At 38.6% G+C, this 72,089-nt stretch overlaps 1 protein-coding gene across 1 annotated transcript; it reads right to left on the reverse strand.

Moving 5' to 3' along the window:
• Positions 1–4,931: 4,931 nt before the first annotated feature.
• On the reverse strand, positions 4,932–41,781 carry LOC148041472 (uncharacterized). Its single transcript, XM_087679897.1, has 5 exons — positions 41,377–41,781; positions 7,328–7,364; positions 7,000–7,236; positions 6,741–6,788; positions 4,932–6,418 (listed from the first exon to the last, which is right to left on the reverse strand). Exons 1-5 carry the CDS (start codon positions 41,676–41,678, stop codon positions 6,239–6,241), a joined length of 804 nt encoding a protein of 267 aa, XP_087536023.1. The 5' UTR covers positions 41,679–41,781; the 3' UTR covers positions 4,932–6,238.
• Between the last annotated feature and the right edge of the window lie 30,308 nt (positions 41,782–72,089).

Below are 72,089 nucleotides of genomic sequence, written 5' to 3' on the forward strand. Positions count from 1 at the left end.
ATCGGCAATAGCCTATAGCTAGATATGCAACCCTTGTATGTGTACACATTGTATCGTCATATAAAAGTGAAGATAACAAAGAATAAGGATATCATTCATGTTGTACCCACATAACTCTTGTGTTTGTCTCTCTCTTTCTCTTTCACCCCATCTCTCTCTCTCTCTCTCTCTCTCTCTCGCTTTTATCTCACATCCCACCACTGCTTTCCTCTTAATTGGCATTAGAGTAGCATTTGGTGTTTGTGGGAGCTTGTGCTTCGAGTGAGAAGTGTGATGAGTGAAGATTTATCATGAAGTTTGAGAATTTGAGCTTCTTCTTTGATACGGATACCTATTGCCCACACATTGATAGATATACTATTCTCATTATGTCTGGATCTAAATTTGCATCATCGAGCTATTGAGGCTCAATTCTAGCATTGATTTGAATCTCCATTAGTTGGCTAGGATTGAACCAAAATAGCTTGGCTTTGGATGCTTGGGAAGAGGTCTTAATATATGGTTTTGATGTATGCAAGCACATGGTATGCTTAAACAAGGGGGTAGCTTGTATTGTGAAAGTGGAGGGCTTACTTGTCAAAATCATAGGGCTTAAGCAAGGGGCTTGAGCATGGGATTTGCTTATGAACCCAAGCATGAGGTTTGTGTATATCTATTGGAAACAAAGAAGAGAAGAGATTGATTTTTATGTGATCTATAACTTGATCTAGGAAGCTTGTGGAGTCTCAAAACACAATTGCCTATAATTGTCTAATACCTTCTTAGAATAGGACTTATTTGAAGATTGAGATAATTTTTTAATACCTTTCGTTTGTCATTAGTTCCAAAACAACCCACTTCTCTTTTAAACCTTTTTGTAAGGTTTAAACCTTAATAGGTTGTAGTTTGCTCATACTCGAAGGCTCTCATATTACTCTTTAGCTTTGGATTGCACATAGATTTTGATGGATTTATCATGAAAGATTTCCTACATTGGTTTATGCTCATTTTGTAGAGATTATTCAAGCTAAAATTGATGTATGAAGGTATTTCGTATATACTTGATTTTTTATTATTTTATGCTCAAAAGATAGCTAGAATACTTAGAAAAGCTTGTCGAAAAATTGCATGCCTTTGAAAGTGCTCAACTATCATTTCTATATCAATTTCATGCCTATTTGATATTTTGATAGCTATTGCTTGGCTTTGGGGGCCACTCCATTTGCAATTTGTTGGTGTAGTTTGTTGCTAGGTTTCTCTTACTATTTTTTATAAAGCAAACATACGTTTGCCACTATAGCTTATTCATCAAGTTCAAAGAATACATTTTTCAATGGTAAAAAGTTAGATCGAGCAAACTTTTCATATTGGAAAGGGCAAATATAAAATGTATTGATCCATAAGAAATAGCTAAAGCCAATCAAATATAATAGCATTAAGCATGAGAATATGAATCCAAATGTATGGGAGGAATTGGATGATTTGGTATGCTCTAGTATTATGTTGACACTCTCAAAGTTTGTGCATATTAATTTAAAGAACATAGAAGGTGCACATGGTGTAGGAAAAAAGCTAGGTGACTTGTATGAAAAAGAAAGTGCAACCTCACAAGTTTATTGGATTGAGAAAAGTCGTTAATCTTTGCATGGAGGAAGGAACCTCAGTGTCTAATCACCTCAATGAATTCAATGTTATTTTCAACTACCATCTCAATATATTATCTTTTATGATTTAACAAAGCCTGTGTTCTTATTAGTTACCTTGCTTAAGAGTTGGAATACTTTCAAGACCACCATTAGTAACACCATACTTGCATACAGGTGGTCTTATGAGTACTAATGTTAAGAGTAGCTTTCTCACTAAGAAGATAAACAAAAAGAAAAATGCAAGATCAAAGGGTGAGCTCAAATTCACTTATGGTGAGAGAAAGGTCAAATGCCATAAGAAACTCCTGAAGAGAGACAAGTCAAGGAGTAAGTCACACAACAAAAAAGACGTAGAATGCTTCTTTTGTAACAAGGAATATATGAAAAAATATTGCTACAAGTGGAATGACAAGCAAAAGGAAAAAAAGGCAAATGATAATGGGAAAAAGGAATCAAAGTAAAGATAGAGAAGATAAATGCATACAATAATGGTGATGGTGATGTTTTATATGCATCCTCCTTGGGTGATGCGTTTTTGGTTACCATGGATAATGGCATGTCTCAAAACTAGCTTTTGGATTCTAAAGCATCCTTTCATGTCACTTTGCAGAGAGAGTCGTTTACTACCTACGATGCTAGAAAAGTGAGGACACATTTCTTTTGGAAATAACTATGCATAAAGCATCCTTTCATGTCACTTTGCATAGAGAGTTGTTTACTACCTATGATGTTAGAAAGTGAGGACACTTTTCTTTTGGAAATAACTATGTGTATAGCATTGTTGGCATTAGGAATGTATACTTGACATTACCAAATGGTTCTTCTTTTGTCTTGTAGAATATATGGTATGTTTCAAACTTGACAAATAGTTCGATTAGTTCAAGGCATCTTTATGATTGTTGTTATAGGGTAATCTTTTGTGATTATTTATGAAAGATTTTCAAGGGATTTCTCGTCATGGCCAAAGGGCCGAAATTTGACACTTTGTATTCTTTACATGTTTTTGGTGTTGAAGACTACGTCGTCGTCATCATATGGAAGAACCATTTATTTCTTTATAGCATTATCATTCGCAACATATGTTAGTTATTGGAATGAAAGTTGTCTCTCATTTGAACTATGTTCCTTGTCTATATTTTTTAATTTTCAGTTTTCTAATATTTTCCATTGGAAGGGCTATGATGCAAGTGAATGAACATGGGAACTAGCTTCACATATTCAAAGAACTCCTATTAAGGTTCATGAATTTCATCTTTGACAACCAACCAAGCCAAAGCCTATTCAAAAGCAAACCACAACCCCTTGTGAAACTCGGTTGTCAAGGAGAGAATTGAGAGGTGTGAGAAAAGAGTAGAGAGAGAAAAGAGTAATGATGAGAGAGAAAGACTAAAAAGTTAGGAAAGAAGAGAGAAACCATAGAAGCTATAAACAATGAGGTGAGGTCAGAGACAATAAACGTATTAATGTCTAAAAAATGTGAAAATTTACATGTCTCACCTCTTTAATATCTATGTCAGTATGATAAGGTATTATTAATATTTTCACACTGAAATATATTTTCTTCCCAACTTCTTAAAATCAAAAAATAAGCTTCATGTAATTCTTCAATTCAATTACTATATAGCTCAACATTAACTGAAACTTTACATGGCCACATTTGAAAAAGAGAATCAACCACTATATCATCATTACCCCTCGTATGAGTAATGTCAAAATCATAATTCTATAGAGCATCTACCCACCCACATTGCTTAAGAGATTTGACTGAGTGAAAAAATACTTCAAAACCTTATGAACACTTTCAAGTCTAAATTGGTTGCCATGTAAATAATGGTGTTACTTTTTTATCACATGTAAAATAGTCAATATCTCTTGGTCAGACATTCATAGCCATTTCCTTATCTGTAAGCTTCTGCCTTTAAAATGTAATTTCCTATAACAAAATAACCCCGATGCTACGACCATAGACATCGCATTGTATAATAAACTCCTCCGAAAAATCCCAACGTACTAGAAGAAGTAAAAGTCTGTATGAAAGTGCACTTATTCTCCTTAGCAAAGTCTATGATGCCTTAATATATAAAAAACCTAACTCGTATGTGATAAATTGTCTTGTAGAGTCTGTCTATAAATCAATATATCATCAAATAAAACTAAGATAAAGTGAAAAAAAAGATAATGCAAAATCTTATTCATTAGACTTTGAAAGATAGATTAAGCATTAGTAAGCTTAGATAGCATCACTAGAAAATGATACAACCCACAATCAATCCTAAGGTAGTTTTAACTTCATCACACTCGCGTACGAATCTGATGATATCTCGACCTTAAATCAATCTTGGTAAAGATAAAGAATCTAACCTTCTTGAGCTCATCAACCAAATCATCAACTCTAGGTATTGAATACATATTCTTCACTATGATCTTGTTTAGATCCCTATAGTCAATACATACCCTAAAGAATCCATCTTTCTTCTTCACTAACAAAATCGAATATGCACAAGGCAAATAACTAGACCCAATGAACCCCATCTCTAAAAGCTTCTTGATTTGCTTAGCTACTTCACGCTCACATTTAGACAATCTGTAAAGTGTCTTATTGACTGGCTTTGAGTTTGGCTCCAAATTGATAGAGTGATCCATTGCTCTCTTAAGAAGTAATAAAGTAAATACTTTAAATAAATCCTTGTATTTCTCAAAAAGAGCTTTCAAAATTGGATGATTTGCTAAATTGTTGGATTGATATTTAACCTCTTTATTCGAGTGTAAAACAAAAATCTATGAGCATCTCTTGTACTCCTACTTGAATTATTGAATGATGATAAGCTAAAGATCAAATTTACTAGAGATTCCTTATAAATGGATAAGTTGATCATCAAAGACAAACTCCATATATAATTATGAGAAATCCATAGTAATCTTTCCTAATGTCATTAGCCAATCACATCCGAGTACAATATCTATGGGTCCCATTTTTAAGTTAATTAAGTTTGCCTTTGCTTCATAATTTTCAACCAATTGTGAAAACTTGCGAACATATGTGAGTGTTGATTTCCTTTTTACCATTTGCTACCTGAACTCTTTTGGTTTGCTGTAAATCAATGAAAAGACAATTTAATCTGTCTACAACTGACTTATTCACAAAACTACGTATACTACCACTGTCTATCAGGATAAACATATCCTTTTCATGAATATTACCATTCATATGGAGTGTATTAGAGCTCTTAGAACCTGTCCAAGCATCCATGGAGATGGAACAATAAGTGGTAGTATGTGTCTCATTAAGAATATATCGGATCAAAATGAATACTATTAACCGAATTAAAAGAAAAAGTGTCAACAAGATCATAAAACTGTTTTTGCCCAACTTCCTCTTTAACATCCTCATCTTCAATGGTAATCACAAATGCATTTGCCTCATCATTATCATCATCTAAGTCTTCAAAAACTAGCATACTATGGACCTTGGCTTTTGCATTCTTGTATACACACTTTGTTGCATGGTCAATTGTACACTTCTCTCTACATTTGTGGAGGTCCAACAGAATAGACTTTGGATTAACATTGATTGAAGTGGTTCTAAACTTGTTGTCCCGTTGTTTAAAATCCACTCTTGGGATTGTTTGCTATCATGAAATTGCCTTGAGATGCAATAGCTAATAAACAAGCTTTGCATTATTTGGTAGAAGAGACTATATCAATAGAAATGTGTCAAAAGAAGGAGATAAAGCTCAAGATGGCACTCCTCTGCACACCAATTTTTTGAAGACATTAACCCCTGCAAGAACTTCCAAAAAGAAGAATCCAACTCTAGGCAACAGCATTACTGTAGTGCTTACAGCGTACACTTTGCTTGTGAGGAATGGGGCTTATAATCAAAATTCTACATGTCAGGTATTCAAGCCCACCACTTCACTCAATTTCTTGTACACTGCCCGACTTTATGGGTGCTTTTTTGAAGGCCCTAGCAACACCAATTTACTGACCTTCAATCACTCGTGGAAGAAAATGAGAGGCTCCTTTGACAGGCCGAGGGCTTGAACCCAGTATTCACAACAAAATATTACCCTTCCAATGAAGATTGCCAAACCTGCATATCAGGTCTCAACCATGTGCACTCCACAAAACATTGGGCCTCAAATATTGATGGGTCTTAATGTTCTTGGCTTTTTTCATTCAAGCACTATACCATCCTATTACATAGAAACAGGATTGAGAACTTAAAAGCACACTAACAGGGATTTACGTAGTAGTAGTCAGTCAGGTCCTGTAGTCCAGAGCAGCTGATTTCTTTGATGGAAGATGAGCCTTTACACCACTTTGCACAGTATGACTACAAGCTTTTCTAATCTAGACAGCTTATGACTCTCTAGCGGTCTTGGTTGAAGCAAAGTTATACAACGTCTTTTAACTCGGGCCATGTTAAGTTTCAGATCGCACACAGCTTAGATGCACTTGCAGTTCATATGATGAAATTCCTATAATATGAAGGGAAAGGATCTCTCTGCTGAAGTCTACTGCTAGTCAAACAAGCTGTTTACTGTGCTTCCTTGAAACTGTTTCAACTCATGCACATTCCTAAACAGCTTTTTACCTCCAACTCCTCATCATTACGAGCTGCTTTGCCCCTCCAGAAATGTTATGAACTTTCTGAGATGTAGAAGATAATCAGGATAGAGCTCCAAGTTGCAGTGTCCACCACCGTTTATCCAAAGTGGCTCAAATTTTACCTTGCTCAAATTCCAAAGTTCTCTTCCATGAGAACAGTCAACAACATCATCTGAAGTTCCCTGATAAACAAGAAAAAATAAAAAAGTTAGTACAGCATAGAATTTTAATGCAGATACAAAATCCTCAAAGTCAAAGATACTCCGTGTCTTCCACAGAGTAATCATACATGCATATGACTGCCAACAGATTCAATTATGTACTGTCCTATACAGCAACTCTAACCAACAGATCAATCATTCAAAAATTTTGTCAATGAATTACATGTGCTCCTCCAGTGTGCTACTTTTTACACTCAAAGAGAAGAACACTAAGCGAACTATGCTTTGCTGCAAAGGATTAGTAATTTAAACTTGAAAGGCAGGTAGTCAGGAAAAAACTCACATGCATAACCAGCACGGGGCATGTGACATCTCCAATCTTATCAATATTCTGCAAAATAGGTGGATGTTCATGAGCAGTATTGCACAACAATACGTTGAGTAAAAACATGATCACAGTGAAGCTTCTAACGTTGCCCTGCTACGATTCCTACTGCCATGTTTCAGCACTTGGAAAACATTCTGCAACTTTATAAAAGATTGCTTAAAATTATCAAACTGTTTGATAGCATAAAATGGGATGCTATATAATAACAGCTTACCTTGAATATATCAAACCAGTATGTGTGCTTTGCAGGGTATAGGACTCTGAGTCCTGATAAGATAGGACTATGAAGAACAACACCCCTTAACTGATTCAACCGTGATGCTAAATGGAGTGTTGGGCCACTTCCAACCGACTGCCCATAGAGGACTATATCCTCCTGACTAATTCGATAATCATTCTCTAAGCACTCGTATGCAGCATCAATATCAGCATATGTGTTAAGTTCACTCGGCTGTTGTTTCCAAAAATAAAATAATCAATGAATCGGGATGGTTGAACACTTTGAGAGACTTACACTGACCCAGTAACTGATAATTGCCTACCTTCCCTGAGGATTGTCCATAACCACTGTAGTCATATCTGAAAAAACAACATACCAACACCTTCATGAGTCCTTCTATCTCAAATGTAAAAGAATAATCATGACAAAAGGCTATAACCATCCAGAAATGAGTTGTTAGTAACGCAAAGTTTACTGGTTATAACTAAATCATAGGCAAACCATTCAACCATAGAAGTTATGCCAGAGTCTGAACAAAGAAAAAGAAGGATAGAATAACCACCAACAAAAGAGAACAATATTATCTAATTTGAGACTTCTGATTTGCAGAGTAGAGCATATTTTTTGGCCTCCTTACACAGGTAACAATTAAAGCCAGTGATGGTGTGATAGCTTTCGATTTCATTCAAGGCCTTGAACAAGTATGCATTAGGCCATCCCTAACTAGGTGGGCATCTTTAATGTGCACAAAAGGACATCCAAAGAAGCATGAAGTCACCACAGCTGAACCTAGATGAAAATGCACCAGCATAATCAGTTTATAAATCCTAATATGAAGTCATGGCACCAAAGCCTATATCAACTGAGCTCTAAGGCTATTTGCAAATAGGAGTTGCAAATTTTACTTCAATGTGTTTGATACAAATAGGGACATGATACATCATGGAAGTAGAATAGAGAAGCATCAGCCCACACACCACAGTGGTTGTATGAAGCTACCTCAGGTCTAGAGTCCAAGTATAATGATCACACACATGTAGCAAACATGAGCCCCCGAGTCCTTTTTGTAAGACTCCTTGATCAACCTAGCCTCTAGGGTGCATTCACACTACAAGACCCTTAACCTTTAGGTCACATACACACCTAGTGACCTCACAGTTGTGGTCAGTCGGCTAGTCACACTGCTGTGAAGTTTTAACTTATGCTCTTGGGATGCTCAAATTGTGCATAAGTGTTGGTGCATGTGTGAGATTAAGTTGAATGCAAATCACAATGACAATCCTCCCTTGGGCAGTGGGGGACGTTGGCAAAAGTTGTGGAGACAAGTGCTCGTGGAATGCCTAGAGACAGATCTTAGTCAAAGATCTTGAACCCTCAAGCACTACCTTTTGTGTCATCTGGATTAGGGAATAAAATCATTTAATGTCTGTGATTAAGGTTTGCAGAAAGTTTTTAACTTTCAGGTTCAATGAGATTAGGAATTCAGAATTCAGACTTGGCAGTGGCCAAAGTTTGGGCATGGCCATGAATTTTTCATTTAGCTGAATTATTACTGGCTGGAAATTCAGTTTAGAGGCTGAACTTTTGCATTGGCAGGTTTGTCACTTGACATGCAGCCATCTACTATTCCATGCAAGGTTGTGTGAGGTCATTTTTGGCAGTTTGGAGGGTGGCAAGATCAGTTTTGGGTCAAACTCTGAGCAGCTAAAGCACTGAGACAATAGGGAAACCTGTTCTGCAGAGGTATTTGGGGCATCATACAGCTGCTAAACCCTACTACACAGCAGGTAATAGAGGCTGAAGGGTGTTCAGCAATGCAACCTTTTCTAGGCATCAACGAGGGCTGGTGACAGCATTTTGGGCCAGGCGACAGCTCCTAGAGCATTATTTGCTGCTGTGACAGCATTTAATGCTGAAACTGATGCAGGAACTTGTTCTTAGGGCAAAGTCAAGGCTGAAAATCAGAGACTGCTGTCTCCTATTGTTTCTCTCTCCTCTATGAATGAGGCATGTGCAATCTAGTGAAGATAATTGCTGATTTGAGCCTCAATTTTGGACCATCAGCAAGGATTAGGATTCAAATGACTGCGCTGGGATGCATGCATGCATGGCTCAGTGTTTTGTGAAGGTTGCCGATGTAAATTTGGTTAGTGGACAACAAACTTGGTGAGATCTGATGGTCTACAATAGGCTGATTTGCATGCAATAGGAGAAAACTTAATTTGGCTCCTAGGGATGTGCAATCAAGGGGCAAAATGATTTTTAGAGGGGTTATTGCACAGAACAGCAAGTGGTTTCAAAAGTGTATAGGATTGTGCTTGGTTTGTTGAGGATTGGGAAACTTCAATTAAAGAAGCATGGAAGTATGATGTCCAATTGTATTAAATTCTGGAACTAAGGTGAAAAGAAATACCACAAGGGGCACCAACATTTTTTAGGCCAATCCGTGTTGAGTCATCTCAATTTCTTGAAGGCTGTCGCCCAAAGTGGTAAAGCGCAAAATTTTTAAATTTTTATAAGTTTTATGCGTTCACTGCTTGCTATAATCAATGTTATTCAAGGTTCCACCACCCTATCTAGAAAAGGAAGGCTGGTTTCAAGATTTCGTTGCCGAGATACATCAACTCTCCCAAGTAAGTGGGCCTGAGGCACCTATTTGCAAGGTCGGAATGGATGGAGGAGGGAGATTTGGCAAATCATCTTGGTGTTGCAACTTTACCTTGATGTATTTTAGTTGAAGCTAACAATGGATGAAGTGGAAAGCAAGTAAGTGGGGCAGGCTGCCAACCGGGCCTCAATAGGAGAAAAGAATGTGATAAAATACTGCAGTTGGTCAGCAAAAAACAGGCTGACCTGACCAAAATGAGCCAACTGTTACACAAAGGAATAAAATAATCAGAGATCAGTTCCCCAACTGCCACGTGGCATCATTACCTGCTTGACAAACAATCTGTATACCGTGTTTGCTGAAAATGCCCACTAATTGACAGGAATAATGAAATAATGCCCTCCTAGAGTACCTCTGAGAGAACTCATGGCACCAATGATAACCTGAGAAATGCTAGTCCAAGGGATGAAGAATCTCTAACACCCCTTCTCAGATCTTGGACGTGGCATAAGACTCAAGGATTTGGAGTGTTGTCATAGAAGAAGCTAGGAAGCGCCTTTGTAAACAAATTTGCAAGATTATCCTCTATCTTGTAATAAACCACATCAATGGTCTCATCCAAGATCTTCTCCTGAAAGAAATGGTATTGAATCTTAATGTGCTTCAACCTAGCATGAAACATTGGGTTCCATGCCAAAGCAATGCAGCTCTCAATGTTGCAATGAAGTGTCATAGGACCTGGCTCATGATAGCCAAGCTCCCATACCATCTCACATGTGGTAGAAGATGCTGCTCTATACTCTGATTCTGTGGAAGAAAGGGTAACAATGGGTTACTTCTTGCTACTCCGTGGGATAACACCTCCACCCAATGTAAAACAATATCCTCTCACTATCCTCCAGTGGTCAATATCTTCGGCCCAATTTTATCCATCCAACCGGTAAGAACCAAAGAGGAATCTCAAGTACCTGCTTGATAATGAATACTAAGATCGAGGGTCCCTCTCAGGAACTGCAAAATCCTCATAGCAGCCTGCCAATGTACCATCTTGGGTTCAGTCATGAAACCAACCAACAAACCTACAAGAAATCACAAAATAACTCGAGTGGGAAGAAGCCAAATCAAGGACCCAATCAACTACCTCTAGCAGGTAGCATCCACTGCCAAAGAATCTGCATCGATTGTAGCCTTTCAGTTTGGATCCACAGGAGTAGAAATGGCCTTACATTCCTCCATCTCAAACGTGGCCAAAAGCTCATACACATACCACTGCTGGGAGATGAAAATCCCCCTATGAAGTCTCATAAATCTCATGGCCTAAAAAGAAATGAAGAAGGCCCATATCCATCATCTCGAACACCTCATATAATGTTGCCTTAGTCTCCTCAACCTTCTGGGCATGGTTACCTGTCAAAATAAGATCATCCACATAAAGCACGAACAACATGTGCTTTTCAGCTGAGGTGTGGACATACAATTGGGGATCGAAAGAGAAACGTCGATACCCCAACTTCCCTTGGAGGAACAAGCCTATATTCTCGTTTCAAGCACGTGGAGCCCATTTGAGGCCATAAAGGGCCTTTTTCCACCTGTACACCTGTCCATCTGATGAGGAAAAGCTAGGACATTGCTCAACATAGATCTTCTTCTTCAAATCACCATTTAGGAAGGCAAACTTCACATCAAGTCGATAAACCAACCATCTCCTATGGCTGGCTAAGGCAAGAACAACTCTAATGGTAGCCATTTGAGCTATGGTGCAAAGGTGTCACAGAAATCCACCCCTTGCCGCTATGTGAAGCCCTTTGCAATGAGTTGTGCCTTGTGCTTATCTAAAGTACCATGATTGTGATATTTGGTCTTAAAGATCCATTTTACACCAATCACCTTCCTATGAATGTGCCAAGGCACAAGATCCCAAGTGCCATTCCCCTCAATAGCATCCAACTCCTACTCATAGCCTTCTTCCAATGTTGTGATTGCAAAGTCTCGTTCACGGAGGTGGGCTTCCTATCTTGTATGGCACGGGTTATCAAACAGTAGTTAGTATAAACAAGCTGGGTAGTATGTGCCTAGTTCCTCCAAGACCATTGCGGACCATCCTGCAACTCTCTCTCCTCAAGGACTCCCTCAATCCCTAAATCATGGAGTGTCTTGTGCCCAATGAGGCCACATCTCTCCTTAGCGCGCACCATCTGCTGAAGTCTTTTGAACATCCACCACGAGTTGTAGCCCACAAACACCTAGCTTTGGAAAGCTACTTCAAATTTATCACAGTCTTTAGAATGTGAACATAGACGTCACACCCAAAAAACCTAAAATAAGAAACATCAAGCTTAGACCCAAAATACGCCTCATGGGGTGTCATACCAACAACAGCCCAAGTGGGGGATCAATTAAGGATGCGGACTGCAAGTAGCCACAGCCTCGGCCCAAAGACAGTGAGGTGTCTATCTATGCTCTATCATTGTGCAAGCCATCTCAATCACACTTTGGTTCTTTCGTTCCAATATGCCATTCTCTTGAGGTGTGTTTGTGTTTGCAAACTCTTGGTAGATACCACGATTTGTACAAAACCTAGTAGCTCATTAGAAACAATTTGTCCACTCTTATTTGATTGTAATGTCTTCACTTTCCAATCTGATTGGTTCTCCTCAAAGAGCAACCAAACCTTGAATTGGAAGAATGCCTCCAATTTCAATTGCAAAAAATAAGCCCATGTCATCCTGCTAGAATCATCCACAATCAACAAAAATACAAGCTCCCCTTAAGGGACTCCATCCTCATAGGTCCAAAAAGATCAGTAGTAGATACAAGCTCCAAGGGTACTAAAGACAACCTAGAAACCTTGCTAGGAATGGTATCACAATGTTATTTCCCACGAATGCAAGATACACACAACTCTTGGCTCACCACAATGTTCGGCATACCTTGAACAAGTTGTCTCCTAGAAGCTCTCCGAAGGTAATCATAATTTAGGTGGCCAAACAGAGCATGCCAAAGCTGAGACTGTGTCTGAGAGGTAAGAATAAGAGAGATCAAGGCAAAAGGAGACCTTAGCTTGTAGACTCCATTCTCCTCATAAGCATAAGTAGGCACCTATCTCGATCCACAATCAAGAATTCGGAAGGAAGTCTCGTCAAACTCAACCAAGAGACTGAGGATACAAATCTTGTGTACCGAAAGCAAGTGGTAACCCAAGCCTAGCACATAAAGCACCTCTGAAGTATGAGCACCATCCTACCCATCTAAAATAAGTTGTATATTAACCCTTCCTTAAATAGGGACAGAAGAGCTATTACCGATCAGAATCTGTCCATGCGAAGGCTGCAAATATGCAACACTTCTTGCAGAAGGAGTCGTGTGTTGAGAGGCACCGCTATTGACAATCCACTCATGAGGGTGTGGGTGTTAGCAGATTAGTCAGTTCATGGTTGAGTCTGTACATGTGGTACAACAAGATGGGCACAGAGATATATTAGGCATTTTATTTGCCATCTTTTATTGTGTTTTGGCATTATTTGCAGCTAGTCGGCTAGCATTTTATTGAAAGATAAGCATAGGAACTCTCCTTACACTAGAGAGGATAAGGGTAACTAGGTGTAAATGGACTGGAGGACAGGGGAAACACTAACCCTAACTCCTCCAGTGGCTATATAAACAACCTAAAGTACACACTCAAACGTAGAGGAGAGTGTACTAGTTGTACCTTGAACAACTGACTAAACAAGATCTTGTTCTTGTACTTGAGCTCTCTCTCTCTCCCTCTTGTGCACACTCTCTCATGCTTCCAACTCTGATTTGCAACATGGTATCAGAGCCATCTCTAATCCTTCAACTTCCCTCAGCCTCTTTACACATCTAAGTGCACAAGAAGAACTCTTGCCATCTTAATTACCTTCCTTTCTACCATAGCCAGCTAGATCCCCTGACCTTGGAGGAGTTTGTGTGTGCAATAGAAGCAGTTTCAGCTCTTGATTTCTTTTGGAGATCTTCTCCTTAGCTCAAGGCGATTCAGCGTGGCAAATCAAAGGCTAGGATAAGGTGACGTGGAGGGAAGCATTACGTTTTTTCAGAAATAGGCGCAAATTTGCAGGCAAGACATCACAAGCTGTTGTGTGTGCTGACAAGGGCGCAATCATTGGGGCCACCAAAGGACTTTCATAGCCCCCCTAGTGGGCCATCTCCCTCTAAGAGGGTTTGGAGAAATTCCATCTCTACTGGCTGCCAAACCCTAACTGTGGGTCTCTGGCAACCATAGCCAAGAAGATTCAAGCTTTTTCAATCTTCAAAATTTTCAATGTTTGATCACTAACAGTGATTTTAATCACTGGGTCATCTCTTCCAGAGTCAGTTACTAATCTAGAAACTTCATTTCAAAGGTTCTTTTACTTAAAAGGTCATCATTAAGCTCATCAAGACCGGCATCTATCATCTCTAGCAACATAAACTAGAGATGAGTGCTTATAAGCACTAAGGCACATTGCTCAATCATTATTGCTACTAGTACTTACACAATCAGAGTTTTTTCATTAGAAAATTAAAACAATTGAAGAGCATTTCTTCACACAGAGCACTACTAGATGGATTCTAAGTTGTTTCCATTGGCAATGTATACACCACACTACCATTACTTGATCACCCTTTCCTCGTCATCGACATCCATGAGTGGATAGGTAGCTTATTTGTATTGTGATGGGTTAAACCTAACCATTTCTTCTCATTCTCCCGTATAATGTAGTTACTTAATCGACTGCAAACCATCTCTTAAATCACATTTTTTAAGAAAATGTTCATTATGATTCCATTCGCCTTTGTAGGACTTGGTAGGCATTTGGATAGACGATATGCGCCTTTGTTCGATGCCATGTCCTCTCTGTCGGTTCTACACTACATTCTATTGCGGATCCACCCTTCTCTACTTTTTCAAATTGACAAGGAGAGCACACTTCCAGCTTGCTTCTCCTTCCAGTTTGAGTGGGGACAATTTCCATCTCTTGATAGTGACAGCGATGATGTTTACAATTTTTCACTTTCAGACATTTATTTATTTTCTATTGTATATTATGGACATTTGTAACTTCATCCACACTATCACGAGAAAAACACAATCCTAACATGCCAAGAAATGGGCCAGGTTGCAAAACACGGCAACAAAATGCATGGTAGAACGCAACAGTAGAATGTAGCAATAGAACGCAATAGCAAAGGTGATGGCTATCTTACCGAGAGAGTCCAAGTTTTTTAAAAAAGATATTGCAATCGGGAAGTTCTCTGCCTATTCGGTGTCTATTGGTTTGCTAGTCAATAAAGGACTAAGAGGCAACACTATAGACAAGGAGTACCAAAGGCGGAAGTGTCAATTTGATGACTAAAAACCAGGATGTAAGCTCTGCAAATAATGAATCAACACCCAAAAGGGGTTCCCATCTCTAACTAGTGGTTATAGCACTCTAGATCTATCTCCAATGGACGTCACTCTCTAACACTAATGCTCTACCCTTGGGCACAATGCACACTCTTACATTCATTTACAGTTTTCATTCACTTCAGAGTTGTATTCTTTCTCTCTCTCCTTTTACTTATGTTTGTTTGCGTATGTAAGTTTTGAGTTTTGCTTTTATAATTTAAGTTTTACATGCATGTGTCTGTATCATTGTGTTTTTGTCGTGGTTATGCACTCTATGTTTCCTCAGACCCTAGCAACTACTCCACAGTTTTCTTCACACTTTCTATTTGAGTATATTTATTTGCAAACTAGGTGGCACATGTGCAAGTTAGGCATCACACTTCTCAGGTGGACAGACCTGCATTTTACTGCAGGTTACTCACCTTTTGATCTGCACAGTTACTTAATCCTTGGATAGCACCTTGGTACATTAGGTAGCACCTTTTGTAGGAAGGGTGCCATATTTTAAGGCAGACTAACTCACTATCATTTATTTGCAAAATTGCCACTTAACGGCATAAACTCTAAGCGAATGATACCTAGCTCAACTTGCTCTCTCTGGTGAAGTGGTAATGAACCGCCACGTGTTGTGTCCGAGGGGTGATAATAGCATTGTCTGCAAGGGCAATGACACTTTGGTTATCACAGTAAACAATCGTAGGCGACTCGCAAGAAAACTATAATGCGGCCAACAAGTTTCTCAGACAAATGACCTCTGTAGTACCATCAAAGAGAGCCTGTCTCAACCATGAAAGCTGCCACCGTCTCCTACTTACGGCTAGCCTAAGAGATGGGTACTATGCCTAAGGTGTAGAGATAGCCGCTATGGGATCACAGAGTGTCAAGATCTCCTGCTCAATCAGAATCGGTCTACATCTACAAGCATAAACCATGACCATAAGTTAGTCTATAATTAGGTGCATTAAAATACTCACTAAGCAAACTAACTGAGTATGCAAAATCTGATCTAATATGAATTAATCAGAGTAATATTCCTACAAAGAACAATAGATGTGAGCATCAAAAGGCTGACCCGAGGTATCATTGTGCAAATAGACACTGGGATCTAGAGACATGGCCACTGGCCTTGTCTGATCAAAGCAATATTGTTCCACCACACCTAGAGGGCGTACTTTTGTTGTGATAGAAAGATAGTTTCTCGGATCTAACAATCTCTATCCCCAAGAAATAGAACAACAAATCTAAGTCTATCATCTGGAATGTAGAGCAAAGTTGTGCCTTAATTTCTACGATAGCCACAGAATCTGAGCCAGTGAGTAATATATTATCAATATATAGCAGAATATAGCTAACCCCCATGCTAGTGGTGTGTACATATAGATTTGGATTATAAAGGGTAAAATAGTATCCATGAGTCTGTAAGAACTCAATCAAGACCTCAATGCTTGCGTTAGCCCATAAAGAGCTTTTCGCAAGCGAAAAACCTTGTTAGTCCAGTCAACAGAAGAAAAGCCAAGAGGCTGCTCCACATAGACTTCCTCCTCCAAATAACCATTCAGAAAGCACTTTTGATGTACATTAGATAGATCGGTCAATCATGGTCAAGGGCAAAGTGGTGAGTGATGATGCCCACCAGAGACAAATCTCGAGTGCTATAACCACCAATCAAAGCTGTAGGAGTGCTGAATAGTGAACAGCACAAAGCTGGTCACCAAAATGCAGCATGCTAGAGGCTGCAAACTAGTAAATGCAGCAGTGTGCCACCAAAGAAGGGCTAGAAACTAATCAACCGAGGCTGAAATCAATCAAGCAACAACAGGAGAATAGTGTAATGCCGTAGGACGGCCTGGATAGCTGCAAAACACAAGCTGAAAACAGGTGACAACATTAAAACAGGCCTGCATTATCAAAAGGCCAACTAGCTGATGTCATAAAGTGTGCTGATCAGTAGGGCAGCAGTTGAAAACTGTCAACACAAGCTATTTGGGACAAGAGAAGGTATCACTAACAGATGGATGCAGTCGCCAAGCAGCTGTGGACAGGCTGATGATGATGTGAGAGTAGTTGCACGGACTCGACAGCCATTGATGAAGGCTAATGGTTGAAAATCTTCAAAACAGGATGGGGCTGAATGGTAGGCAGCCTATCTATTTATAGATGCAGAAGGATCCTCCCAAATTAGGGATTGCATGCGGGACACAAAAACTCTCTAGGACTGCTCCCCATTTAATGAAACTTTTGGTAATTCACACGTTTTGGGGCTGTTTTAAAGAGCTATTCAATTTGTAATGCATTGCCATATGGGTTTAGTTTCTTTGTTTCCATCTGAGGAAAGGGGTGTCACCTCTTGATTTTGAGTTGCCTTCACATCTTGTGAAATCTTGCCACCTCCGAGTTTCCCTTGTGAAGAACAAGACCCCTCTGACTAAGAATGTGGGGAGGACTTCATGTGGATTTGATCATGCAGTCTCGCATAACTAACATTTGAACTCATAGAAGGTCAGCAAATGGGGCAACAAGATAAGGTGTTGGATGAAATGAAAGTACTTTTCAAGCAGCTTGTTCAAAAACAACGTGACTTGATCATCATTGGACTTTGGTAAGCCAGCAGTGGCTAACTTGGCGAGTAACCACCTATATGACTTTTAGATCATCCCCTTAATGGAAAGCTGCTAAAGCTCGAAGTCCATATTTATACGTCAAGTACAATCTCACGCCACATACGATCAATGAGATGACTCCAACGCTCAAAGGCAAAAGGAAAATATTGTAACTAAGCGTGGAACTCAAGAAGCAACCCCTACATTAGCTCAATATTGGCCATGGTTGTTATGTCCCCATACATCTAGATGGGCGCTAGTATTATTAGTTACAATGGTATGAAGTGACTTAGCGCAAATGCACTAAGGACGCTTCAAGGTTAGGGCAGCCCAATCCCATTTATAGAACTCAAGGTCCTATTGTGCGGATTATGATTGTGTGATCACCGCTCTTGGACTCTTGGCCCGTTGGTTGACGCATCCGTACACTGGGATGGTATAAACTAGTAGTATGGGATGCCAACCCTTGCGACGCAATCGTGACCCGAAGTGTTGCTAGCTCCCAAGCTAGAGGGTGAGCCCATTTGGCTCTATGACTAGGAGGTCAATATGATGTCCAATCCTTTAATGGTGAGTTTGGCTTGCGACATTTCTCATGTGCAAGTCTAATGTCCAAACCTTTAATAGTGAGTTTACCTTACGTCATGTCTTGTGTGCAAGTTGGACCCTAGGGGGACATTTCAATGGCATTGTAGGTTCTCCATTGACAAATGTGATTAGAATGAGTAGTTGAGGGTCCAGTATAAGCTCCAAACCAACAACTAGGTCCCAAAGACCCTAAGATTCAAACACTTGTTGCATGTGAAGTTGAGCAAGCGATGAAATTCGATCCACTAAAACGAGTAGATAGTCTTGGTCGTTCCAACAGGAGTGGTAGAGCTATAGGATGGGAAAGATGGGTAGGGTGGGGGTGTCAAGATTGTGGGAGAAAAGGAAGGAGTCTCACTTGTAGCTTTCTTGCTTGCACAATGGGGGAATACACACAAGGGTGGAGGCTGAAAACAGTTTTTCTCTTCTTAGTTGTGTAAGCCAAAAGAACTCACATACAAAGAAATAGAAGAACCCTATATATGGGTCTCAAACCAAACTCAACTAACTAAGGTGGCATACTAACTGAGCCACGAACTAGAGTAGATAAGAATAGCTATCATGTAGCTATTATTCATGGGCGATGTACCAACCGCGTCTGCAACTGACAAGTCGGTGACATAAATACACAACGGTCACCCTGGCGTATCACGAGTGGAGCTCGATATCTCAACACTCCCCCTCGAGCTCAATCCCAATTCCTGCACACCAAGCAGGTCTCTGAACTTGCGCAGTTTCTCTGCACCCAATGCCTTTGTAAATATGTCAGCTACCTGATCCTCTGTGCTGACATAAACTAGATCAATAAGACCTAGTAAAACCCTCTCTCGCACATAGTGATAATGCACCTCAATGTGCTTTGTTCTAGCATGATAGACTGGGTTATTTGCCAAGTGTATACTACTCATGTTGTCACAATAAATGACAACTGGCCCATCTGTAGACTGATGCATATCATAAAGTAGCTTATGCAACCAAGCTACCTCACATGCAGCCATTGCTGCACCCCTGTACTCAGCCTCTGTGCTCGACAAGGCAACTGTAGGCTGTTTCTTGCTGCTCCAAGTGACTGCAGCACTCCCAAAAGAGAACACATATCCACTGGTAGATCGTCTATCAGAAATACTACCAGCCCAATCAGCATCAGTGTATCCATGCAACTGTATCTGAATCCCAGTCTCATAAAATAGTCCATACTGCAATGTGGACTTCACATACCTGAGTATGCGTCTAGCTGCATCCAAATGCAGTTTCCTTGAAACCTGCATAATCTGACTTACCAATCCAACAGCATAGCTCAAATCTGGCCTGGTAATAGTCATATAAATCAAGCTTCCTACTATGCGTCTGTACATAGTAGGGTCTTCCAGAAGCTCACCTGCATCTGCGCTTAGCTTCACATTCTGCTCCAAAGGAACTGAAATAGGCTTACAGCCTGTCATCCCATATTTGGACAGCATGTCCAATCCATACTGCCTCTGCAAGAGCTGTATCCCACTTGGTAATCTAATCACCTCAATGCCCAAGAAATAACGCAGCTCTCCCAAATCCTTCATCTCAAACTTCTGCTTCAATAGCATTTTCACATGAAGGATATCTTCATCGCTGTCACCTGTCATAATCAAATCATCAACATAAATGACAAGTAGCATAATACCTTTCTCTGTTTTTCTCACATAAAGTGAGAAATCTGCCTTGGAAATCTGAAAGCCAATAGTGACAAGATATTGTCCTATCTTGTCAGACCATGCTCTAGGTGCTTGCTTCAAGCCATACAAGGCTTTCTTCAATCTGCAAACAAACTCAGGATGAACAGCATGCACATAACCTGGTGGCTGCTCCATATAGACCTCTTCTTGCAAATCACCATGCAAAAAGGCATTCTTTACATCCATCTGATGTAAAGACCATCCCTTTGATGCAACCATAGCAATGACTGCTCTTACGGTTGCCATCCTTGCAACCGGACTGAATGTTTCTTCATAGTCAATGCCATATGTTTGTGCATACCCCTTGACTACTAATCTTGCCTTATATCTGTTCACAGAACCATCTGCATTGTGCTTCACCTTATAAACCCACTTACAGCCAATTGCATTCTTACCTTTAGGCAAAGGTACCAATTCCCATGTAGCATTTGCTTCCAAGGCATCCATTTCTTCATCCATGGCTTTCTCCCATTTTTCTTTTCCCATGGCTTGCTCAAAAGAAGTGGGTTTTGGTTCCTGTATCACTTTGACCATATATGCATAGTGAATGGCTGTAAATCCATCATATTTCAGCCTATCCACAGAATACCTAGCTCTGGTAGACCTGCGCAAAGTAGGTTCACTCCCAGGTGCTCTCAAAACATCCCTGGTCTTCCTTACTCCAGGTGTAACAATAGAAGGAATACCCAACTCATCATCAATGCTCTGTTCTGAGCCACTGGATTCACCATCCACATAAGAGTGACCTGCATTCACATCAAACATGGGCTGATCAACCTTCTCTTTTCCTTTTCGTGATACCTGCATACCACTATCTGCATTACTTTGAGAAGATTCTCCTGATCTCAATCTGCCTGTCCATGGCGAAGAAAGTGAACCACTGGTCCACTAATATTTTGTGACTGCTGCTATGAATTCTGTGCAGCATTACCATTTTGTGCATCTACATCATCAATCACATTTACTGGTTTATACCAACTACTCATCTCATCAAAAACAACATCTCTGCTCACTGTAAACTTACGAGTAGAAGGGTTATAGCATCTATACCATTTTTACTGCAGAGAGTAACCAATAAAGATGCACTTCTCAGCTTTTGCATCCAACTTTGATCTCAACTCATCTGGCACATGTACATAGGCAATGCAACCAAAAATTTTCAAATGAGAAATATCTGGTTTCCTACCAATATACCTCTCCTCTGGAGTCATTCCATGTATTGCTACAGTGGGAGTCCTGTTCATTATGTAGACTGCTGTAGCAACTGCTTCAGCCCAATAAAAATCTGGCAAGTCTTTTTCATTGAGCATGACACGAGATACCTCTCCAATATGCCTATTTTTTCTTTCTGCAATTCTATTTTGCTGTGGTGTATGACTGCATGAATATTGCTGCTTTATGCCATGCTCCTGCAGGAACCTTGCAAACTCATTTGAGAGGTATTCTCCCCCTCCATCTGACCTTAGGCATTTTATCTGCAGGCCTGTTTCTTTTTCAACCATAGCTTTAAGAGTTTTGAAATGCCCAAAAACTTCACTTTTCTTTTTCATAAAATACACCCAAACTTTTCTGCTATAGTCATCAATAAAACTGACAAAATAATGACAGCCTCCAAGAGATGCAGCTTTAGTAGTCCACACATCAGAGTGGATTAATTCCAATGGCTTCTTACTCTCTTGAACATGTCTAGGAAATGGTTTCCTTGCCTGCTTTCCAAACTGACAGGCTTCACATACCTTATGCATTTCTGCAACCTTGAATTTAGGCAATCCTGCAACAATATTTTGGGCTTGCATTGATTTAAGTCGCTGTACATTAACATGACCAATGCGTTTATGCCAGATATCAATATCTGCAACTACACTGGTCCCATGTGCAAACATTGCTGCACTCAATTCAGACATGTCTGCATCCAACGTAAACATTCTGCCATTCTTCTTTCCTTTTGCTATCAAGCGACATTTATTTTTCATATCCTCAACAAAGCATCCATGAGGATTAAATCTGACCTGCAAGCCCTGCTCAACCATTTGACCAACAGAAACCAGATTCTTGGTGATATTCGGGACATGAAATACATCGGACAGGTATTTCTTTTTCCCATCCTGCATAGACAAGGAAATTTTTCCAATCTGCACAATAGAATGTGCAGTATCATCACCAGTCTCCACAAATCCTGGTTTTTCCATTTTCCTTGCATTCTCCATCCATTCTGCATGACCTGTCATGTGGTTTGATACACCTGAGTCAACATACCATACATCCTTGCTTTCTTCTGCACTTGTCACAGAATTGTTCATGTGCTGCACCATGAACAAATGCTCATTTCTGTCATCACCCTGTCTACTAGAAGATGCATAATTCCCTTGTTGCAGTTTTCCATTTATGATGTCATTCTGCTTTTTATAGCAGTCTTTAGCCATATGACCCATTTTACCACAGTAGTAGCATTCAACATTACTGTTTGCATTTTGTCCTCTTTGCCATCCACCACGACCTCTTTGGCTCCCCCTGCCTCTAGAGTTACCACGTCCTCCTCCATAGGACTGGTTTTCTTGAGTTTGCTGCATATTCTAATTTCTACCACGGCCTCCAAAGCGACCTCCTCTACCTCTGCCTCTACCTCTTCCAGCATTTGAGTAGAAGACAGCTTCTTTTGAAGTTCCTCCTGAAGAAGATGCACCACCATTTCTCTGCTCCTCAGAAATTAGAAGAGCAATCAACTCAAAATCAGGAAATCTTTCACGGACGGAAATGGATGTTCGGAACTGTGCATAATCATTTCCTAGACCATTCAAGGTCACAGAAACTAAATCATCATCTTCCACTGGCGACCCAATGGAAGCAAGTGCATCTGCAATCTTCTTCACCTTCATGTGGTAATCATTGATGCTCATACTTTCTCTTTGCACATTATGCAACTCTTACTTGAGCTGCATTTTCCTGGCTTGCGTATTTGTGCTATACAATTTTGACAAAGTATCCCATGCCTCCTTTGGCGTACTTGCATCCTGAATATGCACAATCATAGAGTCTGAAATACTGATAGACAGTCAGTACATAACTTTCCTGGCTCTCTCATGCCATGCTTTGAATGCCTGCATTTGCTGCTGATTGGGAACATCAGGAAGAACTGGTTCTTCTTCATTTCCTGCAACAAATTCCCAATATCCTTTTCCCATAAGGAAATTCGTCATTCTAAACTTCCATGCTTGGAAGTTGTTCTTGTCAAGCTTTTCAGTGACAATTTGTGAGAGAGAATCAGATACCATTACAGAATACTGCAAAAAATTCTGTCACTGCAAAAAACACAGCTTCACCCTCACAAGGGCAAATCTGCAAAACTGGCGAAAGTGGTATTTGACCACACAGTCACTTCCTAGTGACGATTTTGCATCAACAAGCAACAAGGATGAATCTGTAACTCCCAATGTCTCTGCACACAAGCATACGATGCAATTTCTACAGTAACTTTTCACCGACCTGTAGAACAGTGGTCGCACAGCATAAAACTGGGCCTTTTCCTGAGTGCGTGCAGAAAACTTCCGCCTCCAAAACAGGCCCTAAAATGGCCTCAAATCAAAAAAACAGGATCGCCAAGGGCTAAAGCCCTTTCCCGCAGCATATACTGCCCTCTTGCTTCACCGCGAAGGGCGTCTCAACCTGAGACAATGCACTCCTGCACTTTCCGGCTGTGCTACCTGCAGAGATCTGCTCCCAAAACAGAAAATGAAAGCAACACTGCTCCTCTTACCAGAACGCCGCGAGCTTGGCTTGCTTTCTTGAGCTCCTTACCACGAACAAGACTCTGATACCATGTCAAAATTGTGGGAGAAAAGGAAGGAGTCTCACTTGTAGCTTTCTTGCTTGCACAATGGGGGAATACACACAAGGGTGGAGGCTGAAAACAGTTTTTCTCTTCTTAGTTGTGTAAGCCAAAAGAACTCTCATACAAAGAAATAGAAGAACCCTATATATGGGTCTCAAACCAAACTCAACTAACTAAGGTGGCATACTAACTAAGCCACGAACTAGAGTAGATAAGAATAGCTATCATGTAGCTATTATTCATGGGCGATGTACCAACCGCGTCTGCAACTGACAAGTCGATGACATAAATACACAACGGTCACCCTGGCGTATCACGAGTAGAGCTCGATATCTCAACAGGGGGTGGGGGGGGAGAGATCACTTGGGAATCAATTCCAAAGTGCCCACCATGCATGCATGAAGTGTGCACAGTGAATCCAAAAGTGGAAATGGACTGATTAGGCATGGGCATGGTGACCACATGAGTAGCCCACAAAGAAGGGATAGAGACATGTGGAGCAAAGGATGGAAATCCCTGGGTGGAAGCGATCCATCAAGTGGTGTGATGGTGCACAATTAGCAGAGCATGGAAATCCCTACATTTGAGGGTCAATAGATGACAAGATGAGTATCCAAGCAAAGTAAGAGGGGTATCTATCACAATTGTCCCAGGGTAAATAAATATGCTCATTGGCCGATGTAGATAAGGAACGGTATTAAGGGGTGGCACTACCCCTTATGATGTATCAAGATGTAAAGTAGCATTCACCTGAGGATAGATAACATGGGATATAGACTCTAGAAAGAGAAGGAACTAGGATCAAAGATGAAAGTCCCAACTCCTAGTGTATTGGATGTTGGGTGCAAAGGCCCTTATGCTACTCCCATGTATATATTTATTTACGCATGTGGAACATATCCTTACGGGTATAAGTGTACCGTACCCTAAGTATAAATACATTCTTTTATTCTTTGTGTGTACCACACTGGTACACACCCATCTCTGGACTCTTCACTTTCACTGCACTACAAAATTGAACACACCTCGATCGACGTGTGCACTTCCTAAGTGCTTCCTCTTGTACTCTTCAAACTAGTATCAATGCATTGGCAAATGAGTCTACGTTCTTGAGGTTCGAGACAGGAAATCACGGTCAACCGGTGGTCAGTTTGACCAACAGGCGTGAAGTGACAGCAAGTGTGGTAAAAGCGACAAGTAGGTGTGGCAAGTCTCTATAGGCGTCAACTGTCAGGAGCAACTGACAACCACGAGCTGCAATTGGCGGGACAAGCAACAAGCTGGTGGGGTCGATTGGTAGGCACGTTGAACAATAGCGAATAGCACATCGTACGAACACGTGCAGTCCTAACAATTGGCAGACATCAAGCTACATGTCACAAGCCAAAGGCTTTGCTCCTCGACACATTTTCAGTCTTTTTTGACATTTTTTAGAAATTCCTTCCAACGAGCAGGTCCCTTGTTCATTAACAGGGGTTCACGCATGCAAGCACAGGGCTCAGATCTGTGCAAATTATGCTTGAAAATTTAGGGCTTTTCCCAAAAATTACAAACGTTGTGTGCATTTGCTTCAAAAATTTGGGGCTTTAATTCCAGTAACATTTGCCTATATTTTACACTTGGGATGATGAATTAATGCAATAGGAGCGGATTTATTGCAAAAATGTTGGGACTTTTCGCATCAGTGATACATTTTAAGCCAATTTGTGCCTTGACAGTGAAATTACAGAAAATTCACTGTTGCGTGGGAGAAATTTGGACTCGGGATGTATCAAATGTTATAAAAGGGCAACTTCTCTTGGTACATGTATTACAGAATGCTCATTATGCAGTGAAACAATGGTACATACAGTACTTGGGTTATTGCATTTGGGCATTATTGTGATGCATTATTGAAGTGGGAGCTGTCATTTACATAAATGTATCAGATTTGATTCATGTACGTGCTGTAATCAGCACTTGGGACTGAGATTACAGTAAAACATCTACTTCTTGGACACCTTTGGAAGTACTAGTGTGTGTACTTGCTGTTATATTCAACAACCTTGCTATTGGCTGAAAGTACTCAGGACTTTATTGTAGTCTTTTATTGCTAAAGATGGTTAGCAATGCATCTATATCTGTCACAACGAATCTTTTTGAGATTCATAAATTTGATAGCAATGGCTTTGATCTTTGGAAAGATCATATGCAAGGTATACTTTTTCTGAAGAATTGTGATGATGCTTTGGCAGAACATAAGCCTATTTCTTTATTAGATAAGGATTGGGCTAAAATGAATAAGAAAGCCATTACTTACATTAAATTGGCTGTCACATATGATATCTTGGTTGATATCAAGGGACTTACCACTACTTATAGAATTTGGGAGAAACTCAAGACTACGTATGAGAATACAACTCCTCTCAATCAAATACATCTCGTGCAAAAGTTAGTCACAACAACCCCAACTTGACATTTGATGGTGTGCATGGTTCTATTCTCAATGAGGAGATTAGATGCAAGGCAAGTGGGAAAAGCAATGGATCAACCTACAACGTAATAGAACGAACTGAAAAGAGGTCAAATCCTGCAAATAAGAACAAACATCGCAACAAAAGCAAGGAAAAACGGCAAGATGTCACTTGCTATCAATATGGACGCAAAGGGCATAAAAAGCCCGATTGCAAGTACTATAAAAAGGAGCAAGAATGCAAGAAGCAGGCTAATGCAAAAGGCAAAAAGAATGAGAAGGATAGTACTCTATCCCTAAAGAAACAGAAAAGGAAAATGTGGTATGTAATGTTGTTATTGAGGAGATAGAAGAAGATAAAAATGTCGATTTGTTGGTTGCATCTTTAGATCCACATGCTATGACAGTAAAAGACATGTATATCACTAAAAGGGATGTGATAGATGCCTTGTTTGCCCATGATGGTTTGTCACAATTGTGGATTGTTGACAGGGATGATTCGTTTCATGTGACTCCATCTTTGGAATGTTTTTCTTCTTATGCAGCACGTAACCTTGGAAAAGTCTACCTAGGCAATGACCATACATGTGATATTAAAGAAATGGGCCCATACATCTAGCTCTTGAAAATGGTCAGAAATCGATATAACAAACCTTTTATATATCAATTATTACCAAGACATATTGGTTCAATGATTCCAAATCAATTTGATGCTCATGTACTTTAAAAGGCGATTTGTATTATTTAAGTATTTCAAGATACGATTAAATGTTCATCTTTCTATTTAAGGGTGGCCAATGGCCAAAACGCCCTATAATTATACTTAGATCGTCATTGACGAGATGTCCACAAGAAATTAAAAGTTTTAGTCTAGCGGTCAGATTGACCAGAAAGTTAAAATGACTAAGACTTTTATATTCAAATAGTCACATTAATTAGAAACCTATATAAGGAGTAGTTTCAGAAAGCGAAACTAGATGCTCATAATCAAAGAAATAAACCATAAACCGGTAAACCTATATAATGAAGCTCTCCAAAAGCTAAACTTGGCAACTTCTAAAATTTAGAAGGTTACTATTTTTTAATGTTACTGAAATGGAAATTTTGTTTGGCAAGTAATAATTTTGTCTCAGCAACTATCTCAAATTCTTAACCATTTGAGAGATTTTTAGAGTAGAAGGTTTGGAAATTTCTTTCTCTAGAAAAGTAACATGTAACATCTAAAAGAGGACATGTGTCATTTTGAAGAGACAAGTGTCCCTACACTTATCGTTTTCAACAAACACTTGTTATTTGTAGCCTCTACTTTCCACTTTTCAGCACCCAAGCCCCATACCTATATATTGAAGATCTCTCTTTTTCTTTGAAAGAAGCTCTCGTGCTGAAATTTCAGCCGCATGCTTTGTACTCTCCTATCTCTCTCATCCAAGAAACACTTTCTACTTAGCTTGATCTAATTCAAGCACTAAAGAAGAGAATCAAATTATTGCCCGAAGTTCGCAAAGATTTGGGTTTTTAAACCCTAGTTTTCAAAATTGTAATAAATTAGCCCTTTCGTATATGGTTCAAGCACTTGGCGCCTGTGGTTTTGTTTCAATAAATCCCTAAAAAGGGGGAGGGACCGATTCCCCTCTCAATGTGGTGTCAACTCTTTTCTCTCTCACTATCTTCTAATTTTTCATAGTGACAATTGATCAAGTTCATTAAGTTCAAAGTATTATCATTCTCACGTTCTTCCCTGCACTTACAATTGATCCTTTATGAAATTAGGTGTATACCTGGCATTAAGAAGAGCTTGCTTTCTATTGGACAGCTAGACAACAAGAGTTACTTCACTATCTTTGGTGGTGGAATGAGGAAGATAGAGGAAATGTCTATGCTAGTTACTAGAGACAGTAAAAAGGGAACTCTATATTATCTCCACTGCAAGGCACTTCCTGGAAAGCCTGTTGCAATTATTGAAGTGCAATTACACATGGAGTTATAGCACAAGCATCTTGGACACATGAGCCAAAAGAGATAACAATCACTTTCTTCACCTGGAAGAGTTGATGTGAAAAAAGCTTGACTTTTGTGATGACTGTGTTTTCGGAAAACATGAGTTCATACTCTCATGGAGCCTCTAGGAAAGCATGTATCTTGGATTTAGTCCATTTTGATATATGTACCATACCAATAAAAACTCATAGTGATTTTTGTTATTTTGTCTTTTATTCATGACAATTCTAAAAAACTATGGATTTACTTGCTTAAGCTGAAAAGCCAAGGATTGAACGCTTTTAAAAGGTTCTATGCATTTGTTAGTACTCAAAAGGGTTTAAAATTAAAATGCATAAGAACAAACAACACGGGAGAATATGTATCTAAAGAATTTAATAAGTTTTGTGATGTCAATGGGATTAAATGGAAGCTTACAGCTTCTCATAATCCGTCATCTAATGGTGTGGCTGAGCGAATGAATCGCATCTTATGTGAGAAGATTCAGTGCATGTTGTCCACAACTAATCTCCCACAATTATTTTGGCGAGAGGCACTTAAAACTGCAATGCATATTTGCGACCAATCCCAATATCGTGCACTTGAAAGTGGCATCCCTGAAGAAGTTTGGTCTAGCAAACCTACTTCATATGACCACTTAAGGTCTTTGGCTGCAAATGCTATGTACATGTACCTGTTGATAGCAAAACCAAACTTGACATGAAATCCCATAGAGGCATCTTCATGGATTATGGAGATGAAGGTGAAACGGACTATAGAGGATGGGTACCAAGTATGAAAAAGATACTAGGCAGCCGAGATGTGGTATTTAATGAGTCAAAGCTGTTGAAAAATACCACATCTAATGATTTGGACAAAAAGAAAGTAAAATTTCAGTATGATCAGGCACTTGAACAGCCATCAACCCCGCCACTGAAAATTTAGCTCCATTTGATGCTAGTTTTGAAAGTGGCATCCCTGAAGAAGTTTGGTCTAGCAAACCTGCTTCATATGACCACTTAAGGTCTTTGGCTGCAAATGCTATGTACATGTACCTGTTGATAGCAAAACCAAACTTGACATGAAATCCCATAGAGGCATCTTCATGGATTATGGAGATGAAGGTGAAACGGACTATAGAGTATGGGTACCAAGTATGAAAAAGATACTAGGCAGCCGAGATGTGGTATTTAATGAGTCAAAGCTGTTGAAAAATACCACATCTAATGATTTGGACAAAAAGAAAGTAAAATTTCAGTATGATCAGGCACTTGAACAGCCATCAACCCCGCCACTGAAAATTTAGCTCCATTTGATGCTAGTTATGATAATCAGTGTATCATCATTGAGCTAGATGATAATGGGCAGCAAAGGGATGCTGAAAATCAGCTTGGGCAATAAAATCATCATGCTGAAAATGAATTACAACCTAAACATGCAGTTCAGTAGCCATCGTTGACATTCCCTTGGATGTGGATCCATTGCCTGATAACATAGATCATTGGGTGAGAAGGTCTACACGTGTCAAGAGACCAATACAAAGGTTTGATCCCTCTTTGGACTGCATTTTACTCACAGATGAGGGTGAGCCTCTCACATATAAAGAGACATTATCATGTGAGTTAAGTAAAGAAAAAGTGGGAGCTAGCAATGCAAGAAGAAATGAACTCATTGTATCAAAATAATACTTGGGATTTAGTTTCATTGCCCAAAGGGAAAGCTATTTCTAACAAATGGGTCTATAAAATCAAGTGTGTGGATGGCAAACCCAAATACAAAGTCAAGCTAGTAGCTAGGGGCTATATACATAAAGAGGGGATTAACTTTCAAGAAGTCTTTTCACCTGTTGTCAAAATGACCACTCTTCGGGTCATGTTTACTATCATAGCATCTATGGATCTTGAACTTAATCAAATGGATGTTAGAATTGCATTTCTACATGGTGATTTAGAAGAAGAGCTGTACATGAAACAGCTAGAAGACTTTGTTATGCCAAGAAAGAAGCACTTGGTGTGTTGGTTTAAGAGAAGCTTGTATGGTTTAAAACAAGCTCCTAGATAATGGTATAAAAAATTTGATGTATTCATGCTCTCACATGGGTTTAAAAGAAGCAATGCAGATCACTACTTATATATAAAGAATGTTGATGATGGAAGCCTTATAATACTTGTGCTTTATGTGGATGATATGCTTATTGCTGATAAGCATAAAAGCCAGGTTAATGCACTGAAAAGACAACTGAATTCACTTGGGTCCAACTAAACACATTTTGGGCATGCATGTGACAAGAGATATGTGAGAGAGGACGGCAGGATCGAAGCTCAGCACAGAAAACAATAAATAGTCTGAGAGTGAAGCACGACACCCGATGCAATAGCTGAAAGAGTGTCAGCTGAAAATACAAGATACAACCCTTAAACCTTAGGGTTGTAGGGGGTGTTCACACCCGATCACAGTAAGTGCCCGTAAGTGTGTGTCATAAGCACATACGAAATAATATCATAAGTCTAGGGAAAAAAACCTCTCCTACCGAGAGTAAAAAGTACCCCAGTGTCCTACTCATCACCAATACTCCTACGCGAGCATAGGCATAAGTGAGGCTTGAGTGAAATACCCAACCCACCCCCCTGGAGTGAAGAGTGATCAAGAGTACAAGGATCATCCGCCACCAAAGAAGATCAAATTTAAAGCATTACAAAATGCTTCAAATTCGTCACGAGGAAGAGGTTTAGCAACAAAGTGATAATGTATCTCAATGTGTTTTGTGCGTGCATGAAACACTGGGTTCCATGCCACTACAATGGCACTCTGACTGTCAGTGAACAAAGGAGTAGGCTCCGTAACAGATACATCCAGATCAGCTAGCAAGCGTCTAATCCATATGCATTTATCAACTGTGGTAGTGAAAGCTGCCTTATATTCAGCTTCACATGACGATGTGGCAATGGTGGATTGTTTCTTACTAAGCCAAGATATACAAGACGAGCCAAGAAAGAAACAATTGCCACTAGTGGAGTGACATGAATCATAATCACCAACCCAATCAAAATCACTATAAGCATGTACTACAGTGGTCCCCCCTTGGCATAAAGCAATCCAAGAGATCTAGTACCCTACAAGTAATGGAAGACACGCTTAACAGCTTGCCAATGTGACATGTGTGGCTGATGCATATACCTACTCAGGGCTGAAACTGCAAACTGTATGTCTGGCCTAGTGTTGCATACGTAAATAAGACATCCAACTGTTGGAGCATATGTGTGAATATCAAACAAATCACTGTCATCATGTAATGACAGGTTAAGTCCAGGTTCCATTAGTGTACAGACTGGCTTGCAATCCTATAAGCCAAACTTCTCAAAAAGTTTACCAATGTATCTTGACTGTGATAACCCAATACCTCTAGCATCATGTATGAATTGAATGCCAAAGTAATAATGCAAAGATCCCAAGTGTCATGAGGACATGTATTTTTAAAACCTCACTTAACATGTGGATTAATTTCTAATCGCATGATTAAGTAAATATTGCACATGTGAGGTGTAACTAAGGTTAGAATAAATTTACAAGCCTGGGACCTAAAGAAATCATGGAATGTCAAAGGCAAAAGTTGCTATAAGTTATGCTGCACAAGTACTTGGTGGTATCTGGTGCCAATTGTTGGCCTAGGTCATCCATTTGGCCATAAATGCAATTGATGACACTAGAGAAGTGGTGTTTAATGATACCTAACGCCAATCTGATTGTCAAAGATGGCGCAAAGACACTCGGGAATAGAAGTTGCCTAGCCAATTTAATTATTGGCCAGTCAGATTATTTTTCAAGGCACCGAAATAATTATTAGATTAATTTTCAGTATTGAAAGACTGAAAATTAATATTTAATTATGAAAAATGCTGAAAAAACCATTTGAGAAGGCTGCCACTTGTCAAAAATGCCCATGCAAGACTGAAAAACGTCTTTAGAGACAGGAGAAGAGTAATTTATAAATTCAGCCTGCAAGAGAGAGGGAGAGAGAGGAGACTGCTAGTTTGATTTGCACCCATTGGAGGACCTTCTGAGGCAGCCAAGGGCAAAAGAAGACCAATCAATAGCACGAGACAGCATCTACAAATTGTTGAGGCATGGCAACAGCAATAAATGACTGATTTTCTTCAGTTCTTTGCATCTACATGCTTGTGGCAAGGCAACAGCTGCACTTGACTAATTTTCAGTCATTCTTTGTAACAAAACTCTGAATTTTTCATCTCAAAGCGGGTGAAGGCTGATTGAATGCCCAAATCAAGGGGCAAAATAGATTGAAGACTTGCGGGTCAATTTGGACAGCAAGGGGAGTTGAAATAGCCAAAGGGATTGGAAAAATCCCATTGTAAATCAACTTCTTCTTCAATAAAGCTAAAGAAATACCGGAAGGGGCGCCAATTTTGGGACCAATAGGGTGTGCATTGTCCAAGATCAATAGGTAAATTTGTATTTTCAGATTTGCATTTATTGTTTGCTGCTGTAATTAAGTTGTAATCAAGCACTTACTACCCATCCACAGAAGGAAGGCTGGTTTCACCAAGTCTGACATGTCAAAAGTTTGCTGCAAATTTTGTTTAAATGCTGAAATCTGATCAGCATGTGTCCCTGTAAGCAAGAGATCATCAACATAAAGACAAATGATCAGCATGGATCCCCCCCTCTTTACATACGTAAAGGGTAGACTCAGATGAGTTGTTTATGAACCCTTGGCTAAGCAAGAAAGCATCTATCTTTGCATACCAAGCTCTAAGAGCTTGTTTCAAACCATATAAGGCTTTTTTCAGCTTGCAAACCAAGTGTTCCAAGCCCTCAACTACAAAACCAATGGGTGCTGTACATATACTTCCTCATGAAGTTCCCCATGTAAAAATGCAATTGTAATATCCAATTGATACACAGTCCATCCATAATGAGCAGCCAAAGCAACCATAGACCTGATGGTCGTCATGCGGGAAGTAGGAGCAAATGTCTCCTCATAGTCAATGCCTTTCTTCTATGCATAGCCTTTGGCTACAAGCCTTGCCTTGTATTTATCAATGGATCCATTTGCATTCCGTTTCAACTTGTAGACCCATTTTGTTCCAATGGCTTTCTTCCCAAATGGCAAAGACACCGAATCCCATGTTTGATTCTTAGTGATAGAATCCAATTCAGCTTTCATTGCTGCCATCCAATGCATTTTTTGTTGTGCATCCTCAAAACATTCAGGCTCCTCATCATCAAGGGTGCTTGCTGCCATAACGAACTCCATGGTATGTTCAGTATCATGCATACGAGCTTGCCTTCTAGTACGACCAGCCATGGGTGCATCCAGATGACTATCTTTCATAGTCTGTAAATACTATCTAGGCATTTGTCTTGCCTCCTGACTATGCATAAGCTCTTCCTGAATTTCAGTTTCAGCACTTTATTGAATATTCAAATCAGCCAATGGCTGATTTTCTGCATTTTCCAAAGGAGCAGTTGGCTAAACATTGAGTTCACTTGTTGAAACTCCAGCTGAATCACCAAATGTAATGGGCAGCAGCCCTTCAAATACATCACGGACAGCCTAATATTTGTCTAAACCAGCCAGGGACAATTCTAATTTTTCATCAAATAGTACATCCCTATTGACAAACACCTTTTTAGAAACAGGATCATAGAGTCTGTAGCCTTTGCTTTCACTGCTATAACCCACAAAAATGCATTTGACAACCTTGTCATCCAACTTTTTTTGGAGTACCTTTGGAATATGTACATATGCAAGGCACCCAAAGGTACAAAAGTGTCCAACAAAAGATTTTTGGATGTTTAAAGCCTCAGAAGGTGTAATTTTCTTTAAAGCTTTGGTGGGGCATCTGTTCAGAACATGGCAAGCACACATGATGGCTTCCATCCAAAAACTGTGACAAGCTCTTTGCTTTCAGCATACATCTGGCCATCTCCATGAGTGACTAATTCTTCCTCTCTGCAAACCCATTCTGCTGTGGAGTATAAGCAATAGTGTACTGATGGACAATGTCCTTTTACTTCAAAAAAGAATTCAGCATACAGGACATGTATTCCCCCCCTCGGTCCGAATGGAGAGTCTTAATTTTACAACCAGACTGGTTTTCAACAAGTGCAATAAAAGCCAAGAATGCATCATACACTTCAGATTTTTTGACCAAAGAGTAGACCCAACAAAATCGAGTAAAGTCATCAATAAAAGTCACAAAATAGTAACATCCTCCCAATGACTTTGTCAGCATAGGCCCACATACATCTAAATGCACTAACTACAACCTAGCTATTGCTCTAAAAGCAACATCACGGGGAAACGAAAAGCGATGCATTTTCCCCAAAATACATCCTTCGCACAAGTGCTCAGGAGGTCTCTCCAGTAGAGGTAATCTATCTAGCATCTGCGTACGTTGTAAGAGCATCAAGCTACCAAAGTTCACATGCCCCATCCTAGCATGCCATAACTCTGCTTGTATCATAGCAGGAGTAAGAGTGGATGTCAAATATGCTAACTGATCAACCGAAAGAGCATCCAACTCATATAACCCATGACATAAAGAGCCTGTCAAGACCAAAGTCATGTGTTCTTTGTCTCTCACCATGCATCTGTCATCATCAAATGTGACCTACAATCCACAACATGCCAAAGAAGAAATAGAGAGCAGATTTCTTTATGCATGGCACAAATAAAGTATCCTGTAGGCAGAGAATAGAGCCGTCAATGGCAGTGAGCACAATCTCCCCAATACCTCGAACAAGGTATGATGCATTGATGGCATATTGTACAGACTTGCCAACTGGAGATGCATGAACACATGCAAATAAATCTCTACGAGATGTAATATGCCTAGAAGCACCACTGTCAAAAAACCAAGTGTCTGCATCCACAATAGAGCTAAATGCTTGATTTGTCCAAGAGGTGTCATAACTGCATGTGTAAAAGCAATAGTCCCTATCTGCAACAAAAGACGTGAACTCGGTAGCAATAGAAGAAGCATCAGAAATAGACATTCCTAACTCTTTTTTCTTCTCCTTGGCAATGCGCTTTCTTCACTCAGTAATGTAGTGGCCTGGCTTCTTGCAATAATGGCATTTGCCCTTTTTGGCTTGCATGCCCCCTTGTTTTTTATTTGCCTGTGATGTGCCAGAAGTTCCAAAACTCTGCAGAGCATTCTTCACTTGGCTACCTTTGCCCTTTTGTCAAGCCATAAAAGCCTACTCAGAGGCTATAGCATCCACACCCACTATTTCTTCTTGTTTGCTACTCCTCTGGAAGCAAACTAACTAACTGAAGAAAAGTGATTGGCTGCGAGGCAATCCTCATGGTGAGGTTTAAGACCATATGAAAAGCCAAGTATGAAGGAGGTAATGAGTTCAAAGTGGTAGATATCATCTGTGCATCCGAATAGTACTCATCAACATTCATGAGTTGCTCTCGCAAGTCCTAAATTGTGTTCGAGTGATCTTGAATAGAATCACCTTTATCCATTTTCAATGTCTCTCACTCTTTCTTTAAGAAAAAGAGAGTCTCATTCTTGCCTACAAACATTTGCTCCAAAGTTAGCTAAGCTTCTTGTGAAGAAGCTGCTGACCGCTGAACTACCAATGTGTTCAAAATAATCTTTCTGTGACTGTACTGCAGTACATGTGCCATTGTCCTCAAAAAACATAAAAGCCCTAAAAAATTTTATGAATATGCCCAAAAATTTTGCATCCAATGTGTCCCATACACGTTTTTTAATGTTTAGCATGCAGCATAGGAACCCCTGCTTCTAGAAATTTATGCTGGAATTTAAAAATTTAAAAAAATGTTTATCACATAAATCACGTGTTGACTGGCGTAGCTTCGTCAGGCAGGTGTCAGGCAGATACAGGCAGTGCTTCAGATGGGCTCAGCTGGCGTAGTGGCGAACGTTGGGCAAGCGATCGAGCAAGGTCGAAACGGCGCAGGGTAAGGGCACAAACGACGGGCGAACAAGTCTCGAGACGTCAGGCGACCAGGAAGAGGCAAGTGCCTGAGGTTCAAGTGGTAGGTGGCAAAGTCCAAGCAGGTGAGCGCTGGTCTAGGCGAGCGCAACACAAGGGCGCTAGTCCCAGGCAGGCACTAGTCTAGGAGAGGTGATTGCTGACGGACAGAGCGTGTGCAATCTAGACTGGCGAAGCAGCATGCGTTTGGCTAGACGGCTCCAAGGAGCAAGTCGAGCTGCTGCGAAGAGCTCTTGTGGTCTTCCACTGAGGCGCTGTTGGTGAGGCAGTTGATGGGGTAGAACTGAACTGAGCAGGGAGCTCCCACAGGCTGAGCGTACTTGAGCTGAACGGAACCTCAGCTGAACAGAGCCAATGTTGCTCTGATACCAAATGTGAGAGAGGACGGCAAGATCGAAGCTCAGCACAGAAAACAGTAGACAGTCTGAGAGTGAAGCACAACACCCAATGCAATAGCTGAAAGAGTGTCAGCTAAAAGTACAAGGTACAACCTTTAAATCTTAGGGTTGTAGGGGGTATTCACATCCGAACACGGTAAGTGCCCGTAAGTGTGTGTTAAGCATATACGAAATAATACCATAAGTCTGGGGAAAAAACCCTCTTCTACCAAGAGTAAAAAGTTCCCCAGTGTCCTATTGATCACCGATACTCCTATGTGAGCGTAGGCGTAAGTGAGGCTTGAGTGAAATACCCAACAAGATAGAAAGCAGCATCTCTTATTTCTCTCGCAAGAAAAGTACATTAGTAAAATACTTGATTGTTTTTCTATGGCAGATCCTAAGCCACTTGGTGTTCCTTTACTATCATACCTTAAGCTTAGCAAAGCAAATTGCCCAAAAGACGATAAGACAGCCAACTCTATGAAGAGTGTTCCTTATGCTTCAGCTTGTGGGTCACTCATGTATGCTATGGTTGCCACTAGACTTAACATTGCTCATGTAGTGGGAGTTGTAAGCAAGTTTATGTCAAATCCTGGCAAAGTACATTGAGAAGCAGTGAAATGCATCTTCCGGTACCTTAAGAGCACACGAAGAAAATGTATTTGCTATGGAAAGGATACGTTAGATCTGCAAGGATATTGTGATGCAGACATGGCAGGTGACTTGGATACTCACAAGTCTGCTAGCAGGTACATATTTACTTTGACTAGTGGGGCCAATTCTTGATGCTCTAGATTACAAAAGATAGTATACTTTCTACCATTGAGGCTGAATATATTTCAGCCACACTGAAGCTTCGAAAGAAGCTATTTGACTTGGTCATTTGGTCAAGGATTTTGGGCTATCCACCAAAACACCTATACTTGGATGTAATAGCCAAAGTGTTGTATGCCTCGCTAAGAATGTCATGGTTCATGCACATACTAAACATATTGATGTGAGGTATCACTTTATCAGACAGGTTCTGAATGATGGTCTAGTCAAACTGACTAAGATCAAACCACGGGATAACCCTACAGATGTTTTCACTAAGAGTCTTGCAAAGGCTCGACATGAGCATTGCATTCGACTAGTGGGAGTTGGTTAAAGGTTCGCTTAGAATCTTTAAATGGGAGGTTGTTGAATGCAAAGGCCCTTACGCTACTCCTGTGTATATATTTATTTACCCATGTAAACACACCCTTGCAGATAAGTGTACCATACCCTAAGTATAAATACATTCATTTATTATTTGTATGTACCACACTAGTACACACCCATCTCTTGACTCTTCACTCTCACTACACTGCATAACTAAACACGCCTCAATTATTGTTGGGTGTAAAGGCCTTTATGCTACTCCCATGTATATATTTATTTGTGCATGTGAACACACCCTTGCGGATGTAAGTGTACCATATCCTAAGTAAAAATACATTATTTTATTATTTGTGTGTACCACATTGGTACACATCCATCTCTCGACTCTTCACTCTCACTGCACTACACAGCTGAACACACCTTGATTGATGTATGCACTTCCTGAGTGCTTCCTCTCGCACTCTTCATTGGATGCAGAAGTGGAGTGCAATCCTAGATGATTGAGTACAAAAAAAAGAGAGTCGGAAGATGTAGGTGGGACAAGAGGGAAGTGTAAAAGGAAAGTGCCAATTCCATGCTCTGAAGAAACAAAAGATACAGTTCTAAGTATACATGTAAATGTATATCCACGTCTAAAGCCTCCTCAATTAAAATTGACATACTAACATTTATCTAGATCCTATACATCCAAAGAAGAAACAACCGAGGGTTTCAATTCATATGACTCAAAGGGGTTATACGAATCTCACACTAGACCTAGCTGAGATGAAAAAGATGGTTCACCAATCATCACAAATGTTGTATATCCTTCTTGATCAAAGAGGGGGCTAGCCTCAACAACCAATTTGAATATCATAGAAAAACTAGCAGAAGAAAGGTAGTCAATACTAAACTTGGGATGCACATAAATTCTTCGAACTCCTCATCTATCACATGAAGCTAGGAAAAGGAGAAGAAAGTGAATGTGGAGGTGAAGTGTCGTCTTCCTTGTTAAGTCCATAATGCCTCCGCAAGGCCTCTAATGATGGAGCAGCTTGAAAAGACACTCTGGGATCCTAGGAAGGAGGAGTCTTAAGACATTGTGAAATGGTTAGGTATCGTCAGTGTATCTTGCACAAAACCAAGCCTCCACAATACCATATGATACTCTTTAAAAGAGCACTCGCTCTAATACCATGTGAAGATATGCTAGGGTTTGCACAAAGAAAACGCAAAATGTATGAACACGACTGAAACACAATAACTCAAACAATAACAGAATAAACACAAACCCTAAACACAAAACTCAAAACTCAAACTCAAAACACAAAAATACAAACACAAACAGAGAAAGAAGAGAGCTCCAATGTGAATAAATCAATGCAGTAAATGAATGTAAGAGTGTATAAAATACTCAAGGGCAAAGTGGCAAGTAATGACGGCCATCAAAGACAGACCCAACTACTATAAACACCAATTGAAGTTGTAGGAGTGCTAAATAGTGAATGGTAACAGGCTGGTCACCAAAACGCTGCAATCTAGAGGCCGCAGACTCATAAACACAGTAGTGTACCATTGAGGAAGGGCTGAAAACTGATCACCTAAGGCTGAAATCAGCGAGGCAAAAGCAAAGGAGAGTGTGCTGATGGAGGGCGGCCTGCACAGCTGTAAAATGCAGACTGAAAACAGGTGGAAGTAGTGAAACGGTCTGTCACTGTCAAAGTGCTAGCTGGCTGATGTTGTACAGTGTGCTAATCAGCAGGGTGGCAAATGGAAATTGTCAACATAAGCTCTCTGGGGCAGGAGAAGATGTCACCAACAAATGAATGCAATCATCACCAGGCAGCAATGGATAGGCTGATGATGACATGGCAGCAATTGCATGGGCTGGACAGCCATCGATGAAGGCTGATGGCTGAAAATTTGCAAAACAAGATGGGGCTAAATGGTGGGCAGCTTATCTATTTATAGATGCAAAAGGATCCTCCCAAATTAGGGTTTTGCGTGTGGGACACAAAAACTCTCTAGGATAGCTCCCTGTTTAATGAAACTTTTGGTAATTTACATATTTGGGGCTGTTTTAAAAAGCTAATCAGATTGTAATGCATTTTAGCTCAACACTAAGGTTGGTGATGGTCTCAATCAGATCCCCAAGATCACTATTCTTTCTTTTATAAAAATCCCAACTACTTTCTATCTTTCTCTAAAGAGGTTGTTTATCAATCAAATCTCACTTCAAAAAGATTTGGAGAGTCGTACCTTGAAAATCCTAGGTGGTCCATACACTCACAAGCTCACAACCAAGAGAAAAGTAGTGGAAAAGTATTCCATCAAGGTTGGATTACGGTTTAAGCAACGCAAATTGTGTGCACCCTTTGAAGAGATTATTTGTAAGAAAACTTTATAAGTGCCATAATGCACCTAGTGCAAGACACTCACATATTGATGGAAAGCAAAATGGGACTCAATATACTCACTCAGGTGTAATTTTATGAACTTCATCCTTGAGGATATTTCTAAGGACAACAATCGTTCATAAAGGAGGGAATGTTACATCCTTAGACATCTAGGATGGGCAACCTACAACATTAGTCGCACCTTTGGATCACTTCAAAACTCAATGTGAATGCATCCTTAGGATAGGCAACTCATCACTCATACAAAGAGGACTCAATAGCTCATTTATGCCATGTCGTGTGTGATCGCCACACTTGATACTCTAGGCCAAATGCTATCATGTCCATAACCAAGATGGTGTGGGTTAGTGGTATGGAATGCAATCCCCTAGGACATAAGCATGACCCACTATGCTATTAATCTCAAGCCTTATTTGCTCTCTAGCTAAGAGGTAACTCTAATGTCTATTGCCTTATGGTTCTTTCTATGTGAGTATGACTTGTGAGGTGTCTCATGTATAGGTTGGGTCATTGGTGGACATTTTATACCAAAGTACAAAACATTAGTCCACTATACAACAATGTTGAAAGCAACTCTTCCAATTCGACCCACAAAATGTCCTAAACCCTAAAAAAATTTGGGCCCACAAAATGCCCTAACCTTAAAAAGGGAGAGAGCTCCTAACATAGCCCACCAACTCAATGATAAGACTCACATGCAAGAATGTCCACTTGGCATATATTATTGAACAAATCAAAGTTAAGTCAACCAATACGAATTTGCTTCGACTAGAATTGACCTTGTAGTGATGTGCTCTTAATTACACATGCAATAGCAATGGATGTATAAAACATATAATGTGATGGATAGTATATACAACTAAATGAATCAAGTTAAGTCAGCCAAGAAGAGTTTTCTTTGCTCACAATGAGCTTGCAATCATGTGCTCTAACTATGCATACATATATGATGGCAATGCATAGTTGTGGGAAACTGGAAAACAGAAAGAGAAATGGAAACGAATAGGGCAAAACTTTGGAGTTCTGGTTTCCAGTAACAGAAAGAGAAAGGGGAACAGAAAGGAAATGGATGTATCATAGCCTGTAATGTGCAGTTTAGAAAAACTTGCCTCATACAATGGCCCATCACATGAAATTTCCCCCAAATAGTGTGATTAACACCAATTTATGCGATCGCTTGGAAACTCCAAAATTTATGTAATCGAATCACATGGTTAATTGGGTCTCTAGCCAGAATCCCTCAAAAACAAGAAACAAGGGAGAAGAAGAGACAGATGCAAGACTTACGCCATCAAATTGATACGGAGATGGTGGCTAAGCTCCAAAAAGAGATCATACAACTGACCAATGTCGGCCGCATTGCCGTGCGAGTACAGGAGAGTGAGCCGTGCCGCCGGGTGTTTGATGTAGACAGCAGCGATGTCGTTGCCCAGGGCAGTGCGGAGCGAGAGGACGTCGACGTTATTGCGCGGGGCCGCGTCGGACAGCCTCAGGCTGCCCGTGAGGGCGTCCTTGACGATGGTGTAGGAGGGAGGGCTGGGCGGGAAGAAGGCGAATTTAGATGCCACAGAGGAGGTGACGGCACCCATGATGGCGATGATGGCATGGCTCCTCTTCTTCTTCTTCTTTCTCTTCTTCCTCCTCTCCACAGCAGCACAAGACAGAGCAGACTGCGACGTCTAAAAATATGGCGCATTTTTTCTATTTTCTTTATTTGGGAGTCATGGCCAACTCACATTCTAGGCCATGATGATCCATCCTTCACCACAAAAACGCTTTTCTCGACTTATATAATATATTATTAGCTGCGGAACGCTTTGGAAGGTTGTGGTGAGCGAAATTGCCGTGCTATAGCATGACAACTTCACTTAACAATCCATTTCTCATTTTTCTCTCTCCTCTTTTTTTCCTCTGCTTTCAATTTTTTAATTTTTTCTCTTTTTATTCTCCCCTCTCTCTCCTCTCTTTTCCATCTCTCTCTCCCTCTCCTCTTTTTTTTAAATTATTCTCTCTCTCTCTCTCTCTCTCTCTCTCTCTCTCTCTCTCTTTTTAAATTTTTTCTTTGTCTTTCTTCTTTTTTCCTCTTTGCGCTTTCCTTCTCTCTCTCTCTTTCTTTCTCGTAAATTTTATATTTTCTCTCTCTATAATTCTTTTTCTCTATGTTTCCCCTCTCTCTCCCTCCCTTTCCTTTTCTTTATTTTCTCTCTCTCTTCTTATTTTAATTAAAAAGAAAGTTTAAATTAAAAAGTTTAATCTAACAAAGAGAGAAAGAGAGAGAGAAAACCTAGGCCCTACACATAAGAGAGAGAGAAGGGGGAGGAGTTTAATTAAAAAGGGGAGGGGAAAAGAAAGAGAGAGATTATAAGTAAGAGAGAGGGGAAGGGGGGAGGCTTTAATGAAAAAAGGGAGAGGATGGGGTTTTGATTGAAAAAGGGAGGTTTGGAAAAGGGGGTAGGTTCAGGGCTTTCTCTCTCCTTTTCTTCTCTCTGTCTCTCTCCCCCCTCTTTCCTCTCTTTTTTATTTTTATTTTCCTCTCTCTTTCTCGTAAATTTTATATTTTCTCTCTCTATAATTCTTTTTCTCTCTATTCTCTCTCTCTCTCCCTCCTCTTCTTTCTTTTTTGCTCTTTGTATATATATACATACATACATACATACATATATATCCTTATTTTAATTTAAAATAAATTTTAAATTAAAAAATTTAATCTAACTAAAAGAGAAAGAAAACCTAGGCCCTACACATGAGAGAGAGGGAGAGGGGGAGAAAAAAAAAGTTTAATTTAAGAAGGACTGTTCTCTTTCCTCTTTTTCCCCCCTCTTCTCTTCTTCTTCTTCTTCTTCTTCTTCTTCTTCTTCTCTCTCTCTCTCTCTCTCTCTCTCTCTCTCTCTCTCTCAAAGTGTGTAAAAAACTATGTTCAAAAAATTTTAAATTTAAAAAACTTTTTAAAATATTTCATCAAAAGAAAAGTTTAAATAAAAATTTTTAATCTAACTGAGAAAGAAAGAGAGAGAGAGAGAGAGAGAGAGAATCTAGGCCCTACACGTGAGAGAGAGAGGGGGGGGAGGGAGGGAGGGAGGGAGGGAGGGAGGAGGAATTTAATTAAAAAGGGGAGGGGGAAAAAAAAGAGAGAGATTATAAGTGTGAGAGAGGGGAGGGGGTTTTAATTTTAAAAAGGGAGGTGTGGGGGGGGAGGTTTTAATGAAAAAGGGAGGGGGAAGAGAAAATGAGAGATTACAAGTGAGAAAGAGGTGAGGGGAGGGGGCTTTGATTGAAAAAGGGGGTAGGTTAGGGAAGCCCTGAGGTTCAAGGCTTTTCGAACCTATAGCAAAAATAATATAGTAGTAAGATATCATGATGTGACTAGGAGTTAAGCCACATAAGAAAATATTTTACCTTCACAAGTCCATGGAGTGACTCCATGAATCTACCGGAGTTCGTAGGAGTTGTTAATTGGAGATTGGTCCATAAGACCTCTCTCCTCTATGTGTTCTCTCTCTTCCTTTTTTCATTCTCTCTTTGCGACCTAGACTCACATGTGGCTGCATAGCCCCAATGTCCAAGTTGATGGAGTGGCTCTTACTATGCATTGCATAGTTCGCAAGCTTGCGAAGCCAAGCATTTTTGTGAGGATAGGAAAGCAACCATTTTATCCCCTTACTCACTTGCCTGATGTAGGTAAGTGTTGCTACGAAAGAGAATGCGCAAATAATTCTCCTTTGTGGGGTGTGTGTGTTGGGGGGGTGGGGGGAGAGAGAGAGAGAGAGAGAGAGAGAGAGAGAGAGAGAGAGAGAGATTTTGTGTGAACTCCTTCCTACACTGACCTCAGAAAGTGGCCACTTTACACCAATGATACACGCACTCACTCTATGGTATGCATTCTTAATGGAGGTTTAAACCAACTTATAAATGCTTAGAAAGGTAATGTGATATACTAAAGAGTGCCTTCTCTATATGTGTGTGTGTGTGTGTGTGTGTGTGCGCGCGTGCGCACGTGCATGAGATAGTTTATCATTGTGTCTAGGTGTTTGTTGGGTGTCATGTGTTTGGGGATACACACGAATGCACACACACACTCAGGGAGTGTGTGAGCCTGTGCATGTTTGCGTATGTGCATGTGTGTGTGTGTGTGTGTGTGTGTGTGTGTGTGTGTGTGTGTGTGTGTGTGTGTGTGTGTGTGTGTGTGTGTGTGTGTGTGTGTGTGTAGGTATTTGCTAGGGGGCATTCTATATTGTTCCAATTATTTATGCACAACACCACAATAAAACAAAACAATGAAAATAGTGTGGTTGTATGTGGCAAATGAGATGGCACTGTGCTTGGATTTTAGTTGAAACATGAGGAGAATGTGGAGATCAAGGTGAAGGGTGTGGATTCAAGCATAAGAATAAGCAAAGCACCTCCAAAGTTGCATATCCTCAAGTGCCATATCACTATTAGACATGCACAAGGCCAAATCTCAAAGAGCATGGGTTGAAGATAAAAATAAGTGCAACTCAAGTAATCAAAGAGAGATTCATCATTGATTGCTACATTAGCCAAGCTTGCATATGCCTATTACCATGAATTCTTCCCATGTAATAAATGTTTATTACTTTAACAAAAATAACTTTTACTTTGGTAGCTTTTCACTAGTAGTTTCTTAATCATTGACCTTGCACATATAAACAAATGACATTTTCACAAACAAAATATAGTGCAACTTGATGTGCTAGAACTAATCAATATTTTTACAATTAAACAACCTAAATACAACATCATTGTGATTGAAAGATCCACTTCAAAGGCCGGTTCTCCACTTGTGATGCATGGCATATAATTAGAAAATCAATCAAACTTTTTATAGCTAAATAGCTAAACGCAACATCACTATGATTGAAAGATCCACTTCCAAGACCGGTTCTACACTTGTGATGCATGACATGTGATTGGCCACGTAGTGTTGTTTTCCTTTTTTCAATACTATTGAGAAATGGTTCGAAAAATAATAGGAGACACATGCTATGCATCTTGTAGGCCAAAGTTTATTCACAATATAATATAATGAGTGATGATCAACAAAGTAGATGAATGGTGTTGCCAAAAAGTAATAGTAAAACATCTCCATTGCATACCATGCCAATCCCTATCTTTTTGTCATTGAGCAATTCATTTCTAGGAACTACCTACTTACAAAGCCCATTGGAGAGTTAAGGTTTCTCTCACTATATTTGCACAACATTGTCCCTATAGCTATTTTTGATGCATCAATATGCACATGGAAAGTGATTGTCTAATCTAGGGCTTATATGATTGGTGCTAAAATGAAAGCCTTCTTTAAAACTTCAAAGGCCTTTTTGCATTTCTCAAGTCCACGTAAATATAATCAATAACTTAGATAAGGTCTAGCGCGCATTTAATAGTGTAAAACTGAAGCAGCAATAGTACTTGATATAACCTAGGAAGCATAGAACTCTCATTGTGTTCTATGGTGGTGGAAGATCAACAATGATCTTAATCTATGTGATATTTGTAGTGATCGCATTCTTGAAAGTATGCACTCGAGGATGCATATGTGCTTAATCTAGAATTGGCATTTAAGGGATTCGAGGATAGTTGGTATTTCCTACACTACACAAACACTTGTCTAAGTTTGCCAAGATGCTCCTTCCACTTGAGTTTGTTAGTGGAGGGTGGGAAAATGCACATCGAGTAAGAGATGTCAAAGGTCATGTATGCTCTATTTATTTTTACAAATCAATCAATAAACCATTGATCTCTATTTATTTTTGCATATCAAGAAATAAACAATCAATCATTCACCTTTATTATTTCTTATGATGTTCATTCCTCTCTTTGTCTCTCCTCTTATTATTTTGAGAGTCTTGACACATGCTTACCCTTCTTCTTTTTCTCGTGCAGAGATCATCCATGAAGACCTCTAGAAACTTTTTCATCATGCCTGATCATACATATCGAACATTGGAAGGTGGCCAATGCATTGGTCAACCTAAAAGGCATCACAATGCATACAAACACCCCCAGTAAGTGGCAAAGGCTGTCTTGTACCTATCAGATAGGTGGATTTGCCCTTTGTTATATCCTAAGAATGCATCCATGAAGTTGTTAGCCTCCTTGGTGACCACTCTTTCTAGCATGTGATCGATATAAGGTAAAGGGTAATTGTCCTTCTTGCTTGCTATGTTTGCCTTCTTGCAATTGATACACACTCTAATCTCCCCATTCTTCTTCATGACTACCAGAATGGGTGATTTCCATTCCATGTATTCAATCTCTTATGTGAACCCTACAACTTGAAACTTATTGGTTTCCCCCATAGTAACTTGGGAAAACCTAGGTTTCATAAGGCAAGGTGGAGCCTTTACAAATATGACTTTGGATTCCTCCTATTCACTTCTTCATTGTAGGTCATGTAGAAGTTGGTATAAGGACCCTTTTTTATTGGCTCCTCCACATAAAGTGTAGATGCATCACTAAGAGAATGTGTAATGATTAGGCCAAGAGGTCTAAGGATTCTTGATGGATTTATGACAAGCCTAAGGGCTACTAGGCTCTACTCTAGTGGAATTAGCAAGGCTAAGTTTGCCCCCTCAGCATACAAATGTCCTCTATTGATTTGGATATTGGTTGGCACCATGCTAATTTTGGCAAGATAAGTCTTTAAGGGCTCTCCAATTTTGAATGTCATGCTCAAATATTCCCTAGCTAGAACCAATTCTATTTTAGGCTCACAACACTCATCTAATAAGTGGTGCCCTTAGGAGTATCATGTTGGCATTGATCTAAAGCTCTCTACTATCCTCATAAATTCCTACTACTATTACTTGATGCTAGTCACTTCTTGGGACATCGTTGATTCCTTATCCTTGCTTGTTTCAATGGGGTATTCTCTATGTCCACTCGATGTTGGGTTATCCTTCTCTTTTTCCTTATGTAGGTCATCTATCCTAATGGATTTTTCCAATACTATGCTCCATGAATCTATATTTAAGCTAGAAATGCTAGCTATAGTATCATATATTTCTTGCCTCCTCTAAGGCCTTTAATGAAATATTTGGCTATTACTTATCACTAGACTACTTTTTCATTATGGTTATTACTCTATCAACTAGGCTACTCCGAGTTTGGAATTCTTTTGTGTATGTTCTTGACTTTAGAGATATAGTTACTTAATAGATCAGCCTCCAATTGAGTCACATTCATAAGGTGAATGAGAAGATTCTTTGTATAATTGGCCCCTACAAACGTCTTAATGAACAAGTCCATCAAAATGGAGAAGTGTGCCTTCTTGTTATCATCCAAGCTAATGAATTACTTTTTGCCTTTGTCACCTAAGCATAGACCAAAGGCCTAAGCTCTTCTATCATCCTCTACTAACCCATTGGCAAGACAAACTTGATCAAACTTCTCCACAAATATATAAAGATCATCTCTTTTCTCGTGATTGTCTAGTGTAAATAGAGCTAGCCTCCCTTTATCTTCAAATGATCACTTTTGAGTTTTTGGGGAAAGTATCAATGTCCCATGAGATCAATATCATTTTTTGTTCTTGTTGCTTTAGATAAACTAAGGTTTCAACTTGGCTAATAAGCCTAAGGAGGCCCTCGCTTTGGTCAATATTAATGTGTTAAAGGGTCAACACTAAGACTTATATGGTTCGAGGTGGTTTTAGGTCTTGGAACCTAGATTGCTTGATAGATTAAACCTACATGATGGAACCGAGACTAAACCTACATGACTAAAGCTATTGAGGACCTTCACCATACAATAACAATTTATTAACTTGAAATTGATAGAAATACAATTTGAATTGGGTATAATTTTCTCCCATGCATGGGTGATCACCTCCCCCATCATGCATGTATTTGTAATATTAAATTAAGATTTTGTGCTTAAATTACATTGAAAACATCATTTTTGAGAAATTTCTTTTCCTCACCTTGCACGACTTGGTTTTGTGCAAAATAAATCAAAATACACTCTATTCTAATAGCTTTACATAAAATAATATTATGTCTTCTCTGATAAATACATCAAAATAAATCTATCGTGCATGTGCGCGTGCAAAGTCCTTGCCCTAATAAGCGTATACAAAATATAGTGCTTTGATAATATTTTTTTCCACTCCATCTAATTATGTACTCACCACAACACAACATGGATCAGTATCCTTCCATCTATCTACCAAGCATAATGCGACTAGTATCACATGTGTGCACTCGTACAATAAGTCACAGATCTTAAGGCAAATAAACAAAATCCACAATAATGAATTTTGGTAAAATACAGTGATAAACATAATTCCAAAACATTTCTTGGGAGTTAAAAAGCAATTGTTCCCAGTTAATAACTCAAATAAAAAAAAATGCAAGGGTGGCCAACCACATGTAGGTGCTACCTATTGTAGGGGTGAATTTGCACCATGTACTAGTGATGCTTACTATGGTGAATTTGCACAATAAAATTCCATGGACTCTTACACAAAACACTCCCTATTACGGTGAATTTATGCCCGTGGGATATTTAATGTGATTATAAGTAGTAGGTATTAATTAGATTGTTAGACTTAGCATTGATTTCAGTATCCATTGTGATTCTTCCATAGAATGATTTGTATACTTGAGTAAATATCTATGGCATTGATTTATTGTTCTAGTAGTCGTGTGGTCATGGTTAAGGATTATTTTAGAAACTAAAATTTTAGTATCTACCTCTAATAAAGGTGGGTCATCAACTATAGGTATAATTGGAGGTGTTTCTTTGAATGGTTTCAACAAACTGATATAAAAAGAATTATATATTTTCCAATGAGGAAGAATGTCCAATCTAAATGCGTTCTCATTAATCTTTCTCTTTCTCCTACTTGTTGCTTCCACTTGGGCTCTACCTTTCAATTGGCATCAAAACTTGGATCTCGAGGAGCTTCATTCATCATTTGCTTTAGCCCATAAAGAAGCTTCAGCTCAAGGTTTCATGGCAGCCATTATTTATTTCTCTCGATGTATGCATTAAGCCTTCTCTTGGCTTATTGACGAGCTCCCTAGAGCTTAGCTAAGCCTTTTTGAGTGCTGATTGAGATGAGAATCAGCTATTCTATACATTTTGAGTGGATATAGAGCATGTTACAAAAGTCATGGACAGCTATAACAACTTGACAAAACTCTTGTATTTTAGCTATAACTTTTGCATATGATATCATATTAAAGTGTTATATAGCTAGAATCAAAGAGCACGATGAGAGCTATAGATTTGAGCACTCAAAAAGTTGATTTTGTAGTTTTTAGTTCTTTGTTTTACATAGAATAGGATAGTTTTGGTTTGAACAACAAGCATTTGAATAGTTTATGCTCTACTGATGCTTATAGGGAATGTTTGCAATGCCCAAATGATGCATCGATGCTTTGGAAAGGATTTTGGGCTTATGAGAGCTTGATTAGCTTAATCATTGAAGTTTTCATTGTGTAATAATAGTTTAGGCAACAAGCATACAATAGTAAGCTTCATGTTTTGGATGCTTATTGTGTCTACATGGTATTTTGAGTATACTACATGTCTACAGTGATGTCTATCATTGATGTATAAGCTCGAATATGGTCATGGCATGCTTTTGCACTTGGATTTGAGCTACATTTGATGTACTTGGGCTTTGGTCACTTGCTTTGAGAATCCATATTTGCTTTATAGGTATTTAAGCTTCATTGGACACTCATGCTCCCAAATGTATTTGTGATGCACTTGGGCTTCTAAGATGATTTGATGTATATGTCTTCAAATTTGTTTATTCTCTTTGCATTCCAAATTTTCTTTTAATGGGAGATGCTTATACTTACTTGGTAGAGTTTGAATCTTTGAAATAATGGGACTTTTGGTTCATGTATATGCTCTCTTGTATGTTATTGAATACAATTATCTCTACTTGTGGGCTACTTTGATTTTGTATGCTTTGGATATCAACACTTGCCTTCATCAGTAGTTTTTTAGTGATGTATACATGCATATTGGTCATGTACTGAGCAACATTGCTATTTTCTTAATTAGTTGTGCATTTGAACAATCTCTACAATTTTTAGATCTTCTACATGCATGATGTATATACTTATGGGATGTATGGTTTATTGACTATTTGTGCTTGTGATGATAGTCTTTGGTACCAGTAGTCTATGCTTTGTCATTGCTACTTGCGTTCTTTGTATCCCGTGGTACTTAGATATCCTTGGCAGTAGGAGCTTACTTTCTTGGTTATTTGCCCACAATTGAATTGGTATATATTGCTATCTTTATTTCAACATTGCTATAATTACAATTTTGTGCATTCTTTTGGAAAGCAATTAGTTTGTTTTGGCACTCTATTGATTACAGTTTATGGAGAGCTATACCCTCATTTGTTTCCACCCCTTTATATTAGTGTTTGGGATGAATAGTGAAAATCTTGATGGCAATAACTTCCAATCTTGGAAGACGCAGACATGACAAGTCTTGCTCTGCAGCACTAGAAGAGGCAAGTTAAGCCATTGAAGTTAGAGGGGATAAAGCTTTGAGCTTTATGCCCTTGCTGAGGATTGAGAAGAACATGATGAGCTACACAAGTCCACTATCATTCTGTCATTATCAAAGTAGGTATATTTTAGTATCATTAACATTGAGGATGGTGCTTATACATTAGGAAAAAATATTTATGATCTTTATAACATATAAATTCTTACATCTTAGTTATATTGGTTGAAGAAACTTATGGATTTTCGCATGAAGAAAGGTCTACTTGTTTGAATGAGTTTCATTCCATTTTTAGCTAGCTTGTATCATAGGACATTTAGTTTGAAGATAATCCCACCCAGAATGGTATTGTAGAGCACATGAACAAGATTATTAAAGAAAGAGTCTATAGTATGCTTGCTCAAGTAGGCTTACCGCTGCAGTACTTTTGGACTGAGGTAGTTCCTGCTGCCATGCATTTCATTAATAGATCTTCATGCACTACTCTTGGTTGTCATGTTGCAAAGGAGGTATGGTTTGGGAAACCTCTATTATATGCTCATTTGTGGATCTTTGGATGTGAGGCTTTCTACCATATCCCCAAAGACATGTGCAATAAGTTGGATTTGAAGTCTATCAAATGCATGTTTCTTAGATATGGGGATGCATGTGAGATGAGCTATTGCCTTTGGGATCCATAGGCTAGATAGGTTATCCATAGCCATAATGTGATTTTCCATGAGGAGAGGATGCCTAAGCAACCTGAGCATGTAATTGAGGTACGCAGGGTGGTTTTTCAAGAGGAGCCTCATGCTACAATACAACTAGCTAGATATCCTACAACTAATGATATAATGACTTGGGATCTACTTGTTGTGCAAGATCATGCTGTTAGATAGAGAGGACATATTGTACAAGCCCCACAACCAGCTTTGAGGTGCTTTGCTAGAGCTTCGGGTCCTCCTAATCGCTATGAGCCCTCTATGGATTATGTCATAGGGGTGATAAACTTTGTTGAACCACTTACCTATGAGGAGGCTATGGATAGAGGTGATTCTTGTTCTTGGGAGAGGGCTATGCAATATAAGTTTGATTTGTTGTTGAAGAATCATACATGGGACTTAGTATCCTTGCTAGATGGAAATTGTGCATTGCCATGCAAGTAGGTGTACAAGTTGAAAATACCTCTAGTCATCCAAAGCTAGCATATAAGGCTAGATTGGTTGTAAAGGGTTTTAAGTAGGAGTATGGTTTTAACTTCAATGAAGTCTTCTCTCCTATAGTCAAGATGACTACCCAATGGTTGGTCTTGGCCTTGGTTATTTAATTGGATTTAGATCTTTATCACATGGATGTAAAGATAACTTTCTTATATGGGGACTTACATGATGAGATTTACACGCAATAGCCTTAAGGGCTTTGCAGAGAAAGGCAAGGAACACCTAGTGTGAAAATTAAAGAAGAGTATTTATGCGCTTAAGTAGGCACCTAGGGAGTGATACCATAAGTTTGATGCTTTTATGCATTTGTCGGGGTATTCCCATAGTAATATGGATTTGTGTTTTTACATGAAGAAAACCCATGATGGTAGCCTTATTATTTTGGTGGTTTATGTTGATGATATGCTTATATATATGGGAGTGTTGATGCTAGGTTAGATGCACTAAAGACTCGGCTCAAGAAGAGCTTTGAGGCGAAGGATATGGGACAAGCCTCACACATACTTGGTATGTGCATTACAGGCAATCGCTGTCAGGGACCTCTACTTGTCCCTAAAGGAGTACATACATAAAGTACTTAAGTAGTTTCATATGCAGGATGGTAAGCCCATTGGCTATCCTTTTACCTTCTCATGTGAAGGTTAGTTAAGCCAATTGTCCATAGTTAGATGATGAGAGGGCCAAGATGGTGAAGGTTCTATATGTATCCACAATGGATAGCTTCATGTATACCATGATAATCACTCGTTCTAACATAGCATTTGCAATGGGAGTTGTGTCACATTATATGGCTACATCTAGCAGCAATTGACATTGGGACTCCGTAAAAGGGTATCATGAATTATCTAAAAGGCCCTATAGATATGTGCATTTGCTATGGTGGCTAGGATACTATAATCATGGCTTACACTAACTCATATGCAAGACATGTAGATAGTAGGAAGTCCACATCTGGATATGCCTTCACTTTTACTAGAGGTATTGTTTCTTAGATATCTAGGGTGTAGAAATGCAAGCCTTATCTACTACTAAGGCAAAGTATATTGCAGAAATTAAGGCTTACAAAGAGGCCCTATGATTAGGCTATTTGGTGACAAACCTTGGTATTACTATTACTCCTATACTGCATTCAGAGTCTGTGAGTGTCATTCAATTTTTTGCCTATAATCCAATCTTCTATGCAAAAACTAAGCACATTGAGGTGCACTATCACTTTATTGGAGAGGTGGTAGAGGATAAGTTTGTTGAGCTTATCAAGATTTTGACTCACAAGGTCATGCAGTTCTGCTCACTAAAAGCCTCTCAGTGGGAACATTTTACCTTCCTTAGGAGGTTGATGGGTATAGGATGAGATGACATCTTTCCTCATCTTATTGCACTTTATGTATATGTTGTACTTTTCTCTTTCTCTTCTACTCCTTATTGAGGCACATTTTCCTTTAAGTGGGAGGTTATTGGGGATAAAGGTACCCATGACTAGCTACCCACATTTACTCATTGTACACAGTACTTACACACATGTACACTACAAGTGGTGGGCACCCATCATTATCACTTTATTCAGTGACTATGGAATAAGGAAAGGCCGCGGTCACACATTATGATGGTTAGAGTTCCCACATATGGTGTCTCTCTTTTTCTTTTTCTCTCTTGCTTCATCTACCATAGCTCTTGTTTTGCTCTTACTCTTCCTTGTGTGCTCCCACTTAGGTTCTACCTTTCATTTTGCTTTCTATTGTAGTCAATATTAAAAAGAGTTAACATTATCCCCTTACTATTGAGTGCCAAATCGCTTGACACTAACTATTAAACGTAGCATGATATAGCATCCTCCATAGATGTGGAATGCTTGGAAAAATATGTGGTCTTATAGAGTGGTAGTTGTCCTTTGTGTTGAGGATGAAGGCTACTTCTTGTTATGTGATAGGTGGCTTGAAGTTGTCATTAGTGAGACAAGGTTTATAGAGAATGACATGAATGATGTTGGTACAATTGACCAATGATCCCTTATTGTTGGATAGGCATGTGGGGAATGGATGGGAGGTTGCAAAAGATGGGAGATTTCTTGTTGGAGTAGAGGTAATGGCTAATGGTCTTCATGAAATATACTTGCAAAGTAAAACCATGTGTACATTCTCTTCTAGGGATTGCTAGTCTTATTTTTTGTGCACATGATATATGTTATTGGATTGTGAGATGGGTTGAACTCCTAGTAAGTGTGGATAATTGTTCCTACTTAAGGACCCAATCCATATATGGACTTTGGTGCAACTATTATGTGAGTATGTATGCTTATATAGGCTATGACTTAATTAGAAGAAAGCTCCATGGAGCTCTTCTTGTTGATGGGGATTAATGGAGCAAGGTTGATAAAGATGGAAAAAATTCATTATTGTTGATGAAAAGGGATGCTTTAAGTAGATTATAGGGTGACCTAAATGGTAGGATGGATAAACTTTGAGTCAATCCAAGTAGATCTTGAGGGATATGTTTCTCTCATAGATCAATAGCTAGTAACAAACCAACTAAAGTTGTTGGTCTCTTTTTGTTGTAGTGCCTTTTCCACCTTACATATTCACAATGAAGGTATTAACACTGGTGAAGGGCAAGAAGAAGAGGAGCATAGTGCAAATGCTCATGAAGACCACAAATTTAAATCGACCCCTAACAATGGGATTATTTGAGATTGGCAAATGTTGCTCACCCTATGGTGTATATGTATCTATCGAGTCCACCAAACCCAATGAAGGAAGACACGACACCAAATTTTTGTATGGTATATTCAACAATTTGAGACCCTTTACTAAATGCTACTAGGATCTTGTTGGATCAAGAACACAACTCAATATTATATTTTTGATCATATGATTTTTAAAGGCAAAATCACTTAGAGGCCCTATGATATTATTCTTTAAATGGTTTGCCATTAAAGCACATGGAGCTCTCTAAAACACCACAAAAAAGGGGCAAATACTGTAAGAAAATATATCTTGTCACACCAACAATCTTATTCTTCATGGTTCAATGAACCACATGAAGAAAATGAACACCATGAACATGAATTCTCTATACATCATCATAGAATAAATCCCCTACGGATTTACAACAAATCTTCAAGATATCTTTACTATTATGCATCCATGACCAAGAAAACACAAAAATGTAATCCATCTTGAATGGAATTGATCAAACGAACTTTATTCTTTATGATCCATAGTCTTCTTCCTTTTAGTCTCTCAAATATCTCATGGAAACAATGTTTTGGCATGGAAAAATGTCTATCTTTTCTCAATCTCTCTCACATGGTCTCAATCATTCATACATCATAATCCTCATCCAATACAATAGAATAAGGCACAATAATCCTCTCTTGGTAGTGAATGCACCTCTCAAGAGGTACGTTTGATATGAAGAGACACCATAGACACTATAGTGACCTTTCAAGGTTTGTCACTATCACTTCAGTCTTCACTTCAAGTCTTCATCAACTACATCTTCACTTCTTCGAACTCTTTTGAGCTTATATTATTCTATCTCCAAGATCATAAAACTTCTCCAAGCTAAAAATTCATTCATCACAATACTCACAAAAACAAATAGAGGCTTTCAGAAGGCATACAAAAGATCAATAGAAGCTCAACAGAACATTAACACAAAGCATAAAACGATATAGCTCCAACCAAAACCATTCAAAATCTCAACCTCTCAAATAGAAAGAAAACATACCAAAACAGAGGCCAAACAAACCCATCGAAACCAAATAATGATTAGGTAACCAATCCCAATATACTTCAAAATACCTAAAAAACCGTTTAAACCCATCATTTCCATCACAAAATCAATCATTCAATAACCAAAATAACAACAAAAAATCTAATCATTTCAATCCTCAACATATCCCTACACTTAATTAGGGAGCATCTTCACAACCTTGGAAAAAGAATAATAAAAGCTCTACACAACCAATCACTCCAACCATCATCTTCAATCCATCACTTCAACTTCATCCAGGTCACAAAAGAACATGAGTTTGAACAAATATATGAAGGGCAAATCATAAACCATTATTAACCAATCCTTAAACTTAGCAAAAAATAAACAAATGAACTATTAAACAATATAATAACTTTTTGTCCACATCTGCTCAAAATCCATAGCTTTATCTTCGATTGTCATTCAACTTTGATCTACTTCAACTCCAACTCTGCCTCCTTGTGATAGGGATAACTCACATCTATATACATATCTCACACAAAGACAAAACATTGAACTCACATTCACAAGACAATGTAGTCTGAATGGCACAACCTCCCAAAATTTTGGAGAGCAAAAAGAAGGATTTTCATTAAAAATCAAAATACATAAGAAAGATAATTAGCTTTCTTGTCAGGATTAAGATATTTCTTTTTAAATTTCATACTAAGCTTTGATCTCTCCAATGATCTACTCTCATCCACAAAATAGATAGGAATATTCTGAAGAAACTAGAGACATCACATTCTTTCCATCAGGACAACAAATCTAGTCAGAAAAATCTAAGCAAAATAGTATAGCACATCCATCTGAGCTCCTAATACATCCTCATTAGGATTGATAAGAAGAGCAAGGATAGAATTCCTTGTATTTATATGCAATTATTTCTTATGTATAAAAGCTAAATACTAACAAAAGTAAGTTGCCAACCTCATAGAAACATATTTTGATTGAGCATATGTCTAAGCAAATTGAAGATAGGAATGTGAATTGATATTCTCCCATGATCCTAAAATAAGAGGCCCTAAAAACTGGTCCTGTCAAAGAATCCTATAAAGTCCACTACTGATAATGAAGTATATCACTGTCAAACCATTGGTATCCATGACCGACGGTGGAGACAAGTTTATATAATCAGAAGGTTGAGGTAAGGAAATCATAGTTGAACAATGGAGATGGAAATAGAGTAAATCATAAAAAGTGAAAATATTGCGAGTGATAGGGATACTTGAAAAGGAGGGAAAGAAGACAAGAAAATCTAAAGAGATTCTATAGGAAAAGTGGATGGAACAAGCTAAACAATAGAAGGAATAGGCATCACAGTAAATTCAATTATAAATGGGCAAGGGGTAAATATAGAGATATGAGGAGATAATGCAGGGTGAAAAGTAAGCATGGGAATGGAATTAGAATTAGTGTCAAGAAGGGAGATATAAATAGGAAGGCATTAAGACATCTTCAAATAAGAAAGAAATTCAATAGGAGCATTCCAATTAACAAAATATTGATATTTAAAGGCTTGAAAGAATACATCAATAAATAAAGGATTTTTGCAATGTAAAAAAGGACTTGTCAGCTCAAGGATTGGATATCATATTTAAAAAAATGTACTCCACCATCGATAGTGAACCATCATATCCTCCTCTAAAGGTGGATGCCAAGCAGAATCTTTACACCATAAAGTCTTTTGGACATATATCTACACCCCATCTAAAAGGCTAAGCTCCATCGAATGAACATAAGTGCCCTACATGCTCGTTCTGATGCAAAATCCTCCAAAGCTTTACTCAACTAATACATCAATAAATAAAGGATTTTTGCAATGTAAAAAAGGACTTGTCAGCTCAAGGATTGGATATCATATTAAAAAAATGTACTCCACCATCGATAGTGAACCGTCATATCCTCCTCTAAAGGTGGATGCCAAGCAGAATCTTTACACCATAAAGTCTTTTGGACATATATCTACACCCCATCTAAAAGGCTAAGCTCCATCGAATGAACATAAGTGCCCTACATGCTCGTTCTGATGCAAAATCCTCCAAAGCTTTACTCAACTAACTAGTCAAGAAATCTATCATTTCTTGCAAAGAGGTATAGACTTCTATACACATAGCTTGGAGAGAGGAAGTCATATTTGTTTCTAGTGTTGCCTGGATATTGGAGATTGTCTGTGAGAGCATGGGCTTAGACAATATTGTTTCTAGAAATGATGGAGTTTGAAGATCAATGTTCCCATCCCTTTGTGTCACAAACGGGTTGGTACATGAAAGAAATGTAGAAAGAAAACTAGTAGAAACAACATGCATAAGAGCTTGTATAGGAAAGGATAAAAAACATGAACATAAAAAGAAGTTTATAGGTGAGAACATTTCCTACAGATCACCCTGGTAGGGGGTTCTTCTTCCTCATCGGAATTGGCTTGCATTAAAAGAGGGAAAGGAACTAAAGATAGAGGTTGTGCGGGAGTATCATTTGAATCAAGAACAAAAATGCCACCTAGGGGAGGCTTAAGGGTAATCACCTTTTGAAGAAAAGCCCTATAAGAAACATTGCTAACTTGAACTTTTTGAACTTGTTGGAAATGATGATCCAACTTTGTCAAAAGGAATTGTGCCCAATTAAACTTCACACCCTCAAGGATCTTGATAGAAGTAGTAAATAGCTCCTTGAAGAGGCAATTTGGCATAGGTTTACTAAATAGATTATGTAGTAAGAATTGGCATAATTGCTTCCATATAGGAGAAGAGATACTAGCATTGATATCCCTACATTGTTAATGCCTTTGTTAGGCACCAAGGAGATAGAAGTCTCCTATTGAAGAAGAGCAACAATAGACGGTTGCCACTAGGAATAGGAGAAGCAAAAAGGGGTAAAAACATGACCTCATTGATGTTGGTAGAAGTTAAACACAAAACCTACAACCATACATCAAGCCTGAATGCTTTTTATAGGATTCCAAAAAGGAATAATAGAGTTTAGAATCTACATGTGGAAATCTAAGGGTAACAAACAAATGGAGACCACCTAGGTGACTGTTATTCGCATTCATTTTATGAGTTAAAAATTATGTAGAGGTTAAATTTTTAAGCCTGTTGTGAATTGAGTTTCGCAACCTGACTCCACTCAAACTTTGACTCATAGGGATCTTTAAAAATGTAGTTCATTTTTATAATTACATGATCTTTGGTGCAAAGTGCATGCATGCATGCATGATATGGCAGTGGTTTATTTTATTACAATTTAATGTATCTGTAGCATATATGCATGTGTATATGTAATAGTGAGGGTTGATTTTTAATTTAAAAAATTAAGTGGATTAGAGTACAATGTGTTCATGCAATAGTGGGGGTTTCTTTTATAAATTAATGAAAGGGTCGATTTTAATTATAATTTATGGGGTACATTGTGTTCATTTGGTGGTGTAATGCCGAGTTGATTTTATTTACAATTTAATTGTATTTGTTGAGGGTGCACGTGGAGAAGGGAAAATAAAAGAATCCGATGGTGTGTATGTTCACAAGGTTTGACAAAAAGACGACAATAGAGACATGAATCCTCCTTAATTCCTACGATCGCTAGAGAGCCAGGAAAGAAACAAATAGATAGGTGCCTAAGAATTAGTTAACCTCCTATAAAATAATAAATAAATAAAAAACAACTAATCACAATGGGGAAAAAAGTGATATAGATACTCAAGGTAAATTATTATTATTATTTGGTTGATTTTAATGGGTTTTTTAAATTATGAGAATTTTTATAGATTTTTGGATATTTAAAAATATAAAATATTCAAAAATATTATTTTTTTGGATTTTTCAATATTTTTTTAAAAAATTACCATTTTATTAAAATTTAAGATTCTTATTTGATTCTTCATTGCTTTGTGATTTTAAATATAATTTTAAATTTTAAAATTTAGAAAAAATTAGGCAGATTATGAGTTTATTTTAAAAAAGATTTAATGACATTTCTAAAATTTTAAAGGGCTATTTCACATATTGAAATATGTTTGTTTATTTTTGGATTTTGTTATTTATTTATTATTTTTAAAAACATATTTTATAAATTGGTTATTGATGAGAAAAAAGGTGGGTACCCAAATGACTGTGTGTGGACAACAACTTCGAGCTCCACAACATGAACAAAACAACACATGCATTTACATGTGTGAATGGCAATCAATAAAAGGGGGAGGCATGAGTTGGCATGCGAATGAGGACGGTTAGTTTTTTCTTTAAGTTGGGTTGTTGTGGGTTGGTAATGGGCTTGTTTGCAAGTGGAGGCAAGAGAACAAGGGCCTATGTGGGAGCTACAGATTTGGGGTTTGGGGACTAGTGGGTAGGGGAGTGGGAAAGGAGCCCCATAGGGGAGTGCTTGGGTGGTGTGGAGGGCCAGGAGAAGGGGGGGTAGAGGAGAAGGGAGAGGAGGGGATGGAGATGGTGGGGTGGTAAGAGGAGTAGGAGGGGAGGAAAGGCAGTGGGGTAGGAGGAGGAAGAGGAGGGTGGAGGAAGGAAGGGAGGAGAAAGAAGGTGGGAGGAAGAGCAGGAGGCATCAACAAGGCCGGAGGAGAAGGCCATTGCAAGGTGAGTAGACATCACAATCACAACACTAGTGAGCCACGGGGTAGGAGGAGGAAGGGAGGCTAAGATGGCGGTGAGGTGGTAGGAGGAGTAGGAGGGGAGGGAAGGTGGATGAAGGAAGGGAGGAGGGGTGGGAAGAAGAGTGGGAGGTAGAGAAGACAGTGGGTTGGAAGGAGAAAGAGGAGAGGAGAGAGGCGAAGGAGATGGAGGGGGGTGGGGAGAGGGAGTGGGGGTGGGGATGGGAGGAAGACACACACAGAGAGAGAGAGAGAGAGAGAGAGAGAGAGAGAGAGAGAGAGAGAGAGAGAGAGAGAGAGAGAGAGAGAGAGAGAGAGAGAGAGAGAGAGAGAGAGAGAGAGAGAGAGAGAGAGAGAGAGAGAGAGTTATAGGGGGATTTTTTTTTTGTTTTTGTTTTTCTCATTGTTTTGTTTAAAAACCACAAATAAAACACGACCCCCCATCCTGTGCACGTGTAGGGCATGGTTAAAAAATTTACACTAATGGGATCAAATGAGAGCAAAATGCCACATAGGAGCATGGGTGGGCTTAACATGACATGACGGACATGATGCGCATGTTGCAAAATAAAATATGGGCATTCATGCAGACACGCAAGAGCAATGCACCAAAAAAATCATGAAAAAAATAAGTTTGAAAAATTTGTGCATTGATCATGCAAAAAAAGAAAGAAAAAGTGGGTAGGGCATAAGGAGGAACAGATTGGATAACTCGAATGGCACATCCAATGTCCAAAAGGGGTGTTCACATGGAAAAATGATAAAAATCGCAGATGAAAGCACAATTGGGAATTAATAACGAAAAATTCATATTTTGAAATTGAGTACATGAAGAAAAAAAATCAATTTAATTAATTGCATAGGACTATCAAGCTAGAACACAATTTTGATGAGAATTGGGCATGTTCACATGAAAAATATATAAAAAAGCATAAGAAAAATACTTGAGTCCTATCAAAAAGTAATAATGATCAATCCATGCCTCAAAATGATGGGCTATAAAAAGGAAAAGTGTGTACTCTAATGGGATGATTAGGGCTATAAGGTCAAATTGTAGTTGCAAAAAATATACATTCACATGGAAACATGTCCAATTTGTATTATTTTTTTTTCAAAATTTTATAACACTCAAATCATAAGTTGGAACAAGGAGCAATAAAATGGAAAATATTCAATTTGAAGGCATAAATAGGGCTATGACATCGAATTGCAATTTTGGTAAACTTAGAATATGCTCACATGGAAAATCCATAAAATAAAAACATGGCACAAAGGAAAGGGGAGAACCCCCAAATAAGGGGTATGACTGGGATGGGTGGGGAAGGGACCCCCATAAGGTATAGAAAAAAAAAAAGATTTATTTGGAGATTGTTGAGTGGCGTTTTCATTATGATATGCAAAATAGATGTGCAAGGATGTGTCCCCACACTTAAGACCTTAATAGGTTGGCTATGCTAATCAACACGAGCCTAGACACTGACAATGGACCCAACCCTTGCATCCCCACACTTAAAACATGAGATACACTCATAAATGCAAGAGATATATTTAGAAATACTTGGCCATTCATGAGTTAGTTGTGGTTGAAAATCATTGGCATCATAGCTCATCACAGTAGACCTCAGTATGGCAAGGACTATGCAACAGCACTACTAGTACAAATGAAGACCGCCAATTGGTTGTTGATAAAGCATGTAACTCTCAATCTCACTGATCACTCAAGTTGAGGATAATAGAGCAGTCACTTACTCCAAGTACTCACATCCTATATCTCACTCAATGATAGGAACCTATATCTCACACTAGATTTAAAATTTGACAAGATTGAGAGTGAAGAGGGAGTATGCTCGCATGCACAATTGATAGTGCATAAGTGTATCCCACTCAATCTGACATGGGTGTACAAAGAAAGACTAAGGAGCCTTATAGTGCAGTTCATAGAACAAAGTGACGCGTCTTGTTATGGTTGCACAGACTCGTCCTATGTGTATAGAGGGAAATGAGAATGTATCGCCAAGTGTCATAACGTCCCTCAAATCTCACCTCTCTATTGATAAAAATAGAAGGTTTGTCATGCACTGCCTCCCCTCTATTTCACGCTCTATTGATAGATATAAGAGGACAACCCGATTCTTGATATCCATGAATGTAATCCTGAATGTTACTTGTATGAAGGTCGTATGTCTTATATGCAATTGATGATGCAATTGTGCATTTCGCCTTGTACCGACATATAATGCAAGAAAGGAAGGCCTGGGAGATTTATAGTGTTGTGTATAAAATAAATTGTGTTTTGTGTATTAAGAGGCCGAATTTTCCATTGGGGGAATTTTTTGAGGCCATCATTATTGTGGTTAAAACATCATTTGAGGCATTGTTCGTGACCACTGTGGATTCTGTACACTATATTGAGGCACTATTGGTATATGTGGGTAAGGATAAGGAATAGTCCTTAGGACTACATTTGATAGATACACCATTCTTGGCATTGGAGAAGATAGGAATCCTCTTTCGGAGGTCATAGATAACCTTGCTGCAACTTCATCATACAATCTTGCACCTTCCATAGTGGTTTGTAGATTAGTTGGTCTTCTCAATTCCACAAACTTTCGAACATCTAGTTGTAGGTCTCTAAGAAAAACTCCATTTTGGATTCTTTCATCCAAGTTATGGGTGGTCCATCTCTTCAGTATGGATTTCATTGTAGAGACATGTTTTCACTTATTCTCCAAGGGACCAACTTAAATTCATGAACTCCTCCCACATCCACTCCTCAAAACCTTTATATTTGAATTTGGTGAGAAAGGTCATCCATGTGCCAAAAGCCCTTGTTGCTTGTCTCTCATACCACTAAAACATCGCACCATTGAAAGTGGCAGGGAATATTTCCAACCAATTCTCTAGGGTTCTGGCATTGTTGGCCAAATAGGCTACCATGAACTCAACTACATGAAGATTGAGGTCTTTATTATACTCTCCCTTGAAAATTGGCAAGGTGACTACATTCATTGCTGTTATTAATATTTCTAGGATGGATCTAGTTGGGAAGGGGACTTTGATTCACCACTAGGACTTCTATGAAGAGTGCTGCAAGGGCATCAAAGGAGGCTTTAGTAGCTAGCTCATTCTTAGCTTTGATTTTTACCTTCTCTCTTCTTGTGTACCTCTAGATTCATTCTAGTGCTTGCCGCTTTATCACATCATTCATTAGGGAATTGGCTCCATCTAGTTTGGATGTGCTAAGCAGAAGAGAAACAAAAGAGATTTAGTCTCTGTAAGACTCTCTTGCTAACATTTCTTCTACTTCTTTCTTTTCAAGTCTCTAAATTCAGCTTGCATGCTACTGTAGAGGGGAAGATATTCTATTTTGAAGGTATCAAATTTCATTCTTCTAAGAATTGCCATAGTGCCATAGTTTTGATAGCACTAAGTTTCGAGGGTCTCAATGGCATAGGTTGTGAAGAACACTTTGTTTATTAGCTTCCAATGAGTTACCAATTGGACAAAAAGAAGGATTTTTGTACACTAGGTGTTCCGGTATCTTGCTGTTATGTATCCATGGACAAGTCCTAGCTCTTTTCCTTCTTATTCTTGTGGACCTCCAATGACTATGACTCCGTGAGCTTCTTCATAATCTCCTACTTAAAAATTTCTATAACTCCTCAATGAAAGCCAAATCTCCCATTTATGTTCATTCTCTGATTTTAGAACACTAGGAACATGAATTCTCTATGTAGCATCATAGAATGAATCTTGCACAAATTTATCACAACAAATATTTAACATATCTTTATTATTATACATCCATGACCAACAATAAAACAAAAAATCTACTCCATTTTGAATGAAATTGATCACATAAACTTCATTCTTCATGATCCATAGTCTTCTTCCTTTCAATCTCTCATAATATCTCATAAATACAATGTTTTGGCATAGAAAAATGACTATATTTTCTCAATCTCTCTCTCTCTCTCTCTCTCTCATGCTCTCAGTCACTCATACATCACAATACTTATCAAATACAATAGAATAATACACAATAATCCTCTCTTAGTCCCGAATACACCTCTCAAGAGGTATACCTAATATGAAGACATGCCATAGACACTAGAGTGACCTTTCAATGCTCACTACTGTCATTATGTTGGGTCGTATTCCGATGACTTGATTGTGCGTCATTGCTCAACAGTGGTCATGATTTGGCATCCTTCTAGTTCCCATTTCAATCAAAGAGTGTAGTATTTTTGAAAGAAGGAGGATTTGTTGTCGGCAAGCTGTTGTAGCCACGCGATTTCTTGGTTTGTGGCCATGATTGCGGTTTTGTTATACGACGTAATGAGACATTGTGTGGTTGCCTGTTCTTTGGATATCTCCGTTGCCATTAACTCCTTGGCTGCTTCGGAAGCCTTTACAAATACGAATCCTGACTCTTCCTAAGAACAAGGGAGAGTGCGTACTTCCATTGCTACAGGCTCTTCCAAGAGACCTATGTCTAGTCAATCGTAGCTTTTAGCTAGTGTCATGAAGTTAGCATCCAAGCATCTTAGGAAAGCAACCAAGTCATCCCCCGTATTTTTAGCTAGGTCCATGGCCAAAGTTAGAATTGATCGCCGCTTATAAGAGGGTTTAAGGCTAGCAAGTGGTTGAGGTTTGATGGTAATAGAGAGTTCAACAGCTATTGATTGCTGTTTGGTTTGCACCTGAGAGTGTAGCTTGGCCTCATGTTTGATGGGTTTGGATGTAGCTGCGGTTGTCAGGCTACTAGATGTTTCTAAGATATGAAGGGCACCATTGGTGCTAGATTTGGGCGGTTTGTTAGTAGCAGGCTGTTGTTTTGGGCGATAGATTGGTTTGGGCCTTGCTGAACTAGATCTTGGAGGTTCTATGGATGTAGCGGCCCGATTCTCTTGTGACCTGAGTGTCTCTAGCTTAATGTTTCGTGTGTTATTCTTTATTTATGTTAAACTTGGTCATATGATTTATGCCATTAGTTATGCTTTCATTATTTATCATTTATGTCTTGTTCTCATTATTTACAATATATGTTTTCTATTAAAAAGTTGGTTGATATGTATTTTATATTCTTATTATTATTTAGTGTAGTAAAGTTGTATTATATTATTATAATATGCATTATTATAAGTGTATTTTTATTTAGAAAATTATTTTAAAAATGATTCACTCACTCACTCACCCTCTCTCTCCATTCCTCACAGTAGCTTGCATGTCGATTTTCACTTAGAGCTCATTACAAATTTGAACATGTCATTTTTTGTAGTGCGATTTTTTGCACTCAGCACATCTCCTACCTCGCAGGTATGCCTACATGCTTTATTCAATATGAAAGGTACTATTTAAGATTCTGATGTGGCCATCTTGGACGATGATGGTAGTCAACATTTCTAAGAAACTAATTAGAAGACTCTATTGGAAGCTACCCCATTATTGCATACTAGGGTAAAATTTACTTTTTAAGGAAATTTAAGATATGATGGAACTCATGAAGTTAAAGGTCTCAAAATAACCATGAGTTCTTATAAAGAAAAACGTAATTTTCTTGTGGCTCCTTTACATCATATTAGGTATCCTTTTTGCCATCAATATAACCTAGACATTGATTATCACATTCATTCCATAACCTTTGAATTTCAGGGAAAGTGTATCACTTTGCATTGCAACACTAACTTAGAGTTATTTCCCTTGATTTTACATACTCAAGTCAAGTGTGCCCTTAGGAAACAAAGCAAAGTTTGCATGATATATGTCATCAAGGTTGTGGATCTTGAGATTGCAATTCTTACATCCTCACAAAAGCATTTTCTATAGTTGCCTATAAGGACTACTTTGCTAATGACTATCCACCTTGGTTGCCACCATCTCGAGGTGAGTTAGAACACAAAATTGAACTCTTTCCTAAAATTTCACCTCCACATAAGGTAGCTTATAGGCACAATCCACTTCACCAAAAGGAAATTCAATGGTAAGTCACGGAACTTCTAGTTGAAAGTTTCATCCATCTTAGCTCATTGCCCTTTGGATCACCTGTACTTCTTATAGACAAGGAAAATAAAACACATTGCATATGCATTGATTATAGGGCACTTAACAAAGTCACGGTCAAAATTTGATATTTGATACCTAGTGTTGATGATTTTTTAGATAAATTAAAGGGAGCTTCAATCTTTAGCAAAATTGATTTAAAACCATAAAGTTAGAATAGATACTATTGACATCATTAAAACTGCTTTTCACACAGAATTTGGACAATATGAATTTTTTGTAACACCTTTTAGTTTAACAAATGCACCTTCCACTTTCACTAGGGTTAGGTACAAAATTTTAATTGATTATTAGAATTTTATTATTGTGTTTTTCAATGATACTCTGGTTTCTAGTAAATAGAAAAAGGAATATAATGAACATTTAAATGTATGCTAACCCTGCAAAAGTGTATACTTCCAAGATCAAATTGAATATCTAAACAACACGACATGCATTCAATTGCAAGTATTGAAATGCCTTATGTATGCCTTGGACTATTCTGATTTCTTGGAACTAATGCATATGAATGCAAGTATAAAGAGTTTTCTGAACACATGTATTAGGTCACAGATGCTCTAATTTCCTTCAATGTTTCCAAATAATTGAAGGAAGTTGATTGCATGATATTGGGCAGTATCAATCAAAGAATCAATCAACATTGATTCTACTCATTTATCTTCCATCTTGAAAACTTTGACATGCAAAGATAACTCCATATTGTTTCATGTGTTCTTCCTTTGCATTTTGGCCAAGATTTTCCCATTGTGACAAGTACTTGTCAATTTATACAGTTTTCTTTTGTTCTAATTGTATTTGATTTTTCGAACACATAGGAAATTTCCAAGCCTTGATCTTCTACAGCACATTTGAAATTACACTTTGAGTTGTAGGTAAGCACTCAATCATCTTCCACTTGGTCGAAAGTGATGTGTATGCTTGCATAAATGATTCTATTCATTTCTCTTCCATGCTAAATACTTTGACAGAGATAGCTCCATACGGTTTCATGTGTTCTTTCTTCCATTTTTACCCAAATTTTCCCGTTGTGACATGTACTTGTCAATTTAGACATTTTTTTCCAATTCTAATTCAATTTGGTTTTTCAAATATGCACAAAAATTCTAGGTCTTGATCATTTGCAGCACACCAGGTATTACACTTGGAGTTGCATGTAAGTGCTTTGTCTTCTTCTAGTTTGTCGAAATCAATGTGTATGCTTGCATAAATAATGGATTTCTCCATTTTTTAAATTTCTATTCTAACTTAGATTACTTTGCCACATTTACAGGTACTATTTTGATATTCAGTAGTGCATAAGGAATTGGATATCGAATTTCAAGTATGCACTTCATCCTCTAGTGTTTATTCAAATGCCCGAGTTTATGTTGGCAAAAATAATGGCACATGATTTTATCTTGGAGGGATAACTGCATGGCAACATCACTTGCATGTAGCTTCATGATTTATTTTCTATGACATTTTGCATACATATATTTGGAGTGCTAATCTCGTCACTTGTTCACAAGCAAGGGTTTGCAATCATTGTTTCCAAGTACAAAACAAATATTCTCAATCAATCCAAATCATTCTAGCATTGTTTGGTGCGCATCATGGTTTCATAATAAGTTAATAGTGTTGTGTTTTCATATAAAAACCGTGTTTTGGTTTCATATAGGATCAATGTTGTGGTGCAAACTTCATTCTCGGTGTCTTATTTGTGATTTGAAGTCCCATGGAATGTGGTTAAAGATACTATGTAAACTAGCACAGTCTTAATAGTTGTTTTTTCATATATGTTGTTTGGTTTGGGATTGGTTCTACATGATGTAGGGCTCTATCCACTCTCCTTGTTTTATCTAAAATGTTTCTCCTATGTGAATGTATGAGATGTGCTCATGAATTCTATAATGTGTCTTCATTTTAGCTTCTTATTTTGTTTGTTGGTTTGACACATGTCATCTTACATAGCGTTAAAGAGATAATAGTTTGTCTTTTGGCATTGTACTTCTGGCATATATGTTGTTTCATTTGGGATGCATTCTAGATGATGAAGGACCCTATCAATATTGTCCTTTTCATCTACAATGTTGTTCCATGTACGACTATATGGAATGTGACCTTTACTTTTGTAATGTAGCATTAGTTTGGGTTTATAGCCCATTTGATGGTCTATGAATTGGTATTTTGTGTAGGGTTTAAGAAGTTAAGTGAACTCTCAAACATGAGGAATTGCCTATGTTTGTGTTCTGCAAGTTTAGTTGATGAAGGTCCCTTTTTTGTGATATTTTTTGGATTTCCAGTTTAGTGGTTCAATTATACAACGTGTTTCACTTTGATTACTAGCAGAAAACCATTTCAAGTCAACACCTATGGGGCTCCTCCACAAATCCTTTATCAATGATTTCTCTTGTTAAGAGGTCTCACCTTGAATATCTTACGTTGAACATGTAAATATATAATAATTGGAGTTCTAGTACCACTCTTCGAATGAAATAATTTCACATACATTGTAACATAACTCTAAATGGATCACATTCCTCATCCCACTTTGGGAAGAGGAGGTGTTTGCCACCCTATTATGGTTACTCCATGTATCAACAACACTAGGGGGGTGAGCAAACTGGAAGGAAGCCAATGGGAGTATTCACAATTTGAAGAGTATGTGCCTTCCTCCCAGGTTCATATGGGTGCTGGTTTATCCTACACAAAATTGCTAGGGGGAGCAATAATTGATATCCATGAAAACACATCTAAACACAAGCATTCTATTCCTAAAACCAATACACCTAATAGAAAAATACGTTTAGTAGTTAAGTCTAATGTATCCAATATTTCCTAAGCTGAGAAGTGAACAAAGGTTGAGTGGGAGGACAGTAACACACATGTATTGATTAACTATTACAAGAACATGTATACACACATTAAAAAGGGGAGCCTAAGGTCAAAAGAATAGGTAAAATCAACATTTGCATTGAACAAAGAGGTCCAAGGGTCTTATAATGTAGATCAAGTACAAAAAAAAATAGACACGTTGAAAAAAAAATATAAGAAGGAGAAGAGACTGTAGGGAAAATCTGTAGGGAAAATGGGTTCAATTCCATCTAGCTAGCCATCCTTTGAGTCCATGGATGCTATTGTAAGATTGACACCAAAGAAGACTAGAGTACTAGGTGCAATTGATATTGATATAAAACAAACACCTCCTTATGGATGTAGACAATGATGTGGTTATGATAGAGAATACCTCATGAAATAAAGGGAAAGAGAGCATACAAAGATTTTGGGCTAAGGGCCAGAAGGTCAAGGAAACTACAAAATCAAAAAATGAGAACCCAAAGTTGGCTTTTTCACACGCGATGACTAAGGGTTTTCATGAAACATGCAAAACAATGTGAACTATTGAAGAGAATCATCTAATTTTTGAGAGGGAACTTTGCAAAATAAAGCAAGATGGGGAGACAAAAAGACTACAAACTCTTGTTGATTTGCAATTGAGGGTTGCAAAGTTGTTGCAAAGATTCACAAAACGATAGTTTGAAGGTAAATACCTCAATTGAACTTTAAACATGCATGAGTTTGTTTTCCATATAAATTTTGTCTTTTGTTTTCCATAATGTAGATAGTTTTGTGGTAAAGAGAGGGAGATAGTGAGGTGTATTAGTAGTACAAAGGTAATTTCAAGCTCTTGTGTTTATTGTTATAGGATGGATGAGGTGGCACATTTCTTCTACTTGAACATGTGCATGAAAATCCTTTAGAGTGAGGATGGAGAAGATGATAAGGGCCATGTAACAACGATGGAAGGATACTTCATATTGATTTTTTTGGTACACCATGGCAATCATCTTACCAATTGACTCACCAGAATACGAAGCTTGCTTGTGGTGGCTTCTTCCATGACAAGTAATGTTGTGGCATTGACTTCATTTAGGTCTATGGTGTGAGGCTGTGTTGGAAAACCAACAAAGGTACCAAACATTCTAAAGGATGGGTTATAACTTTCATTTGTTAAAGTCACAAATTGAACTATTTTTTCCATCTGCCAAGACAACACGTTTTTTAAGAAGCCCAATTTCCTAGTGACTTGGCACTTGCATGCATCTTATGGTGATTTTCTCATGGTCACTTAGCCAAAGTGATTGCAAAAATCTTTTTGTTGGATTGTAGTACCATTAGAAAGCATACTAAGGTCATCGTGGATATTTTTTGTTCTAGAAGAATGCTGGAAAGACATGGCCTTATAGTTCCCTTGAGCGAGCATTTATGTAGAGTTATTGCAAAAAAATTGAAGCTTTGATGTCCTTGCCGAACGAACCTATGTGGTGCAATAGATGGTTCTCATATTCAATTGCATCGACAATGGGGTGAACATGACACCCCTTTACATTACGTATGTAGACATGGTTTTCCTAGTGTATTGTTACTATAGGGCAAGTTGACTTCAAGAAGACCCTTTGGAACATTTTTTGTAGTGTCCCTGGAGATATGCATAATTCAACACACTTCAAGGAGCCGATCGTGTATGGAAAGCTTGTGAGAAAAGAGATGTTGCAAGAGCTAGTGATTAAAGTGCAAGGTAAAAGCATTCAACCTTACATCACTCTACATATAAGACTGAATCATTTGTATTGAAAGCATTTAAAGCAAAGAGTGGATTATATGTAGATGACAAAGTGCTTTTTGATTGACAAGTTAATAAGGGTATTGTTGTTGTTGAGAATGCATTTGGTATTTTGAAGAATAGGTAGCAAATTCTTAGGGGGGTCATAGCTCAAGCTTCTTTGGCACCTTGCATTGTAGTTGCATGTTGTGTCTTGCATAATTTTGTTGCAAGGCATGGAGAGGTTGAACTATTAGATTGTATAGATCCACATCCAAATGATAGGGAGGCACTGTGAGGGGGTCGTAGAGGTGGTCTTGACCAAGGGACTCATCTAAGAGGAGCTTTATTTAGAGATTTCACCATTAGATCCTCTCGTGTCGTAGTGAGTGAAGAGATAGTGGAGGAAAGTGAAGAAGAAGGGGATGGAGAAAGTGATGATACTGGAGGAGAAGAAAAAGAAGGAACGGATGAGGATTAAAACTATTTTATTCTCAAAAGAATTGTTTTGTCCTATGTTTTATAGATATACAAGATCAATGATGTTTGTGAGTCCATTTCAAGTTTTTTTAAAAAAAAGATTCATTTGCTTGTGTGGTTTGTTGCATATGCATTGTGTGTGATGTGTATTTATTCTTTTCTTTGCTGCTTGATAATGTGTGTGGTCCTATCTCATGCATGTGGCTTGCCTAGGTTGTGTGCTTGCATGTTTGCATGTATGTGTGCTTGACCATTTGTTTGTGTTGCATGTTAGTTAGCCTATATGTAGCGTGGGTAGGCAAGACCTTCATGGTGGACCTTGCATTGTGGTTTGAATCCTCAAAGGTCATTGAGAATCATTAAGGACTTGCCATTGAGAATGTTTTTTGGGTTTTTGACAAGTTTGCTCAAGTTTCAAGCAATATTCTTAGATAAAACAAACTTTTAGAGCTAAGTATCAAAGATTGAGTTTTTAGTGCTATGTTGTCATAATGTATTCTTAGCAATTTTGTCTCTTTGCAAACCTAAACGGCATACACATAAGTATGTTGCATGCTTATAGGGCTTATTTTGTCTTTCGCATTATGACTACATAGTAGATTGCACAACAAGAAGATCATTGTAGAATTTGGATGACATTCACTATTTTACACACCCATATTTATGTCTATCTTTGACTAGGTGAAATTTTCCATGATATGGTGCAAAGCCCCTACTATGTGGCACTGGAGGCATGCAAGTCTTACAACCCAAAAGTAGATGTGGAGTGCTAGCGTAATCCTGGGCATCATGTTACTTCTTGGGCTGGTAAGGCTTGCTATGTATATAA

Source organism: Lygodium microphyllum, chromosome 1, assembly GCF_053477565.2.
Source record: "Lygodium microphyllum isolate KBCC chromosome 1, Lygodium_microphyllum_v1.1.10, whole genome shotgun sequence".
NCBI classification, from domain to species: Eukaryota; Viridiplantae; Streptophyta; class Polypodiopsida; order Schizaeales; family Lygodiaceae; genus Lygodium; species Lygodium microphyllum.

What these genes read in the sequence shown, in the direction of transcription:
- LOC148041472 (XM_087679897.1), bottom strand. Translation starts at nt 41,678, where the DNA reads ATGGGTGCCGTCACCTCCTCTGTGGCATCTAAATTCGCCTTCTTCCCG. An exon ending in CTCCGTATCAATTTGATGGC is followed by an intron (nt 7,365 to 41,376) that starts GTAAGTCTTGCA and finishes TTGTTTTTTCAG; the next exon opens with ATATGACTACAGTGGTTATG. An exon ending in GCCCCGTGCTGGTTATGCAT is followed by an intron (nt 6,419 to 6,740) that starts GTGAGTTTTTTC and finishes CTTGTTTATCAG; the next exon opens with GGAACTTCAGATGATGTTGT.